This window comes from Sorex araneus, chromosome X (genome assembly GCF_027595985.1).
Source record: "Sorex araneus isolate mSorAra2 chromosome X, mSorAra2.pri, whole genome shotgun sequence".
NCBI lineage: Eukaryota > Metazoa > Chordata > Mammalia > Eulipotyphla > Soricidae > Sorex > Sorex araneus.
In genome coordinates this window covers 316,438,301-316,494,361 of record NC_073313.1, presented here as the reverse complement: position 1 = coordinate 316,494,361, position 56,061 = coordinate 316,438,301, and the positions used below count along the sequence as shown (strand labels likewise).

Sequence of the window (56,061 nt, the reverse complement as noted above, 5' to 3'; positions counted from 1 at the left end):
ACTATACCTGGGCTGATCCCCATTACTACATGGTCCCCAAGCACTGCTGTGAGCGCCTGCTAAACACGGAGCTGGGAGTAGTACTGAGCTCTGCTGGGTGTGGAAAGAAGAAAGAGGAGGAAGAGGAGGAGGAGGAGAGGGAGAGGGGGAGGAGGAAAAAGGAGAAGAAGCAGAAGCAGAAGAAGAAGAAGAAGAAGAAGAAGAAGAAGAAGGAGGAGGAGGAGGAGGAGGAGGAGGAGGAGGAGGAGGAGGAAGAGGAAGGAAGAAAGGAAAGAAGGAAGGAAGGAAGGAAGGAAGGAGAGAAAGAAAGGAGGAAGAGAGGAAGGAAGGAGGAAGAGAGAAAGGAAGGGAGGAAGGGAGGGAGGAAAGAAGAAGCATCTTTGGTTTGTAGGAGCCATTAAGGAACAGGGTAGAAAGATGTGCTAAATACTGTTCAGAAAATAAAACCACTTTCTTGGTGTTATTGCTGCTTATCAGAGACAAGGCTTCTGAAGTGGCCAGCCTTTATTCAAACTTTATTCTGGGTTGAAGCGGACAGGCAGGAAGGCCCAGGTCAGACATCAGCAAGTTCGTGAGATGTGCTGAGAGTGACCAAGGACTGGTGAAGCCACTCAGAGTGTTGAAGGGATGGAAAGCAAATGCTGTAATAAAATGTAGCTTGAACTTACCTCCTGCTCTTTGGCTCAGCCTCTAAGCCAGGAGGCTCAAGCTACTTGCCTTGACTGAGGACCCAGCCCAATGACCACGGCTCCAGATAGATCAAATGGAAGGTGGCTTATGAAAAGTTCGGAAGCACAGGAGATGAGGTATATTCTGCACTTCAGACAGTGGCCGTCACATGGCAAAGACTCCAAAGGTGCTAACTAATCATCAGTGACTCTGGGTTCTGTGAGAAGTGGAAACTCCTGCAAAGAAGAAGCTGAGGGAGGTATATCAGCTAGACTTCTCCAACGGCCTCCACGGGGACCAGCCCGCCACGCCACCGTTCTAAGGGGCAGCATTTTGATAGTCAGAAACTTTCTCAGTCCAGCTCCGATAAATGCATTCTTTTAAAACCTGCAGTGAAGGAAAATACACAGTGTCTGAGAAGCGGCTCATCCCAGATGGCTGTGGGGTCAAATACATCCGGAATCGTGGGCCTCCGGATAAATGGTGGGCACTGCACTCCTGAGAGCCTTGGAGCTGCCCCCTCTGGCCCCTGCTCCCCAGCCAAGCACTCAACCACCCATCCTACCCACCACAATAAACCCTGCTTCTCAACCAAAAAAACAAAAACAAAACAACCAAAAACAGAAAAATTCTGCTGCGTAGTATCTACCTGCACCCTAGATGTAACTTGGTGATTTGCCGCTAAGGCTGGTGAATTAAATACGAAATCGAGATGGGTAATAGTGTCTATTCAAAAGTACCTTAGTTATGCCCAAGAAATAAGTAGAAATAAGTACCAGGTTTGCTCCATGGCTTGGAAGCCGGCCTCACATGCTGGGGGAAAGGCAGCTCAGATAGAGAAGGGACCACCAAGTCAAGTGTGGTGGGAGGACCCGCTCGGGATGGGAGAGGCGGGTTGAAAGCAGAGTATAGATTGAACATGATGGCCACCCAATACCTCCATTGCTAACCACAAGACCCAAAGGAGAGAGAGAGAAAAAGGAAATGCCCTGCCACAGAGGCGGGGTGGGGTGGGGGGATGGGATTGGGGGTGGGAGGGATGCTGGGATCATCGGTGGAGGACAGGCAGTGGTGGAGGGATGGGTACTCAAACAGGGTATGACTGAAACACAAGTACGAAAATATGTAAATCTGTAACTGTACCCTCACGGTGATTTGTTAATAAAAAAATAATAAAATTTTTAAAAAAATTACCTTAGTTATGATGATGAAAGGAAGAAACCAGTTCTTAGCTGGCTCCAAGGCACATTTAAAAAAAAAATTTTAAATTTTATTGAATCACCGTGAGATAGTTACAAGCTTTCATGTTTGGGTTACAATCTCACAATGATCAAACACCCATCCCTCCACCAGTGCACATTCCCCACCACCAATATCCCAGGTATACTCCCCCTTTCCCACCCTCCCCCTGCCTCTAAGGCAGACAATATTCCCCCACACTCTCTCTCTACTTTTGGGCATTATGGCTTGCAGCACAGACACTGAGAGGTCATCATGTTTGGCCCATTATCTACTTTCGGCATGCATCTCCCATCCCAACTGGCTCCTCCAGCCATCATTTTCTTAGTGATCCCTTCTCTATTCTATCTGCCCTCTCCCCTCCGCTCATGAAGCAGGCTTCCAGCTATGGGACAACCCCCCCTGGCCATTGTATCTACCGTCCTCCAAGGCACATTTGTCTCCTGTGCACCAACCTTGCTTGGCCCGGACTCGCTGGTACAACACTGCCACCTGGTGAGTCTGAAGGGAACTACAAAACATCTCTTAAAAGGCCAATATTCCATTAGAAAAAGCTTAGAACCTTTGCGGTTCCAGAATTTGGAGTTATTTCTCTGGCACTTAGAGCTGTGTGTATATTGCCATAATTCATTAAAGAAAAAATGCAAAACCAAGGGTGAGTTCCCGGACCATAAGCATCCTGCAAAGTGCTCTTGTTTCTTCTTTCTCTTCAGGGTCCCCCAAAGTTAATTTAATGAATATACTCATAACCCTAATCTTTTGCAAATTGATATTTACTGTTTACTTACTCTGACACTTTAAGTCATGTGTTATGAAAACACACATTTTCAAAAAATTTTTATAGACATGAAGTGAAAACCTTCACCACAGCATTTAGACAAACAGAAACACATTTGTAGAGTCCACATCCAGTCAGCTCAGCCAGCTTCTGGGTGCCTACCCAGGGACCCCTCTCTGTTACAGCATCCTGCGGCTTATGAAATCAACTTTGTCATTTCAAGTGTTTCATCTGTCACTGTCACTGTCATCCTGTTGCTCATTGGTTTGCTCTAACCAGTAACGTCTCCATTGTGAGACTTGTTGTTACTGTTTTTGGCATATCGAATATGCCACGGGTAGCTTGCCAGGCTCTGCCGTGCAGGCGGGATACTCTCGGTGGCTTGCCGTGCTACAAGTGCAAACATTTTGCTCCTTATAGTGTCGTGACTTCTTTCACTCAACAGGCTTTTGAAATCCATCCTTGTATCAGCGACTCTTTTCCTCCCTCACTGAGTGGTGATCTGTTGTGCAAATATGGCACGCTTTGTTCTTCTGTGATATGCTGATGGATATTTGGACTGTGTCCAGTTTGGGCTTCTAAAATTAGCACCACCAGGAACACTTCTTGTATAAGTGTTTTTGTGAAAGCATGTTTTTATTTCTCTTAAGCAAATGTTCAGGGGTCATATTTCTGTGTCAGTGGGTAGTGACATGTTTATCTTTTTAAGCGACTGCCAAGCCATTTTCCCCAGTGGTACTCACCTTTAATTTTCCTGCCAGCACTGCATGCATTTCCCTTCATCTGTCGAATTGGGTGAAACTCCCATTCTACCTGCACAGCCAAAAAGCACTTGTGTGAACAATTATGTTGGCAAAAGGTGAAGCAGATGTTCTAGAAAAGACTTGAAAATGGGTATGCTGGATTTTAATGAAATAAATCTGCTTATAGAAACTTAAGTGTTGCTTCCAGATGTCAGGTAACCTCCCCAAGTTATTTTTCATGAGAAGAAGCCAACAGTTCTTGCAGGAAGACTGACTCCAGATGCCGTGCAAGGAGGGAGGAGAGCTGGAAGTAGCAGCTGCAGCAGGAGCCTGGGACACACTCAAAGGACAGCCGAGAAACCTGTACGAACACTCCCACTTTCCATGTTTCAGAGTCAAATGATGGGAGATCAAATTTCCATACAGGGACTGTTAACAAGGAACTTGAATCAAGAGCCTATGTATTTCCACAAATGAATAAAAAGGGCAGAGTTTATCCAGGGGTGGGCAAGAGAGTATAGCAGGTAAGGTTAGGTTTCATTCTTGGCACCACGTATGGTCCCCTGGGTCCCCCACCCCGGAATGATCTCTGAGTGCAGAGCCAGGAGTAAGCCCTGAGCGTTGTCAGGTGTGGCCCCGAGCTTGAGCCCAGTCCCACAGACTATGCTCCCTCCCTAACCCCTAGAGCTGTCCCACACCTGGTGGTGTCATAGAACTTCAAGTCTGCACTGTGGGTCTAGTAGTGGCTTTTGACACCCACACCCCAGCACCTCTGGGGCGGCCTCTGTAAAAATTTAAAATTAAAAGGTAGCTAGCTAGCCAAATGTCTGATTGGCACTCAGACAAGCAATCGATATTGTTAATTAGCAGAAAAATAAAAACTAAATCCTCTGCGAGGGAGGTCGATGGGACTTGGATGTTTAAAATGTAAAATGACTCTGTTGGTGAACCAGAACCCTCTGGTTTTGCTGAGAGATGTGTAAACTGGCAGAACTCATTTGGGCAATAATTTGACATTTTCTCCTAAAGTTAAACATATGTTTGCTCCATGACATTGGAAATACATACATATACATATACACATATATATATATTTCCTATGTCATATGTATTTGGCATAAGCCTACCAGGGAGATTCACATCAGTTATATTCAGAATCACTTCAAACTGACACTAACTCAAATACCCATCATCATGGGAATGGATAAACAAATGTAGTATTTGGAATACTAAATCCTCATTTAATTTAATTTTCTTTCTCTGGGTCACACCCAGCACTGCTTGGGGTTACTCATGGCTCTGCACTCGGGAATTACCTCTGACAGTGCACAGTGCATAGGGGACCATATGGGATGCCACGGATTGAGTCCAGATTGGCCTGTGTGCAAGGTGAGTGCCCTACCTGCTGTACTATCGCTTTGGCTCACATCATCATTTTAAAAGGCAAATTACTGGCTCACTCAAGATGCTTAGACACACAAAACTTGGAGTGAAGAAGTCAGTGCAAAAGAATAGATGCTATATTTTATTTAAATGATGTCTGAGAACAGGTAAAACTAGTCTGGATGACAGAAACCAAAACAGCGATTAGCTGGGTGGGGGAATGAAATGTGTGTCATGAGCAAGGAGGTGAGAGGTCGGGAAGAGGAGTGGGGAGAGAGTGATGGGAAGACGTCTGTGGGGGATAGTGGCAAAGTTTGGCGTCTTGCCTGAAAGGTAGCTGGAGGCTAGCTTGTGGCTTCATGTGAAAACTAATCAGGCTATACATACACTGAAGATTTATACATGCTAGGAATGCTAAATCTTAATGAAAGTTCATCGATTTACTCAAGCAGGCACCAGTAAAGTTTCCATTGTGAGACTTGTGGTTACTGTTTTTGGCATACCGAATATGCCACAGGTAGCTTGCCAGGCTCTGCCATGCAGGCAGGATACTCTTGGTAGCTTGCCGGGCTCTCTGAGAAATATATATACATATATTTCTCAAACACATATATACACATATATATTACTCTCTATGAAGTAATATTTCTTTATTTATTTTTATTTTTTAATTTTTTTTGCTTTTGGGGTCACACCCAGCAATGCTCAGGGGTTACTCCTGGATCTACACTCAGGAATTTCTCCTGGTGGTGCTTAGGGGACCATATGGGATGCTGGGAATTGAATCCGGGTTGGCCGTGTGCAAGGCAAACGCCCTACCCGCTGTGCTTGAAACACGGTTTTTATAAAATATCAGAAATAAAGATTTCACAATGCTGGCAATTTAGTTTCAAATAGTTGAGCAAAAAAAATAGACAAAGATAAAGCAAATGGAGTAGGAAAGACAAGAAAAACAAAAGAAGGAAGGCTGGAGGAGGGCTGGGGAAATAGCTCAAGAACATTTGCTGAATAATACACAAGGCCTGCATCTCCGCTCCCAGCATTACCTGCAGTAATGGGACTGGCCCAAGGCCCAGAGCTTCGCTGGGTGCGGCTGCTATAGAGACATAAAGTAGAGGGAGAGGGAGAGAGTCCATAATTACTGTGGCAGCAATTGTGTCATTGTAAAATCAACGACGTCAATAAAATACTATAGAAGGACAAAGGAAACCAGGAATTCCCTGCTTGACATGTCAATTTTCACAACCTGGCCCCCTGGGAACTAGGACTCGGGCCAGAGAAGTGTGGTAAGATCTAGGATGCCATGAGGGATTGAGTATCACAACTCAGCTCATGGTGAACAGGAAATAGAAATCAAACCCAACTATTAAGGATGGGCGTCCGCAGGACACTCACCTAATCATACCTCCTGGGATGGAATTTGGAGATGAGTGACTTTCTCCTAGGAGAGCATAGTCACATCTGTGTGTGTGGGAGGGGCAGGGCGGGGAGGGCATTTGAAGTATCACTGTTACTGTCACTGTCATCCCATTGTTCGTCGATTTACTCAAGCGGGCACCAGTAACGTCTCCATTCCTCCCAGCCCTGAGATTTTAGCAGCCTCTCCTTACTCATCTTTCCCAGTGATTGGAGAATCTTTCAGGGTCAGGGGAATGAGACCCAGCGTTATTGTTTTTGGCATATCGAATACGCCATGGGTAGCTTGCCAGGCTCTGCCCATCCGGGTGAGATACTCTTGGTAGCTTGCCTGGCTCTCTGAGAAGTATATATACATATATATATATGTATATATATGTATACATACATATTACCCTCTATGAAGTAATCTTCCTTCCTTCCTTCCTTCCTTCCTTCCTTCCTTCCTTTCTTTCTTTCTTTCTTTCTTTCTTTCTTTCTTTCTTTCTTTCTTTCTTTCTTTCTTTCTTTCTTTCTTTCTTTCTTTCTTTCTTTCTTTCTTTCTTTCTTTCTTTCTTTCTTTGTCACATCCAGCAATGCTCAGGGGTTACTCCTGGCTCTACACTCAGGAATTACTCCTGGTGGTGCTTAGGAGACCATATAGGATGCTGGGAATCGAACCCGGGTTGGTCGTGAGCAAGGCAAATGCCCTACCCGCTGTGCTATCACTCCAGCCCCTCAAAGTAATATTTCTTGCATGGTCCCAGAAATCTCTGTCCAAAAATGAATAAAGTCAGTTCTTCTCTGTAGAAATACCCTACAAACACCATTCTTTCAAAATCCTACATATAAAGATGAATAAAATTTAAGATCTCGCAATTCATGATTATGAGACTATGAGAAACTAAGCCAGACAAAAATATATAACACCACCATCCCTAAGAATAAAAATATCTTTGAAGTGCAGGGAGAAATGTTGTCATCATTCTAGAAGATAAATGCATTGTTTAGGACTAAAAGTGGTTCTAGAAAAATGGAACTTTAAGGATGAGTTTTCTGAATTGGTTCTGTGGCTTCTGGAGTTGATTCTTTTAATCTGGTTAGATTTAGTGGTGTGGATAATTGGTGGCAGCGATATGACAGTGGGTTAATTGCTTGTTTTATGCAAGGCAGAACCCAGATTTGATTCCTAGCACCATCTCTGGTCCCCTCCTGACGCTGGCCAGAATTGATCCATCCCAGACTGCACAGCCAGGAGTGAGCCCTGAGCAACTCTGGGTGTGACCCGGAAGCAAGCAAGCAAACAAGCAAACAAAAAGGTGAATGACATCACTTCCAGTAGTAAAGAAAGCATAGCTAGTCCATGGCAATAGAGATGTGCAGGATATCTTTAGTATACACTCTTAATCGCTGCTGTATTGGGGCTCTTTTGGTGTCAGGCAAATGACAAGTGACACGTGATACAAGTGATACACTCCTAATCAACTATTTCTAAGAAATAAGAACAGTTATGGATAGCTCAGAGCCTGCTTTGCAAGTGTGATCCCTAGCACTGTCCCACATACCCAAGTGCAATCCCAGGGGTCCTGCCATTTGCCAAGTGTGTGGCTCTGACACAACACAGCCGAGTCGAGAGTAAGAGAATAAGAGCACTGCAACTCAAGTGTGCAGCCCCTGCTGAGCATCACAACTAAGCGAGCAATGTCCCCAGCTGTTTGACCCCTGGCAAGAATAAGTGATGCACATCTGACCCTGTAATTTTTTTAAAGCAATCCCTGGGGGAGGAGCAATAGTACAGTGGGGAAGGTGCTTGCCTTATATATGGGCAGACCCAGGATCGATTCCGGCATCCCATATCGTCCCCAGCGCACCGCCAGGAGTAACTCTTGAGTGGAGGGCCAGGAGGAACATTTGAGCATCTCTGAGGGTGGCCCCAAAACAAACAAAAAAATTAGCACCCTACTCTAGCCAAAGACCCTAGTGGAAAATGACACCTGGCTGTGCTCAGGGATGAGTTCTGGCCAGGCTCAGGGGACTATATTTGGTGCCAGGGATAAGACCTAGGTCAGCCACATGCAAGTCAAGGGTCTTACCCCTGTATTCTCTCTCCAGCCCTCTCACGAGATTTTACACAGTCATCATTAAAGTGCCTCAATGAGCAATTATAAACATATTTGACACATAAGTGAAAAGTAGTCTCAGCAAAGAAGTAGAATACATAAAGAATCAAATGAAATTAAAATATACAGCAACTGAAATTAAATCCAATGATGGACAAAATGGAAGAATGAAAAGATTCAAGGAAAAAACCTGGAGATAGAATGATAGGTAATGTTCAATTTGAACAATACCATGAAAATTTCTATGGACTGATCTATATTCATATGCTGAAGCCCTAAGTCCTAGTGTAACTATATTTATAGAGCTTTTAGGACATAAAATAAAGCCATAGATATGGGATCCTAATCAGTAAGGACTGAGAGTTGTATTTTTAGGGTCTGCCATTCAAATACATGACACCTGGCAGGAGTTTAACGATTTTATTGAAGAGAGTTGTTAGACTGAACAGCCAGTACCAGGACCGCACCCCACAGAAAGACAGTCAGGGTACGACCCCCTTCAACCATGGGAAAGGGTTTAAGTACCCAAAAAAATACATTCTTGGCTGACTACCAGATTTTTTCCACCCCTACGCTGATTGGCAGGTATCTCTTATCAGTTTTGCAAGGAGTTACCCCATCTATTCTTTCTCTATTACTATTCCTCTTTCCAGGGTGTGTTCCAGGATACTATCTAGGGTTCATGCCCAGCTCAGCTGTCAGTTACCAAACATATAAAGCACAAAATGACTCCTAACAGCTAAAATTGGTTGCACTTTGATTCTCGCTGAAAATGGCTTACTTTGGTTCTAACAGTATGAAGAAAAGGGATTCCTTCTCCTTTTCCTCTCCCTACCTCCTCCTTTCACATGAACTTTGAACGGCCTGTGAAGATACAGCAAGGAGGTCATCTGCAAGCCAGGAAGAGAACCCTCACCAGAAATAATCAGGTGGCACCTTAATTTGGAGTTTTCCAGTCTTCAGAAGTGTGAGCCACCCAGTCTGTCCTATTATTATGGCCACCCAAGCAACTGAGGCAGGTTTTTGACACGTGTGAGCACCACAACTAAAGAAGCACCATCCAGTGAACAGTGGCTGAGTGAACCAGCACTACAATGTGTTGTGTGACCCCCACAAGTACAAATGTGTGAGCACCACAATGAAGCATGTGGACGAACCCCAGCCCCCACAACACAAGGGACTAGGTTCCTAGTCCCCTGTGTTATGGGAATAGAAGGAACTGAGGAGCTACTATAATAAATACTAAAAAATATGGAAGCAATTCTGGTGTAGGGTAATGGGTAGAGGCTGGAAGGACTGGGCTGCATGCTAGGAATATGCATCTCAAGAACGTTAAAGGCCATTATGGCTAGAGATGAGGACCATGTTGCTGCTTTTTATTGTGAAGTAGCAAAGCACTGGGCTGGAGTGTCTTCCACAGTTTTTGTGGAAAATAGATCTCAGATGAATGTATAACATTGGTTATCCAGCAGAGATTCAAATGAAACAGTGAGAGCACAATTTAGGTACTACTTACTGCTTATAGTAAATGCAAGGGAAGTCAACTGAAAAAGTAAACGTAGAGCAGAAAAGAACTAGAATCTGCAAGATTTGGGAAAATCCTAGCTATACTGAAAAAGATGAGAAAATTTGTTCTGAAAAGAATGAGGGTTCTTTTCCTGAGGGTAAAAGGTGAGGCAGAACATCCATGTGATAGAGATCTTGGGTTTGACTCAGGGATTTAATTATCCATTTTAGCAGAAGCCAGGAATAGAAATAAGATTATACCATCAGAGACATTTCCAGCTTGGACTAAAGGAGACAGAACAAATTAGACAAAACAAAAGAAGGCTGTTGGACTTCTAGCATCCTACAGAACAATATAACTATACAGCACAAGACCTGTGCAACAGCTTAAGACAAGGAGTGGAACTTCATAGTTCACTTAGATCATCTGGCTATCTCAATTTTGTATTTTAATTGTTTGTGCTTTGGATGACAGCCAGCTGTGCTCAGGGCTTACTCCTGGCTCTGTACTCAAGAATTACTCTTGGGGGTGGGGGTCAAGTGGACCATATGGGGATCAAAATGTGGGTTGGCCACATACAAGGCAAGAGAACTAATCACTGTACCATCACTCTGGCTCCTCTCTCAATTGTTTAAGTTGAGAATATCATCACAAGTTAAGCACACCAGACAGCCTCCAACCAAAGTGAAGGGGTCACGCGGTGGAGTCTTGGTGGTAAGGCCAAGGAAGTGGGTCTAGAATACAGAACCCCTGTCTTGACAGGTTGGAAGGCAAAGCTTCAGGTTCAAGGCTATTACCTAACCTTATGTAGTAATAACACCCACCTCATTAGATTTTGGACTTGCTGGAGACTAGCTGCTTTCTTTTTTCCCAATTCTACCTTTTGGGATGAAAGCTTATCTGATGCCTGTCCCATATACCTTTATGTTCTCATTTTGTGGCCACAACCAAGAGTGCTCAGGAGCTACATCCAGCTCTGTGCTTGGGGGAAACTTGTGGTGCCAGGGATTCAGCCTCTGGTTTCCTGCATGCAAAGCATGTGCTCAGTTAGCCCACTGAGCTAGATAACTGGCTCCCCACAGTCCTATTTTTGAAGCATATTGTCTAGTTTTACAGATTCACGGCTGGATAGCAGCAATTGTATGTAAGGATGACAGATTGATAGCTGAAGTCTCACTCACACTTGACTCAGGTGATATTTAGATGAGACCTTGTATTTTAAGGCTAACGCTAGGAAAAATTATTTTAGGATTGCTTGGCTGGAATATATTTTGTTTTGCAGTGCTGGGAATCAAAACCAAAGCCCCCTGCACTGGCAGGTGAGTACTCTACCAAGAACCACTTCCCAGAGCCCTGGAATGAATGTATTTGCAGATAAGGACATACATTTTGGGAAGCCAGATGCAGAATGATACGGCTGAACTCCCGCCAAAATTTATGCTGTTGTGCTTGCCTTCAATGTGCCTGCTCTTAAACATAAAACTCCTGAGAAGTTTAAATGGGATGATGTGACTGGGGTGTCTGAGGGAACTGATAGCCTTGTAAAACAAGGAAGAGAGAAGGCACATGAATGCACCAAGGAAAGGCAAAATTAACAAGAAGGCACTTTTCTGCAAATCAGGAAGAAAGTCTTTTGCAGAAACAAAGCAGCTCACTCCTGGAACTTTTAACCTCCGGAACTGTGAGAAATGTTTCCGTTGTTTAGTTACCTGGTCTATAGCAGTTCATTAAAGGAGTCTGAGCAGATTATGATTAAAAAAAATAGTGGGAAAAAATGGACAACTGGGAACCTTGTGTTCCTATAAAAGACCTGATATCTGTATCACCAGAGAATGCAGTCAAAGAAATGATGGCTGAAATTCCCAAAAATCACCTAAAAGGTACAGACCTTTTTGATCAAAGAAGTTCAGCAAACAGGATAAACAAAGAAATTCATGCAGAAATACATTAGCCAAATTTGTGAAAACTAAAAATACCCTGCTTAAAATGATTACAATGTTATCCTTCAAAGTTTCTATAGAGAAAAAAAAAGCAAACAAAGATATTATCTGCCTCTGCTCAAGAGCAGACAGTGAAAGAGAAGTGTTTCAAAGTTTTCAAGGTTTTTTTTTTAATTTAATATACAGTATTAGTTTAGGTCCACAACCAAATTTTATTCTTGTAAAAAGTTAAGGTGATGTTGTATCAACAAGCATATTCTTGGGTTACTCAGACAGTTTAAGACAATGAAATAATCAAAGGTCCCTCAATATCCTCTCCTTGCAAGCTGTAGATCAGAATACTTGGTGTTAACAGCACTCTTTGTAGATAATGTAGTAAGTCAGGTCTAAGACAAAACGTGCAGAAACTAACTGCCAGGCCAATAGTCACTGGCTTCTGGGGGAAGATGCTCTCATGGAAACTGTGGGTGGCCAAGTGTAGTTTCTTCTGCTTCTAAGTAGCTATCTCAGCTAACTTGTTCTGGGGGTGGGGGAGGTGGCAGAACACTCCTGGTTGTTCTTGGCCAACCACACACACAGCACTCCTAGGGGTTACTCAAGCCATCCCAGAAGTCCTTGAGGCCACAACTGCTGGGCGCTCAGAAGACCCAAAGCCACATCCAAGGATGCCTGAAGGACTGTTTGGGATAAGGGGTTGAATTGGGGTCAGCCACCCGCAGGCATGTATTTTAATTTACCTCCTATACTCTCTCCCTGGACTGTTTCATCAACATTTATTGGGCTTATTTCCCCGATTTTTCTCTGTCTTTTCCATGTACTTCTTTTGTGCCCCCTATTTAAGACAAAGACAACTTCTTTTCTACTCTAATCATCACACTTGATGAACTCACTGTGAATTTCCAATCTCATTTCTACCTCTGTAACTTCTCTGAGACCCACTTATCTTTTCTAAACCTCTGTCCCTTCAGCATTGTAATTCTACTTTGTCCACTGAAGACATCCTGTTTTTCACAAAGACACACACTATCTCTCTTTGAATTATTTGTTATATGACATATACCTTAAAATACTGGACATAATTTTTCTCTTTCCCAGCAAAGTTCACAATATCCTTAACTGGGATACTTTAAAAGGGATACAAGCCATCTTTCAGTTCTCAATAATCTACACTCCATACCAACAATGACTTCCTGATGCATACACCTTGTAATAGAATTAAATTTCTTTGTAGCCCTCACACCACATATATCGGATGTTCAACATGTGTTGAAAATAATTGCATTTACACAGTCCTTATCCAGTATGAATTCTCTTCTGCTGGCCAAAGACTGAGTGCTCGCTAAAAGCCTTCCCACAGCCCTTGCTTTTCTCTGTGGCATGCATTTTCTGATGTTGGGAGAGAGAGGAACTCTGACTGAAGGATTTCCCACACTCCTTACACTCGTAGGGTTTCTCCCCGGTGTGAGTTTTCTGATGCTTTGTGAGAGACGAGCTCTGGCTGAAAGCCTTTCCACAGGCCTTACATTTGTAAGGTTTCTCTCCAGTATGTGTCCTCTGATGACGGATAAGGGCGGAACGGTCGCTGAAGGCTTTGGCGCAGTTGTTGCACTGATAGGGCTTCTCCCCCGTGTGAGTTCTCTGGTGCTGAGTCAGAGCCGAGCAGTAGCCAAAGGCTTTCCCGCATTCACTGCACTCATAAGGCCTCTCCCCTGTGTGAGTTCTCTGATGCTGGATGAGGCCTGAGCGGTCACTGAAGGCTTTCCCACACTCGTTACATTTGTAGGGTTTTTCTCCAGTGTGAATGACCTGATGCTGAGTAAGAAATGTGCTCTGGCTAAAGGCCTTCCCGCACTCATTACACTCATAAGGCTTCTCTCCAGTGTGAATTCGCTGATGCTGAGTGAGGTATGAACTCTGATTAAAGGCCTTCCCACATTCGTGACACTCGTAGGGTTTCTCTCCAGTGTGGATTATATGATGCCGAATGAGGGCTGAGCGGTGACTGAAGGCCTTCCCGCATTCGTGACACGCATAGGGCTTCTCTCCAGTGTGGATTCGCTGGTGTAGAGTCAGGTGTATGCTCTGGCTGAAGGTTTTACCACAGTCAGTGCACTCATAGGGTTTTTCTCCTGTGTGAATCCTCTGGTGTAAGACAAAGGCGGAGTAGTAACTAAAGGCTTTCTCACACTCATTACATTTCCAAGGTTTCTTTCCTGCACACGTTCTTTCATGCTTCATTAGCTCTGGCTTCTGTGTTAAGTTCTTTTTAAACAAATCATAATCATGTAGTCCCTCTCCTTGCTGTTCAACAAGTAATGACCTCGGGCTGAAAGTTCTTCCAAAATCTTCACACTGGCAACTTCTCTCCCCGGATTTCTTCTGAATCATAGCCCCTTGTATGAAATGCTTCTCCTGATGTTCCTGTTGGCTCTCTAACAAATTCTCATGTTCACTGGAACCTTCCTTTGGAAATCTGTCTGCTAACATGCCAGGAGCTGATTCATCTTCAGAAATATTCTGCTCCGAAGGGAGCTCCTTACTGTCTGGTCTGGCTGCCCCATCTAAAAGAAACAAAAACACACAGGTGTCATTTCCTTTACCAAGAGACAAACGATTGCTGTGATGTGTAAATAAGGAAACAGATAAACCAAAAATGCTCACGGGGAATATATGACATTGAAATTTCTTAAAAACAGCCTTGCCGAGAAAGTTCAAGGGTAGGCACACAGCTGAAAGTTGGTGTTTGCTTCCATTTAATCATTCTTTCAGGGCCAAAGCGATAGTCCAGCGGGGAGGGTGTTTGCCTTGCATGCAGCTGACCCGGGTTCAATCCCAGGCACCCCATATGGTCCCCCAAGCACAGCCAGGGGGCAATTCCTGAGTGCAGAGCCAGGAGTAGTCCCTGAGCATTGCCTGGTGTGACCCAAAATAAACAAACAAACAAATCATTCTTTCTTTCTGTAAAAATCGGAGATTGTTCCTATTGCGGTATTAAAACTAATTGTTCAGGGTCTGAAGCAACAGTACAATGGGTAAGGCTTTTGCCTTGCACATGACCAACCCAGGTTGGTATCCCTGGCACCACATATGGTCCCCTGAGCCAACCAGCAGTGACCCCTAAACAGAGGCAGGAATAAGTCCTGAGCACTGCCAGGTGTAGCCCAAAACTAAACCAAAAATAAATAGGTTTTTCAGATGCATGGAGCTGAATAAAAGAAATTGGAATTATAGTTGTGACCAAATTAATAATTCCCTATTCTGTTAATACCTCATTGTGAATATGTTAATACCTCATTTGTAGATTTGGCTACAGTTTGGGGGCTTCACTTGTCTCACAAAGTAGTGGTTTTCAGCTGCCAGCAAAACTTCTTACTGATACATAGAAAAGAGATATAAAGTAAGACTGATGAACAATTACCAGCCTGGTATAGGATGGATATTATACAATTACAAAAATGAGATACAGAGATATATGTACTGGCAAGGAATTTTCTCAAGATATCAAATGACAAAAAAGATTGAAAAGTGTTTAATATGTGCATTTGTATAAAACAAAGACATGTTCCAAGTAGACATCTGTTTGTGTATGTGTTGTATGTGTTGCATTATTTACACAAAAATAAACCACTAATGATAGCTTCTGAGTAGTGATTGAATAAACAGGTGGGCAGGCTGGAATCCACAGTTGTGTATTATTATGTAAAACTTTTTTCCCCGTGTATTTTCAAAGTAAATTCTGAAAAATACATATGTAGGCTATAATTACTGGCTTTTGGTAAATATTGAGAATTTGTCTTGATATTAATTATAGTAGAATTATATACAAAAAAAAACCCCAGCCTTTCCATTTAGAGATACCATGAGACAAGAAAAATGACTGGGTAAAGAAATGCTGGCTACCTTTTGGAAAACAATATGGACGATTCTCAAAAAACTAGATATTGAGCTCCCATTTGACCCAGCAATACCACTGCTGGGAATATATCCCAGAGAAGCTAAAAAGTATAGTCGAAATGATATCTGCACTTATATGTTCATTGCAGCACTGTTTACAATAGCCAGAATCTGGAAAAAACCCGAGTGCCCTAGAACAGATGACTGGTTGAAGAAACTTTGGTACATCTATACAATGGAATACTATGCAGCTGTTAGAAAAAAGGAGGTCATGAAATTTGCGTATAAGTGGATCGGCATGGAAAGTATGATGCTAAGTGAAATGAGTCAGAAAGAGAAAGACAGACATAGAAAGATTGCACTCATCTGTGGAATATAGAATAACAGAGTAGGAGACTAACACCCAAGAATAGAAAAATAGTAGAGATAAGCACCAGGAGGTTGACTCCATGGCTTGGAAGCTGGCCTCACATTCTGGGGAGAGGGCAACTTAGAGAAGGGATCACCAAGTATAATGCGGTCGGAGGCCATGCGGGGGAAAGGTGATGCGGGCTGAATGTGGTCTAGAGACTGAACACAGTGGCCACTCAACACCTCTACTGCGAGCCACAACACCTAATGAGAGAGCGAGAACAAAAGGAAATGCCCTGCCACAGTGGCAGGATGGGGTGGGGGGAGACGGGAATGGGGAGGGTAGGAGGGATGTTGGGTGTACCGGTGGTGGAGAATGGGCACTGGTGAAGAGATGGGTTCTCAAACTTCGTATGGGGGAAACATGAGCACAAAAATGTATAAATCTGTAACTGTACCCTCATGGTGATTCACTAATTAAAAATAAATAAATTAAAAAAAAATGCTGGCTACACAGAGAGGCTATGTTGGCAGCGACATTTCTCTGTAGAGGGTTAGGAAATAAGAAAGCACAGCAGAGGGCCTGGAGAGATAGCACAGTGGGTAGGGCTCCTGCAGATAGAACTCAGGTTCTATTCCTGGAATCCCATATGGTTCCCCAAGTACTGCCAGGAGTAATCCTTGAGCGTCACCAGGAATGAATAACCCAGAAGGCAGGAGAGGCAGGCAGGCAGGCAGGGAGGCAGGGAGGCAGGGAAGTGGGGAAGCAGGAAGGTACACTAAAGAATAAGACTAAACAAGTGATGTGGGGAAATGGAAGATAAAATACAGTCTCTAGTAGAGATAGGGCTAGAATCAGAAAATTGAATGGAAATAGACAAGGCAAATGGAAAAACTAAAGCTCCAAATATTTGTGAAGAGCACATGGTTAGTGGAGGACAGCAAGAATAGAATTAGAGATAAGCTGGTCTCCCCAAGAACGTCACCTCCTCACTAGAGACTCACCATGTCATGCCTTGACAGTCATTTGCTGACCTCCCTGCAACCAAAGCTCCACCATTCCTACTGAACACAGCAGTTCAGTCACGACTAGTGGATGAACTTCCTGTGCAAGAATCTCTCCTGGTTCTAGAGTTTCAAGATGAGACACAAGCTCTAAAAGCTCATATTTTAAGTGGTCCAGGTCAATCAATTCAAATAATCACAAAGCTTAAATGATGATCTCTAATGGCCCGAAAGCTGACAGATTAGAGAGAGGGAAAAAAGAATCAAGACTTTTTTTTTAAAAATGCCTTATTGTTTGGGGAAAGGAAAGTCAAAATCTCTGTGTTTTCTGGCTGGTTGCTAATTATCATGATACCTGCTCTAAAATCCTAGGCTTTTCAGTAAGAGTTCTAAGGGAAAATCTTCACAGCTAAAAATGTTGAAATATTTCCAGGTTTAAATAGCCTTCACTATTCATTTCAACCATGACTCTATATGAAATAAACTGACACAACACAACTACATACCATAATCAGGCTAGTGTCTGGAATTTAAGAAACAACTGGAGAAATACCTGAAAGGCACATGCATTTCTAGCTAAGGGAAATGGAAAAAAAAAAATCAAAGCGCCATGCAGAAAGTGTTCTATAGTAAAGGGGCAATGTCTAGATCACCATTGATCCCAGAGTACAAGGAGGACAGAAAAGAAAAGAAATTGAGAGGGGAAGGAAGAAGATGAAAAAGGGAAGTTATGGAGGAACTGGGTTTGGGGACCTCCAGTGATGTGGGTGATGTGGGAGTGTGGCATATTTTCAGATCCAAAGCACAGACTTAACAACACTAGAACATGAGATCTAAACTACAAACACTGAACTCTGAAGCGATGAAATGTGCTTGTCATGGCAGGGGACATAGTGAGGGAGGGAACATGAGAACAATGTTAGAGGGAAAGGGACACTGGTGGTGGGATGAGTGCTGGAATACTGTATACCTAGAATTCATCAGTCAATAACTTAGTAAATCACAGTTCCTAAATTAAATAAAAATATTTAAAAATTAAAGCCCCATATATTTGTGGAGAGTACCTGATTAGTGAAGGATAGTAAGAGGCTTGCTGCTCATGGGTTAGGATTTCAAGTTACTGAACAAAGGAGGCAAAAGTTAGACATGTAGACTAGTATAGGCTTACTTTGAAAGCAGGTAGAGAAATCGAGAACTGACAGAGTAAGCAACTTCCTGTAGGGAACACAGCAGCATCAATGAACTGCTTCATCAAGGGATAAGATGAAAGAAAGCATAATGAGCTACTAGTCTACTGCAGTGATGAAGTTGAACAGAAGAGGATCAAATCCAAGCCATCTTTAAAAAAAATAACAGTTTTCAAAACTTAACAGCTATCGTTTATGTATTAGTCAGGGGATGTCCTAAGCATCTCTTGGATTATGTCATTTAACCCTCACAATAATTCTACAAGGTAACTGTTACCATTTTACAGTTGGAGAATTCAAGTCACAGAGAGGACAATCCACTTATTAAAACAAAGATCAGGGACTTAATGAGTAGCTGGGACTGGCTCTCGAGCCAGGAAGACAGGTTCTAAAGTTCTTAATCACCATGGTTAAGCTCTTAACTACTGATTCTTGACCTCTATGCTAGGCTGCCCCTAGTTGGATAGAGAAAGGGAAAGGAAACTCAGATCAATTTACAGTCACCAGTCTGAGAAAAAAATCACATCCTGCACAGATAAAATAACAAGAAATATACACATGTATATGAAAATGCTTACTATCCAAATTATCAGCAAATATTAACACATTGGTCATATTTATCTTATCTGGGAAAAAATGGTCAAAAGGGTGAAAAAATTTTCTTTATATAAAATAAAGTTACAAACTTATTATTGATCATCATCCATGGAGGTGAGGATGACATGGAAAAAAAAAGGGTTCCAGTGAAGCTCCTTCATAAGCATTTCAAAGATTTCAAAGCGTTTCCATTCAGCATCTGAATTTTATGTTCACTGATTCTAGCAGTCACTCACCTGTACTAGATGCTTTTGAGACTTTCTCTAGCTCCATCCCACACTCCAACTGAGAGACGACATCAGACTTGGGAATTGGAAGTCCTAGCCATGGGGAAAAAAGACGAATTTCGTAAATATCTCAGTGTTGGCTTCTTGTTTATTGGGGCCACCAAGGAAGGGAGAAGAAGAGGAAAAGAGAGATTCTGGATTTCTCCTCTAACTCTACTAAGAAGACAGGAAGAATTAAATGGGGTTTACTTGAGTACAGAACAATGAAGTCACCTGATTTTACCTTTCCCTATTAAAAGAATAAGCACTCATTTCTTCCCCCCGCCCACTTTATGGTTAACCATGGTTAGGAAGATGCTGATGGCGATTTGTTGTAGTTAATATTCCAACCCCAATCCCACAACCACTGTGACCTTCCCTCCATCATTGTCTCCATTTTTCCAACTACCCTTCAAGCCTGCTCCCAGAGCAGGCCCCAAATAATTTATTTTACATTGCTTATTACCACTAAATGGCTAACTGAATTATGAGAAATATCAATTCCTCCTCCCCTCTCGGAGAGCCTGGCAAGCTACTGAGAGTATTGCACCCGCACAGCAGAGCCTGGCAAGCTACCCATGGTGTATTCGATATACCAAAAACAGTAACAATAAGTCTCACAATGAGAGATGTTACTGGTGCCTGCTTGAACAAATTGATGAGCAACGAGATGACAGTGACAGTGACTTCAACGAAGAAAATCTGTGAAAATTGTTATATCTCACCATGGAAACCTTAAGTCCTTGCCTGAGGATTTACTAAGCTGTTTTTGCTAGTTGAATCTTTTGTGTCAGTGCTTTTGTTGGTTTAGCTTAGTTGGCTTCTATATTACATTCCCATCCTGTCTGGTGTGCTAGTATTGGAATGCTAGTATTGCAGAGTTTAGAGGTGCTGTGTGGCTGCCAATGTGTCCATGGGCTCCAGAAAACCCTGAATTATTTAACTGGGCAGTGAGTTACATGGTGGCAGTTGTGGGATATGAGTACCCATTTCTTTTTCTTTTTTTTTTTTTTTTTTTTGCTTTTTGGGTCACACCTGGCGATGCACAGGAGTTACTCCTGGCTCTGCACTCAGGAATCACCCCTGGAGGTGCTCAGGGGACCACATGGGATGCTGGGAATCAAACCCGAGTCGGCCGCGTGCAAGGCAAACGCCCTACCCGCTGTGCTATCTCTCCAGCTCCGAGTACCCATTTCTTAAGAGGCATTTCCACTAGAATCTTTTACAGTATCTTTGATCAGGGAATAGGGAAGAAGGAAGCTACCTCCTGGAAGAGTAGGATAAAAAGATGTCCATTTTGACTTACAGAGTTTAACTATCTCCAGAAATGAAGCATGTTAGTTTCTTGTCTCAAGCCTTATAGGGAAAAAAGAATCTCTGCATCTAAGCACCTTAGAGCCAAGGGAACTGAGAAAGCTACAGGACCACATTAGGCAAATTCACGGGACAGGGGAACATCCTTACCCAACAAGACCAGACTCCTGGGTTTCTCAGGGAGATCTCCTTGGGGGTTCAGTTTCCCCCAGTGGGCGAGAGCCCTGGCCATATCCCTGATCAGCAATGACTCCTGAAAAACCAAACAGATCAATATTCACCAAGGGCCCTCCTTCCTGAGCCTCGGGAAGATTATTTTATCATAAAATAATACAGTCTGGAAGGAAGATAGGAAGGGCAGAAAGCTCAGAGAAAACAACTCCTTTTTTTTTTCTTTTTGGGTCACACCCAGCGATGCACAGGGGCTACCCCTGGCTCATGCACTCAGGAATTACTCCTGGCGGTGCTCAGCTGGGAATAGAACCCGGGTCAGCTGTGTGCAAGGTAAACGCCCTACCTGCTGTGCTATCACTCCAGCACTCCAGCCCCGAAAACAACTCTTAACATCCCAGCAAAGGTTAAAAAAGATGATCTGACTGATTAGTAGCCACAAACTCACTCTGGGTCTCCATGTATTCATAACGCACGTTACTTGATCGAAGGAACAAAATCACCTTCAGTGTGCATCAGTAAATCACAGAGCTATAGAAATCCTTGCTATAAGACAGAGGAGAGTAAAGAAAATAGAACTGAATTTTCTTTATGGACTCGAAATAAAATATTTTCTCTGTGTTTTTTCTTTGACAATAAAATCAGTCCATGTAAATGAAAATTAAGGTGTTTATGTGCCAGGGATCGTAGAATTTTTATAGAACAGTACCTCAAGTCCAGATTAGGATTCAATTTCCCAAAGCGTCCTTACCTTTTCTCCTAATGGCCCCAATCAGTCGGCTGGCCCCCTCATCCACTCTTCCCATCATGCAGAGCTCCAGTTGGCAGCTCTTTCACTGCTCCAAAGCTGCCACGGTTCCTTTAAAGTCCACACACTGCTTTTGGTCCGCATTTGTCCCCCATCCCTCCACCCCACCCCACCATTCCAGGAAATCCTTAGCGTTCTCAGAGTTCAGTCCTGGAGCTGCCTTCTTAAGGAAAGCCTCCCTGACTCTCTGGATCGCAGCGCCAAGCTCTGTAGCTCCGTCCCTGCCCCTGGGTTATCCACGCTGAGAAGAATGTGTCTGAAGTCTGTCCAGGGAGCTGGCAGCTCCATGAGAGCTGAAGTGACCTCTGTTTCTACTCAGCAACACAGCCCTACACCTGGCACAGGGAACAGGTGCCAGAGAGTTGAAAGAAGGAATGGACACTCAACAAGAACGGGTAGAGACAAGCTGATGTGGGGGGTTCTATTGTTATAGGCTATTTTGATAGGATCTGCTATAATGATATAATGTAAGAAAGCAGCAGACTTGTGGTTATACAGAAAACACCATCCATCCACATACTACAGGACCAAGTAAAGGTGAAAAATTTGTCAGAGTCAGACTCTAAAACTTAAGAGCAGCCATCTGTACTGATTGTGTAAATCCCTAACAGACCTTGGGGGTTATGGCAATAGTTTGTGCTAAGGCAAAAGTGTGCCCTGACCCCGAGCTATGTAAAGAGACAATTTGCTCCCTCCCCTACCCCCTGATGTATGGCTGTAACTGTATCTTGTCTTCCTTTATGATGCATGTCTATAAACTGTGTCTTATTTTAAAATTAAGTGAAAATTGTAATCTTTTTAAGTTTAGGAAAAAACTGTGGCTAATCCTCCGTGATCTTAACTGACGCTTGTGTAATATGTGGCTGTAACTGTGTCTTATTTTAAACATAAGTGAAAACTGTAGCTTATCTTGCAAGATTTTAATGGGCACTCTGAAATGTAATTTTAGAGCATGAATGCAACCTCAGTTTTTGAGTCATTTGTGGAACAGATTGAAGTCCCATGGCCCATCATGATCTCTGGGTCCACTGGGATGAAAGAAACATATGCCCTACTCATACCCTTCTTGATTTTGGCTCTCTTACAGAGGCATGACAAACTCAGATATGACACTACGAAAGCATACATGGGAAGGGCAAGGTGGTGAGGAGAGATGTGGATCACACATGAGAAGCATCAAAGGTGTCTTTAGCCTGGCAGTAACATTTCAAGTGAGGGAGGCAGGGGAGGTTACGCTGCTGTGAATTTGTAGCTGATTCTATTTACAGTGGACAGAACAAAAGTGCTCATTTTTCTAATTCTTAAAAAAAATTTCTATGTACCTTCAATTTAATTAAGACATAATAAAACTGACCCAGTATCTGAGGTGTCAGCATAACTAATGTTATCTCTTTTTTGAGCTTTTTTTTTTGGCCATATAGTCCTCTGCCCCCAACATATATATGAATATAATGGCAACCTTGTTTATATTCATTATTCTAATATTTATCATTTAGCTCTCCAAAAACAACTCATAAAATAATTCATATAATTCACTGTATCACTGTAATCCCATTGCTCATCGATTTGCTCGAGCGGGCACCAGTAACGTCTCCATTGTGAGACTAATCGTTACTGTTTTTTGGCATATCGAATACGCCATGGGTAGCTTGCCAGGCTCTGCTGTGCAGGCGAGATAATCTCAGTAGCTTGCCAGGCTCCCCGAGAGGTGTGGAAGAATTGAACCAAGGTTGGCTTTGTGAAAGGTAAACGCCCTACCCGCTGTGCTATAGCTCATATAATTAAGTTGGGGGGAAAAAAATAACAACCTACTTCAAAAATCCCCCACCCCCAAACAATTAAATACCATTCAAAACTTGAAGTGGCATCTTCAGACTTTTATTTTGCTTGATAGTTTTTTGGGGACATGTAGGCAGTGCTTAGGGCTCACTCCTGGCTCTGTGCTCAGCAACCAAATGTGGTATCAAGGGTCAAAACCAGATCATCTGCATGCATATAAGTGCCCTACCTGATGTTCTATCACTCTGGCCCTAGAAATACAGACTTCTAAATTTATGTTTCCTTAAGGCCTCAGGAATGACCAATACAAGCAGTATAATTTCTCCAGCCTTCTTTCTTTACCGACAATGCTAGCAAGACTAACTGGTTATTCCTTCCAGACTACAGTTCACTTAGAAAACCTCAGCAAACATATGCCTGGCTCTGCTGCACAGACAGATCACGCAGACGTTGTTCAGGACTCTCTCTCCTCTTCGTTTGACAACAGATTCAGTAGCGGCATTTTCTCCCAGAGCATCACATGGTCAAGAGCACCGATATGCTGAGAAGTCAAGAGGAAGCTGACAGGCAGTTGCAGCACTTGACTTGGCCACAAGATCTGCCCTGTCCCAGACCATAAGTGTCTTCCCTCACGTTCTCTCACCGGTCACTGCATATTTGATATTCTAACCCTTACAACACTTTCCTTGCCTTTGCAGTGAGACCCAGCCTAGATGTCCCTGTCATCTAACAACATCCCCTAGTCTCCTTCCCCTCCCGCTCACTCCACAGCCACTCCCACCCTTAGCCACCGAAACTCTCTCATCACTTAAAGATGCTTTCTTTTTGCCAAAGTTGTTCTCTCTCTTGGGACATCCAAGAGAGATGTTATATGTGACTCTCTAACATCTACAATCCTTTACTTTCCAAACTACAACTTTTTTTTGGGGGAAGGGTGGAGAGAAGGGGGTGGAGGCAGGTTTCTAAGCAGCGTTTAGGCGTCTAGGGGCTGCTCCCTGTGATACTCAGCCAACTGGCCAGGCAGATTCAAGATAAGGCCAGAGGATGTGGTGCAACTGGGGCCCAATGGTGCCACCTTGGTGCGTGGGGGCATTCAGGGCTACACCAAGTCAGACAAGCTGCCAGGAATCAAACCAAGGTTGCACATATACTAAGCATGGGCCCTAAGCCTGTGTTGATTCCCCTGTGCCAACTCAAACTATGGCTTTTAGCTCATGATTCCCCCGAACTACTCGATAGGATAAAAACTTCTTTTATGGCCCTTCATGATTTGTTCGCATCCGTCATTTCTGGGTTATAAACATACAAACATTTCTTCTTATAGTCTTACTTATGCATGTCATCTCTTCAGTAAGCTTCACAAGGCAGGGGCAATTAGCCCGTCTTTATTCCTCAGCCTGGCATCATAAGTCCACAGCATTAATTCACAGTTGGTATCTCTGAGTGTGTAAAGACAAAATGCTGGGAGGGACAGTTCTGAACAAATGAGGAGCACCTGCTGTGAGGGACTTCACTCACTGGTTTATCATAAGAAACCAAAGGGTCCAGGAATCTGGGATGAGCAATTCCAAATGTATCTGCTCTGAGAACAAGAACAAACCTAAGAAAAAGAACGAGGTACCCACCTGGGATGTAGGGGTCAGTTGCAAAGTAGCCATGCCATTTTCCTTCAGGTTTCCTGCAGAGAGGTTTGAGTCTTCAGAAAGTGAACCTGTAAGAGTGGACAGAGCCATGCAATCACCATCTTGCAGCAAACTCACAAAAACTGTCATGGACAGGCACTTGTCACTAAAGAGGATAATCCCACATTTTTAAAATCCAGACAACCATGATCACACTGTCTTGGCTCTCCTATCACCTTCGATATTTAAACTCTAGGAGAAAGAACCTGCTGAGAATCTGCACATACAAATGAAAAACTCATTTCTCTCTCTCTCTCTCTCTCTCTCTCTCTCTCTCTGTCATTTATTGAGTCAAAATAATATTCTAGGTCTGTGGGTCAAAAGTGCTCCTTTGGTGATTGATTACTGAATTATTAAGACCCATCTGTTTCATTCTAGGATCACATAAATCAATACTAGTTCAATTCCCTTCGAAAGTGTCTTTCAGACAATATTGGCTTTTGCAGATCTTAGCACGGGGTAGGACTCTAGGATTCTAAGCATGTGCAGCAACTTCTAGAACCCTCATTTGCCCCCATCTGCAAAATGGGTGTAACGAAAGTCACTTCAAGTCACCTTTGGGGTTCTGAAGACATAGGGGAAGCCACTATTTAAAACCAACTTGTAGCAGCAATGATGGGGTGGGGACAGGACACATCACCCTAAATCCTGCCCGGGCAATACAGTGGAGGGCTCCTGCAGACCCCCAGGTGACACCTACTAGGAAGAAAGACAAGAGCGGACCAGACGCCGCCTCCTTCCTGCGCCTGCCCCAGCCAGAGGGCAGCCTTTCCCATGCTTTCTTCGCTCCAGCAGGCTCCGCCACATCCCCGTCGGAAATCCTCACCTCTGCCCGGGGGCTCCATGGCGTTTCCCTCCCCCGGCCCGCCAGGGAGGCGACACCGCGGGGGAAGGGCGCGGGGGGCTCGCGCTGGGCTGGGGGTTGCAGCGCGCCGATCCGCCCAGGGCTCCGCTACGCGAGCGCGACCCTCGCCGGGCAGCCTGGCGTCTCCCACCCGGGCGCCCTGCCGTCGCCCTGTTGTCAGCCCCCTCGGACTTAAAGGACAGCCGACCCCAGGCTTGACCAAACGCCCAGCTCGGGGAAGCCAGGGCCCAGCTACAAAGGCATCTAAACCCTGGGCGGCGGCCCTTGCGCGAGCCTGAACTACAGCTCCCAGAATCCTCCGCGCGGCGCGATTTCGTCATCAAGCGCCGCTTTCCAGGGAGGGCCTCTATCAAACCAATACTTACAGGCAAGTTAGTGTTCTTTATCACCTTGGAGCAAATTTCATATTAAATAATTGTTTTAAAGGCTTGGCACCTTTCATCCTAACCCAAACACTTAATAATTATGTTTCGATTTATATCTTATTTCAAACCACATTAACCTTTCATAAAGCTTTTCATTTTTTGTTAATGCCTATAGATTTTTCAGCACCATTTTTGGGGCGGGGGGGGTACTTGAAATAGAGGGAGCTAGAACATTTCATATTGGATCTCTTAAACCTGTAATAAGAGACGTAACAAGACTTTCTAAGTTAACTATCGAGTTCTAAAATTTAGAATTTTTTTCTTTTACTTTAAAAAATAATTGAACCATAGTGAGATACACAGTTACAAAGTTGCTCATGTTTGGGTTTTAGATTTATAATTTATTGATCTAAGTTTTATGCTGCATAAAATGAATAATAAAAATGCACATGTTCCATAGTGTATATATCATTCATTTTTATAACTTTTAATCTAAGAATACCTCAGAGACCTGGGCCCTTCGAAAACAGGATGAGAAGCTATTCGGGTATCCCAAAGAAGAATGGAAAGAGCTATGCTTGGAGTATCAGGTTTCACTCAAGTGAGAGAAGGAATCTGGAGTTCCGACCTCCGTTGACAATCAAGAATCAGGGACACTGTCTCGTTTGCCAAGGCATCAAAAATCAGATGGGCTGGACATGTAATGTGATTTAGAGACGACTGCTGGACTAGAGCTGTTACCGACTGGATTCCATGGGACGTCAAAAGACTGCGTGGCCGCCCACCTACGAGATGGTCAGACTTCTTTGTCAAGACCCTGAATGAACAGTTTGAGGCTTTTCGTGTCCCTGGAGTGAGCAGACGCCATTGGGCTATACTAACACACAAAAGGGATGAATGGAGAGGTTACTGGTGCCCACTCGAACAAATCGACGAACAACAGGATGACAAGTGATTAATCTAAGAAACTCCATGCACTCTTCAGAAATCCAGTGTGTGTGGAAGTAAAGCATACATTTCTTTCCTAGAATTAGAAGTATTTTGTTTGTTTTGGGTGTGGGACCACACCCAGCGGTGCTCAGAGCTTACTTTTGCCTCTCTGCTCAGGGATCACTCCTGGAAGTGCTCAGGGGATCTTATGTTGTGCCAGTGATCAAACCTGGGTTGGCTGTTTGCAAGGCAAGTTCCCCACCTGCTATACCTCTAGTACTGTTGGATTTATTTACATGATCAGTAGGTCTTGGCCTCTGGTTCTACTTGGAATTCTTGAGACACTTGTAGGTTGCTGAACATTGAGAAGCAAATAACTGCAGTTCCTGATTCTGCCTCTTGTTATGTCAACTATAGCTAAGGAATGAAATTACTAACAGTTCTTGAAGAAAAGGATAATGATGACTAGGCCAAGCCTCCTGCACAATGATCTTGGGAAATAACGGTTCCTAGAAGACCATGGCAGGTGATCTTAGGTCCCACCTACTTTCAAAAGGTCCCACACCCTACCCTAGGATATTTTCAGGGCACTCTAGAGAGTAATTTTTAAAGGTGCAGCCTGACATTTGTAGCACGAATAGGGGAAACTCAAGGTCAAGTCACAGCCCTGTTTGCCTTCCCATGGAGCCCACAGCTCTACCCCTTTGCATGTTTCCTAGGCAGAATTCTCTCCACTTACCCAGAAACATCTTTGGAACCTTTGATCACCAAAGGCACCTGCTCTTTCATCTTCACCTTTACTTCCGATGGGGAAAGAGCGGGAAGTATTAGAGAGAGTTCCCGTACTTTCTCCTCCACATCATCCTTAGGTGGCTAGAGGTTCATTCAATTTCTCTTGCCCACTTGAGTTTTGATCCAGTAGAGAACAAAGGAGACAAACAAACAGAAACAATGCAGTTGTCACTAGCCCCAGGTGGGCATCCAGAATTTGAAATGTGGCCAGTCCGAATCTGAGGTGTGGTGTAAATAAAAAAACCCACATTCCCAGAACTTAATTTCAAAAGGGAACTTATCTCAAATTTTATATTGATTACATATTTTCATTTTGATTTTCATTTGGGGGCCTCCCCAGGCTTCTCCCTGGTGGTACTCAGGAGGTTGTGCAGTAGTGAGGCAGAACCTGGGCACTGTGTATGCTGGACACGTGGTCCTACCTCTTGAGCTACATTCCCTGGCTCCAAATAAAATATTATTACACTTAATTCTACAGATCTATTTTGTTTTTAAAAGAAGAATAAAAATTCTGTTTCTATCAGAAAGCACCAGTTAAAAATATCTGAATTTGAGCTAGGGATGTGACTAATGGTAGAGTACATGTCTTGCAGGTGTGAGACCCTGGGTTTGATAAAATCAAGGTTTTATAAAACCTGGGTGTGATAAAACCAAGAAAACACTAGACTCAGGCATAGGGCTTAGGATTTCTCAGCTGGATTTGTTAATGTTTCTGTATCCTGATGTTTGGGTTTCTCCTCTTGGTGCCAAGTCAAATTTGGTCATATAGAGAAAAGTTTATTACGTGTGACAATAGATACAAGGAAACAAAACACTATTTCCCTGAGTCTATGCTCATAGACCACTTACACCTTAGATGCAAACTGCTGATTGGTGGGCACCAATTTCTACCCCCAAAGAAGGTCCCAAATATGCTGAGACATACATTTCTTCTTCAAAAAAGGATAGAAAACTCTTTCCCAAAGTGGTGATCATACTATACTATACTATGCTGCGTTTGGAATTACTTGCTGGTCACTAAAGACGAATGAATTTCTTTGTAGGTTAGTTGATGATATCTTGTTGGTGTCATGGAGGAGTTCCTGGCAAGGGAATAAAGCTGCACAACAGATCATGGACTACCTTTGCAAATTCTTTACTGGCATCTACAGGTTTGAGTTAATCAACTTTTGTGAAATTTAGGTACTGCACCTTTTCCAGGCCCAGATTCATATCCTTATGCTGTCACTAGTTTGATCTGACTTCCATGCTCCTATCAATACAAGCTATTAATATATACATCTACAGTACATTGTCCTATAAACAAATATTGGAGCAAATACCTCATCCTCCCATACCAACGCTTGGGCTTCTTTCTGCCTTTTTTTCTTCCAGGAATCCTGCCTTAGGCACATAGAACACTTAGGGACTTGACAGCCACTGCTCTTGTTCTCTGGGACTCCCCGAGGACCCATAGTTGTGGTATTTTCAGTAAGTTGTGAATAACCGGAACCTGATAGCTTTGCTTCCTAGCTCCTCTTTCACCTGTCTTATTAATGTAACCATTTGGGAGTTGGTTTAGCATAGACTTATAGAATAGTGAGAGGCTGTAGCAGAGTTCAGAAGCTTGCTGACCTTTCCACTGATCACCCTTGCATCCTGTATCCAGGACACATTTCTGGGATTGATAGACCTTCACCTGCAATTGTCAGTTCAAGGGTTTGGTGTGGAGATTTTCTCTACCTAATGAAGATCTTCTCTTCATTTCCAAGTTCTCTAGCATTGCGATCATTCTTTACAAGAATTGATTCACGCAGTGCCTCTTAATTTGTGTTATATGTTCTGCTAAAACTTAACATCTCTTAAAATTTACACGGGGCTTGCTTAAGCACCAGAGAAATTACATTATCAAAACGACTTCTAATGTCTTAGGTTGAAACCCTATTAACAGGGCTGGAGAATAAGTCCAATAGGCCAAGTGCATGCTTGGTAGGCAAGAAAATAATAAAAACCAAACTCAGGTTTGGTTTTTATTATTTTTATTTTAGTTTTTGGGTGACACACAGGAGTCCTCAAGGTTTACTCCTGCCACTGTTCCCAGGGATCACTCCTGGTGGGGCTCAGGAACCATATGGGGTGCGGGGTGCTGGGGATTGAACCCAGGTTGGTCACATAAAAGTCGAATGGCTTACCTGTAGTACTGTCACTCCAGCCCCAGGAGGACCAGGTTTGATTCCTAGCACCACGTGGACCCCTGAGCACTGCTGGAAGAAACCCCAAAGCACAGAGCAAGGAGCAGGCCCCAAGAATTACCAAACAAAACAGACAATCTATAAACATGACCAAGTCTTTTGCCTTAGAAAACTGTTGAAAACTGGTATACTTCCAAAAGGATCAAATTCTCATGCTAAGATCTGAACCTACTGATAGTCATGAGATGAAGCTAAAACCTCAAAATAAATTTCTACTATATGCCCAGTTGAGAAATGTTGTTTGAAAAGTTAAATGACCCTTCCCTTAGAATAATTTGCATATGAAGCAGTATTTCACATCTTTTCTCTTTCTCTTTTTTTTTTTGCTTTTCTGTATTGCTGGGCAGTTGGAACCAACAATCATTCCCATGCCAAGCAAATATCTACCACTGATATTCACGATTGGAACTGTATTTAATTTTTTAAGTTCCCCATAAAGCACCAATTAAACAAAACAGGGATATAGCCAGCAATGCTCTAGAGGCCCAGGACCACTCTGGAGGATGACTGGTCATGTAGCAGTTTCACACATGTCCTCTGTCACTTGAGCTATCCGGATGACAAAATTTTGAAAGGTAGAGTGAATGATTTTATGTTTCCACTGATTCAATAATTACTGTACTCAAAGTACATTTGAATTTTTGAATTTAGCTCACCTCATCTATTTAAAATGACAGAACCTCTTGGGGAAATACCCATCTATTTTTAACTCATTAAATTAAAGAGAACTCTCAAAGACAGTCAAAATTTTGCCAGTAGTCTTTTATTTTCTACCTGCCATAAATATATCATTAATACCAATAGAGTCTTCATTGTGAAGTATTTTTAAGTCGCTTTGAATTTCTGCATCTCAGGTCTTCTCTGTCACTTAAGGTGAGCCTGTAGGTCTGCTATCAGATTGGGGGAAGGGATCTACTTGCTAATCCAGCTTCTTGAATCTGACTTTTACTCCTCTAAGGAGAAATGAATCTTTGTGCGCCAAGATTCAAGCAGGTTCACTAAGCTCTAGAGTCTTCTAAATGAAGTTCTTTTCCAGGGTTCACCTTCAGCAGAGAAAATGCTAATACCTACAAAGTTTCCAGTACCTGACTTTAAAAATATCCAAAAATATTCTCTGGATATCTCTTCCATGATAATCTTGGAGGCTATGTGTTCAGGGGTTGAGAACAGAATATGACTGATTCACATCAGATTTCATATGAGAAATGAATCTTTATTTGAGGCTTACTTGTTATGGCACATAACTAAATAGATACCTTTTCAATAAGGAATAAGGAAGACAAGGAGCTAGGAAGTGACTACTGCAGTAAAGAGAGCCTGAGAAGACAAAGGTATAGGCCAGACCGAAAACTCAGACAAAGAACATGTTTTAAGTAGAGTGAATTTTGTATGTAAGCCATTTCTTAAGATACTTACTGAGCACCTATTATTTGCAAGGCACCACGTGAGATACATGTATGTTACACCTCCAAGTATTTAATTACAATCTAGTTGAGAAGACAATACATGTACATAAATTATAAAACATACATCATAATGGTAAAGAGAATAGACTTTTAAAGATAGGTCTGCATTTTTAAGACCTAGCTTCACATTTTAATAGCTATGTGCCACCTTGGGAAAGTTACATCTTGTAAAACTCTTAGCTGAGTACTTAAGCCATAATAATAATAATAACTCAAATTAGTACTAGCTAGAACTAGCTAGTTCTAGCAGTAAGTAGTAGTAGTAGTAGGTGACACTCAAAAACAGAGATGCAAAAGACCAAGGTCAGCGCCGTTGAAAGCTCTGAGCGGGATTAACAACTAAAAAAGACCGCCTAAGAACAAGCAGTGCCGCTCTGATGTAGTTTTGCCTTTCCACACTTGGACAGCCTCTAGTTAAAGTGCAGTGACACCTGGGGCCCGAGGATCAACGCTAGCCTAGCCCCCGTCTGCAGAACGTTGGCTCCAGGACTGACACCCTCCTTTCCTTTCCAGCCTCCGGCATCCACGGGCTCAGAAACACAGCAGGCAGACTCAGTTGCGGGGAGGAGCATCACAGCCAGGACAGGTGGAATCATCACACGGTGGATTTGAGACTCTGGGGGGAAAACCTCAAATTTTTAATTTTTTAAATTAATTATTTTATTTTAACGGAGGTCAAAATCGTCGACTCGGACTTCCCACCGGCCTCAGTCTATCCCCTGCTTGGCATAGCGCCGCTGGTGCTGGATGACGGACGACTTGGAGCTGAAGACCTTGCCGCAGACGCTGCACTCGAAGGGCTTCTCGCCGGTGTGCACCCGCTGGTGGCGCGTCAGGCGGCAGCGCTGGCTGAAGGCCTTCCCGCACTCGCCGCACGCGTAGGGCTTGTCCCCGGTGTGGATCTTCTGGTGCTGCGTCAGGTAGGAGCGGTCGAAGAAGGCCTTGCCGCACTCGGCGCAGCGGTGGCGCGGCTCGCCCGCGTGCGCCCGCTGGTGCCGGTTGAGCGACGAGACGCCGTAGAAGGCCTTGCCGCACTGGCCGCAGGCGAAGGGCTTGCGGCCCGTGTGCACCAGCTGGTGGCGCGTGAGGATGCTCTTCTGGCTGAAGGCCTTGCCGCACTGGCCGCAGCCGTACGGGCTCTCGCCCGTGTGGATGCGCCCGTGGCGCGTGAGCGACGAGCGGTCGAAGAAGGCCTTGCCGCACTCGCCGCACTGGAAGGGCTTCTCGCCCGTGTGGATGCGCTGGTGGACCGTGAGCGACGAGCGGTCGAAGAAGGCCTTGCCGCACGCGCCGCACTCGTAGGGGCTGGCGCCCGTGTGCGACACCAGGTGCCGGCTCAGGCTGCTGCGGTGGCTGAAGGCCTTGCCGCACTCCCGGCACTCGTAGGGCTTCACGCCGCTGTGGGTGCGCCGGTGGCGCAGCAGCGACGAGGGGTCGCGGAAGCGCTTCCCGCAGTCGGGGCACTCCTGCGCGCGCTCTTTAGGGAGCGTTTTCTTGGGCGGGGTCGGCCCCGACCCGGGCCGCCGACCCCCGTCCTGGGAAAGGGGAGTCCTGCGAGGAGGAGGCAGAGGAGAAGGCGTCGGCGCTGCAGGCCTTTGCTTCTCAGTGCCCACCGCGCTCTCGGGAGCAGGAACTGCGCATCTGGACCCCAGAGGACGGCTCTTTCCAAGCCAGGTCCTCAACGCTCCGCCCAGTTTGGCTGCTTCTGGCGCGCCTCGAATGCCAGGCTTCGCCTCCAGGTCTGGAACAGACAGAAAATACCGTTTTTCGCCTGGGCAGAAAGAACCGGGACAGATCGTGAAAATCAGCTGCAACGTTCCCTCCACAGTCTCTCACACGTAAGATAAAGATAGAGGGCCGGAGCGATAGCACAGCCGGTAGGGCGTTTGCCTTGCACGCAGCTGACCCAGGTTCAATCCCCGGCATCCCATATGGTCCCCCAAGCACTGCCAGGAGTAATTCCTGAGTGCAAAGCCAGGAGTAACCCCTGAGCATCGCTGGGTGTGACCCAAAAAGCCCCCCCCAAAAAAAGATAAAGATAGAGTCTTGGGGATGACTGGGTTAGGGAATGCAATTAGTGGAGAATAAATAGAATTCCCCCTTAGGAAAAGGGGAAACTTTCCATTGGGAGGAAGGCCGTGATGATTAGAAGAGTATGTGAAGAGGAAGGGAAGGTGGGGAATAGGAAAATGAAAGTGTAAACTACTGATGCAACACACCTGAGAAAATAAACATATGATGAATAAGGACAAATACTATTCAAAGGTGTAGAGGAGACAATGAAAGGTGGCTGCTTATTCTCCATCAGAATGAACAATAAAATGATGATCTGAATTTGAGAAAAAAGAATTGACACCCAATTTACCCCTCTCCTTTCACATACAGACCTCAAAACAAACGCTGCACTCTCACATTCACATTCCATTACCTAGAGAGAAATCGGCTGGGCATTCTTCTTCTGCTGATCCATGAAGATCAACCGCCCAAGGCTCATCACAGATTTTCAAATGAAAAATCATATCAGGTTGAGGAACTGGAAGTCCTGCTCAAGGAGAAAGAAACAAACCAGATGACCATATGTTATGAAAATACACAACTATTCTGTTTTTTTGTTTTTGTTTTTTGCTTTTTGGGTCACACCCGATGATGCACAGGGGTCATTCCTGGCTCTGCACTCAGGAATTACCCCTGGCGGTGCTCAGGGGACGCTATGGGATGCTGGGAATTGAACCCGGGTAGGCTGTGTGCAAGGCAAATGCCCTACCTGCTGTGCTATCGCTCCAGCCCCAATACACAACCATTCTGAAGCTTCTATTCTAGTTTCTAAGACTTTCAGAGGAAAAAAAACCGCAGAAAGCACGTGCTATGAATGCAGAGCACAGAGTATATGAAATAAAGCAGGAACTTCTGAATAGAGGTCAACGTCCAGGCTCCAAAAAGGAACAAGCATTTGGTCAGAAAAGTGATAAAAATCCATTTGAACCTGTGTATTTTCCTTTGCTCCACAAAGAAATGGGACTGGGCTGGAGAGACAGCCCAGCAGGAAAGGCACTTTCCCTTGCACAGAGCCAAACCTAGGTTCAACCCTCAGCACTGCAGAGGGTCATATGAATACTGCCTGGGATGATTCTTGAGCAGGAAACCAGGAGTAAGCCCTGAGCACAGCTGGGTGTAGCCCAAGCCACAGCTCTCCGCTCCCCACTAACAACAACAACAACAACAACAACAAAAGAAGAACAAAATGGACAATCCTCGCTTCAGCACTGGTATATGACCATGGGAAAGAATCCTTAGTTCAGGGAAGAGAATGAAAAATTACCGTTTTAAGAAATAATTTTTTTAAAAAATGACAAAATTTGCAGCCCAAAGTTTTCCTTGTTTCTTCTTTATTACTATGCTTTTATTTAAATAAGTGAATCATTTTTATTTAAGAAAAACTAGGTACAAGCAAAACAATTTTTACTTGAAAAATCACACTTTTATACTTTGTATTAATTTTACTTTTTTATTCATCCTGATACTGAGAGATACCTATATAGTCTTTAAAAACTGGTCTTCTATCAGATGGGAAGTTTTATGTTTATAGAAACAATTTCAATTGGGAAAAACAAATAACAATTGGAGAGTCTTATTTGGAATATAATGAAGACCACCCCATCTAAAGTAAGCTCTATTTATTTATTTATTGCTTCTTGGGTCACACCTGGTGATGCACAGGGGTTACTCCTGGCTCTGCACTCAGGAACCACTCCTGGCGGTGCTCAGGGGACCATATGGGATGCAGAGACTCGAACCCGGGTCGGCCATGTACAAGGCAAACGCCCTATCCACTGTGCTATTGCTCCAGCCCCAAGCTCTATTTATTTTGAAATTTACAAATAGATCATTACTAAATCCATCCTGTTGAATTGGGGGAAAAATAAAAAGTGCTCAGTCTCTTCCACTTGATCTTGCAAGTCAGCGAACTGTAGCAAGCATATATTCTACTCTGCTCTGCCCAGAGCAGCCCCTTCATGTTGCTGAGCCAGAAAAGGAGGGAGTCCAGACCTGCTCACGGTTCATGGAGTATGTCTATCCCTATTGGTGCTCAGGGCTTACTCATGGCTCGGCACTCAGGGATCACTCCTGGTGGGGCTCAAGGGACCACATGTGGGATGACAAAGATGAAACTTGGGTCAACTGTATGCAAGGCAGGTGCCCTCCCTGCTGTGCTATCACTTTGTTCCCAAGTTTGTCCCTGCTGGGGTTCAGGATTAAGAAGCCCACTCTTACTATACCCCCAAAGCCAAAGCTTTCTCCTCTTCTATCTGGTCTCTTAGTAGTTTAGAACTAGGTGAAAAAAGGGCATCAATTTATTAGTCTCTCAATCCCATATAAACCCAGTGCAGAGACCAACTCCCTTCTTACCCAATGAGACAAAACTCTTATAATTCTCCAGCATCACCTCCTTGTACAGACCCCTCTCAATGGGGAGCATATGCCGCCACTCTTCATCTGTGAAACTCACAGCCACATCCTCAAATGTCAATGCTTCCTGTAAACACAATCATAGTCTCCCTTAATCTTAAAACTTCTATGTGGACCAAAAAAAAACCTGTATAAATGTGACAGCTCAAAATAACTTGGAGGAAGAGAAAGGGAATGGGTCTGACAAAGGAGGGCTTGGAAGCACTGGGAAAGGATAGCAGGATCCTCCAAAGCATGATTTTCTTTGTCATAATCCCATACTACTACACATGCTGTGATAACTGAGCCTCTGAATATCAGGGTTTCTTTTCACTACTTAGGAAAAAAAATGGCAAATACCTCCACCCAGCTTATCCAAATGCTAATATTTTAGACATCTGCTTTTATCTATCTTTCTCTGGAGATTCATTTCCTGAGACTTCGTGAGACTCACTTGCAAACATGATGTCTCTTTATTTCCAAATATTTCAGCATATTACTTAAAAAATTAATATATTATTTGTAGCACCACAGCATAATTATATGAAGCAAGAAAATAATATTAATATCAGTATTATTTTTTCACCAGTCCTCAATGCTGCTGCTTATTAGATTGTATCTAGAATATCATTTAAATTTGAATTCTGTAATTCCATAATTTGCATTTCTTCCCTGATTCTAAAATGCTCAGTAAGTCTCCAGTGTCTCTGAAGAAGTTTTAAGCCAAAGCAGGAAATTCAAGACTTTGTCCTTGGGCAGAAATAGGACAAGGCACATTACCTACCCACACAATCTCTCTTCAGAACTCTGACAATCTCACTGAAGTTCCCCAAAGTATGTGGCACCTAACCCAATACTTTCTGGAATATAGGTGCACTCTCAGTCCATTCATGGGTATACTAAAAGTAAATCTAGACTACAACTTGGCTGGGGTCTCCCAAACCTTCCCATCAGATTCATTTCTTTAGGCAAAATTACTCCAAGCAAAGACCACAGCCTCATGACAGGACGGTGAAAAAAAGTCCAAGGCAAGAAAAGATGATAGGCCACATGTCAAATGGAAGAGCTCTTTCCTCAGGGTCTTTCATCCACAGGACTAGGTTTGATCAAAGGGGCCTAGGATAAAGAAAGTTAAGATATTCTGGAGACTAATGGAGTCTTTAGAGATGCAACGTCTAGCTCACCTGATGTCGGGCAGCTGGAGAGCTCGCAGCCATCCCCTCCTGGGTATTCTCCTTGGAGATAAGGACAGGCAGGCCTAGTCTTAATGAGGCAGAGGAGTGGAGTGAGAAAGAAGGCATGTGAAACATAAGTTTATTTTGTCTTTTTCTGACCCAGAAAGCAAGAAAAATTCATATGCAAGAGAGTTATTTCCTTACCCTCATTCTCGGCACTTTATAAGAAAGCAAGGCCACTTCATTCCAGAATCTGAGCAAATGGCCAAGGAGGTTGCTACGCAGAGCACAGCATGTTGCTTGCTTTGTCATGACCCCAGAAGTCAAGAACTTCCTGGGAGTCAAGGACCTGTTACAGCTCATACTGTACTTAAAAGTCTACATTCGTTATTATCCTGTATGATGACTAGACAAAAGGTGTCAGAAATTATGTAAATTATGATGTAGATGACATGTGTCAAGGAAACACCAGGAAAAAAAAAAAGCCACGTGGTGGCGTTGATTCTTTGTACATAATTCTTCACTTAGCTCCTGAATCATAATTAGTATTCAGGCAGGCAATGCACAGTTTGACCAGTTGGCTGACATGCAGCCTTATTTGGAAATATAACCCCTTTCCTTGGGAATGTGAGCTAAGAGGGGGAAGCAAAGCTATCAGGAAGCAGAATCCATGAGCATGTGGTGGGTGAGAAGATGTAAAGAACAGAACATGGGACCGTGAGGCTGGGGAGATGGCTCAGAATTGGCGCACGTACTTTGCATGTGGGAGGTCTAAATTCCATCTCTAGCACCCTGAATCCCATCAGGAGAGACCAAGAATAACCCCCAAAGAACCACTGGGTGTGGCTATTCATGCTCTTCTCCCCCACCCCACCCCACATCTCATCTATTTCCACCACAAAAAAATCCAGTAATATTGGACACAGTTGGGGGGAGAAATGGTCGGGTCACACTGTGAAGCAAAGATCCCAAAATTCCTGGCCCTGGAGTCAATTTGCATTAGACAACCTTTATTCTTATATTTTCCATGAGGTGAGCCTTTTTAGTCTCTGCGTGAGACCTTACCACTAAACTCTCTTTACATGGGTTAGTCACATTACCTTTTTCTCAAAATCAAGAGTAATTAAAGTATCATGAAATCAAGTATTTCTTAGGTCCATGAATGAAGCAAGGACAGAGCGTGGGCCTGGGGAAGGACAAAGACACGCAAAGTTTGTGGCTCACTAGTCTCTTGCACTCAAATGTTAATAAAACCTTGTTATTAATTAATCTATTCAACCAATATTAGTCAGCACCAACTATTTATATCAAGCATGAACACTATATCCTTGTTTCCCCCAAACCTATAGCTTAGCATGGGCCCAATAAGTAGGCACAATATTTCACTTTAGGATGGTTAAGTACTATGAGAACAAATCAGAAGCTTGCCTAAATGGTAAGAAAAAGGAACATGGGCTGGAGAGATAGTACAGAGGATAAAGTGCTTGCCTTGCACCTGGCCAAGCCAGGTTTGATTCTAGGCATCACATACTGTCAGGAGTAAGTCCTGAGAACAGCCAGGCGCGGTCCAAACAACAACAACAACAACAACAACAACAACAACAACAACAGCACCCAAAAAAGGAACATTGTAATGTTGTTTGAGAAGAGTGCATTTCACTTGTTTTTATTTGGAAGAGGAGGTGGAACATTCCAGACAGGAAAGGTGGAACATTTGACCCAACCCTTTCATTTCTTAATAATCCTTTACACACTGGTTTTTGGATTCTGGCTACATCCAATGGTGCTCAGAGTTAACTCCTGGCTCTGTGCTGATGGTTCACTTCTGGCAAGGTTTGTGAGACCACATGGGGAGCTGGGAATTGAACCCAGGTTAGCTGCGTGCAAAATAAGCATCCTATCTGCAGTGTTATCTCTCCAACCCCAATTTTTATTTATTTGTTTTGTTTTGAGGGGGTCACATTTAGTACTCAGGGCTTACTCCTGATTCTGTGCCCTAGGATCACTCCCTCCTGGTGGTGCTCAAGGGACGAAATGTGGTGCCAAGGATCAAACTGGATCAGCTGTGTGCATGGGTGACCCTGTCTTGGGAAAGAGAGCCTGAGAATGCTTTTACATAGAGTCTGCCTGCTTTCCTCCCTTATGGTCTGGCTGTGTATCCCTGCAAGATCACTATCTTTACCTTAACCATGACATGAGTCCAAGTATAGACTGATTCCTGAGTCTAGCAAATCCCTGAATGTCGGGCAATCTTGAAGACCCCTGACACAGGTGGTCACTACCCTCTGGGTAGCTGAGGCAGAAGGGGAGTAGTGGAGGGCAGGAACGGAGGTAAACAGATCAGTGAAGACACCCTTACAATGAGTTAATCAAGAAATGATCAATGAAATGAATGGAGTGGAGAAGAACTACTGTCTGTTCACCACTGACAGCAGACAGACTGCAAGAGGAGGCTGAAGGCTCTGGAAAGGCAGGAGCAGCCTCAACGTCACTGATGTAAGCAGTGGTGTGGCCAGTGGCACTACTCACGGGAATGAATGGCAGAGAAACAGACTTGGGAGGAAAGTCAAGAAGGGTAACTTGGGACATTGAGGCCCATTTATTTCCTCTTGAGAGAGAAAATCAGCCAGACTATGAAATTATTTGAAAATGAGGATTTAAAATTTGAAGAGGTCATGAATTTCATATTCCAGGAAGTGAATATGAACTATCTTAAAAGTGGTTATAATACAAAAAAAAAAAACCCCACCCAAAAACAACAATAAAAAAAAAACTAAAACAATGGTTTAAACCTTCCACTAGACAGGTATGCATTTGTTTCTATTAATTGTATGACTATGTATGAAATGAGGATGTACTTACATACTTGTATCCATTCATCTATGTATAAATAAGAAACCTAGGGAGTGGGGAGTACATCACATCACCTCAGAAACTGGCTACCTGGTCCTCAGATGGGAAGGACTAATGGACACTGGGGCCAAGTGGGAAGAAGCGTTTACGTTTCTGACAATGAGTCCACATCAGGGTCTGAGGAGGAAGGAACCATGACGCATACTGAAATCTGCCTCTGCTGACCTTGTGAATGATAAAACACCTAAAATGTACTTTTCAAAAATGCTGATAGGCATGGGGAAATAGCTCAAGTCACAGAACATATGCCTCATATTGGTGAGGCCCTATGTTTGATCCCCAAGAGTTATGTGCTTTCCTCTCCCTGGGGAACATGGCTGTGTCAAATACACAGGCCAAGCATGACAGTATCCAAGCTAGCACCAAGGGGCTAAGTATTGCCAGGACTGGGTTTCGGGGCCCCTAAAATACCACTGAGGGAGTCCCTGTTAAACAAAAATGTCCAAAGACCAGCTCAATATCAATATACATATATATAATATATATACTATACATAACATATAGTATATAGTATATAACACTATATATAACACTATGTATACACATATATACATATACACATATGTATACACATATATACATATCACTGTCATTGTATCACTGTCATCCTGTTGCTCATTGATTTGCTCAAGCTGGCAACAGTAACGTCTCCACTGTGAGACTTGTTGTTACTGTTTTTGGTTGTTACTGTTTTTGGCATATCAAATACACCACAGGTAGCTTTTCAGGCTCTGCTGTGCGGGCGAGATACTCTTGGTAGCTTGCCGGGCTCTCCGAGAGGGACAGAGGAATCAAACCCAGGTTGGCCGCGTGCAAGGCGAATGCCCTACCTCCGTGCTATCACTTCAGCCCATATACATATATATACACACACATATATATCACAGGACAATAGACTAACATAGGTTAAGCAAACCTTTGAAAGAATATTGCCTTGAGGGCCAGAGACTAGCTCAAAGGCTGAGCATATGAGATCCCTTGTATCACATGGTCCTCTGAACACAGAGCCTGGGATAATCCCCAAGCATCACCAGGTGTGTCCCCCAAACCAAAAATAAATGTATAAGTAAATAAAAGACCCTAGGGCTGGATAGATAGCACAGAGGGTAAGAGGCTTGCCTTACTTGAAGCTGAGGCTGCAAACCTGGGTGGAATCTTCAGTTGAAACCACATGAAGTCTCCTGTGTGCTGCCAGGAGTGTCCCTGAGTGATGCCAGGTATGTGCCTGCCACCAACCAAAGACAACACTACCTTGAGGGCAAACACTCGTTTGGAAAACTAAAACTCATGTAAAAAGCAAAACTAATTAAAGAAAAATCTCACTGAAAAAATGAGTTTTTAACAACAAAGAATGCCACCCTGAAAAAGAGAGATTGGAATTTGTCTTTTTTTGATTTGTTCGTCGTTTATTGTAGGCCACCTCCAAGAGTGCCCGGGCTTAATCAAAACAAGTGTCTTTCCTGCTATACTATCTGTCCAGCACAGAGAGATTGGGATTTGAATCTTTCCAGGAGGTAGACAGGTTCCACAAATAAAAAAGAACATGTGCTATCAGTAATAAACCCAGCTTGAAACATACATTGTCTAAGACCATTCAAGACCACATTTTATTTTTTTCTATTGTTTGGTTCACACTCAGCAATGCTCAGGGGTTAGTCCTGGTTCTGCACTCATAAATTCTGGCATGTGCTAAGGGGACTAAGTGGACCATCTGGGGTGCTGGGGATCGAACCTGGATGGGCTGTGTGCAAGGCAAATGCCCTACCTGTATTACTGCTCTGGCCCCAAATATGTTTTTTCTTGTTGAGGATTTCTCCACTCCCAGGAAAGTCTCAAAATATTACTACTGGGCCCTAGGAAGATGTCAACATTCATATTTAGCGACAGAGGAGAGTCGAGTCATTATGGTGCAGGCTCTGACAGCCGGAAACCACATGCCAGCTCAGCCCTGACAACCTCAGTGATCCGAAACTCTTACTACCCCAGTTTCAGTTTGTTCAAGTGTTAATTTAAAATAATGAAAGTGCCTGTTATTCAATTACTGTGGTGCTTAAATAGCTGATACAAGTAAACCAGTTAGAACAGTGTGCCAAGTGAGTAGGAGGATTAGCAAAAGGCACATCCCTATCAACCTCAGAAGAAGGTAGAAATAATGAAAACGATTAATTATGCTGCAGTCACTATTTCAGGGTCAGTTTGGTGCAACAGTAGTATTTATCCTGGTGTCTAATGTGTTGGAGCTTCTTGAACAGTTGATCATCATGTGAGAATATTGAAATTGTCAATGTCTTAATACTTAAAGACAGTTTAACATTTTATTTGATTGGATTATGACCTTAATAAATTTAGCACAACACAACCTACAGTTGTAATGGCGAGCACAAAAGCTCCCTAGAGATTAGTCATCCGGTTGATATTCCCAAAGTAACTCATCAGGCCTGGGCTTCCTGCCAGCCAAGGTTCAGATACACCAGAAGCTGCACCTAAGTGCTCAGGGATGTTAAGATTCCTTCAATACGCCAAATTACGCAGGAGTCACTGCCAGCAAAGGGCCTTTTCTCTTTTCCTGTTCCTGGATCTTAGATTACGAGGAAGATGCTCTTCAGCTTCTTATTCTACAGCTTCAATAAACCTTTACTTAGAAAGTTTTTAGAGTTCCTGGGGCTGGAGCGATAGCACAGTGGGTAGGGCGTTTGCCTTGCACGTGGCCGACCCGGGTTCGAATCCCAGCATCTCATATGGTCCCCTGAGCACTGCCAGGAGTAATTCCTGAGTGTAGAACCAGGAGTAACCCCTGTGCATCACCGGGTGTGACCCAAAAAGAAAAAAAAAAGTTTTTAGAGTTCCCATCTTAGCTACAGAGTTCTTCAGAACCTCCAGAGTTATCATTCAATGCAACAGAACAGTATCTGTCATGGTACTGTGACTTTGAAAGAGAGAAGAGAGGTAGAACTCTGCGGAGGAAAGCATTTTGTGAAAAACGAAATGGAAGCAGAGATGCTACCCAGTGTCTACCTACCCTCACCCAGGACTGAAGTTAAAGGTGAAGGCTTCAGAAAGATACTTAAGCTAATAGCTGACCGTTACCTGTTTAATACTGACTTCACAGACTCTTATAGCTAGCAGCTGAGATGACTAACAAAAATTTCTTAAGAAAAGCACTGCAGAGCCCAAGACTCTTTGGGCCCTTGCATTAAGCCACTGACCTAGTTGGCCAAGTATAGCTGGGAGGAGGCTCTGGACCTCCTGAGCAACTGGCCCTCCAAAATTCCTGTCCTATTTTTCCTACCAATCAACAAATATTTCCAAGTAACTGTGATGTGTTGTGAGGTCAACAAAAGAGAGATACCTCTGTTCTAGGGCCATGACTATACTCCCCTTTGCCTGTGTCCTTTTCTGCCTTCCACTATTACTACCCCTTAGAATCTGCTCCCCACAAGATCCAGTCTTCCTCTGTCCAGCACCTCCCGTCTCCCCAATCGTTTCTTCCTGTTATCTTCCAAGAGAGGCAACCCTCTCCATGGGAACCTATTTCCACTGAATGAACCCCATGGCCTCCCTTTAGCAAAAACAGTTCTTAGATTTCCCTGTCATAATCAAACTTCTTGAATGAGTATTGCATATTCACTACATCATGACCACCTTCTGCTCTAACCAACCCTGAGACATAAAGTTGCATGCTTGAAAATTAGTCAGGCCTTTCTGAATTCTTAAACAGTAAATGACCCCGAAGACTTTACAGGTTTTATATGTTTTGGGCAAGTTTCTGTGACTCCCAACAGTCACTGCAGCTGCTCTGACAACTGATGAATCTGAAATTCTCACTATGGCTAAAAGTGCATCTTTCTATGAATCTCTCCCCTGTGTGCTTCCTGGCCTGCAAACACCAACGTTACCTAAGACAGTCTTAGCCAATGTTCTGTCTCCCTCCCCCACCATGCCTGGTGCTCCATTTCCCACCTCTATACAGAGATGCCCCCAAGTCCAGACCCAGGCCCTCTGCAATTCATCCTGCCTTTCCAAATGACACTGTTTATTTTGATTTAGGCCCTTGGGCAGCACCTCAAACCCGTCTTCCCCTCTTCAGTCAGCACAACACAATTCCTCTCCCTAGCTGTCTATTTCTATTAGATGATCTGTCATGGTCTCAGGCGCCCCACATCCAAACCCTTACCTCCCTCTCTTTCCTCCTAAATCTATAGTGGTCAGGCCTTTTGACAACTTTTTTTGCAATGTCAATTAGAGCCTTCCCTACCGCTAATACCCAAACCCAGGCTCATAACTTGCTTCAGGACCCCCCCAACACGCCACCTTCCTAACGGGTTCCTTGTCTGATGCACTACTCTTTGCAGTCCTGCATGTCCCCTCCAGGAGAACTCTCCATTTTTCCCTCCCAATAACTGTATTCTTGCCACCTCTTGAGTCAGACTCAGACCATCTACCTTGTAAATCCTGACTTACGCTCCGGGCCAGGGTTGCTCCCTGGCCCCTCCTACTCCACGCTTCCCTGATACTCCAATAAAAACTAACCACCTCTCCAATCGGCTAACGCCCGCTGCTACTTCTTTAGTGTTGACTGATTTACTTTCACATCAAAACCTACCTCCTTCTGGAAGGCCTCCCTGAATCATTCGTGGGGAGGTCCAGGCAGTAAAACAAGGCATTCTGGGGCGCTTACTGGGGCCGGGGAGGCGGGCGCGCGTGGGCTGCACCCCCAGTTTCAGTGTCAATTGCAATAGCCCACTATTAAGCGCCCATAAACAAGCAGCAAGGGCAGGAGGAGGGGAGGAAAGTTGGGGGTTGACATCTAGTGAGTTCACACCGGCAGATCTCCGGTCACGGCGCCCACAGCCCACAGGGGGACACACGCATTCTCGGCGCGGGGGTGGAGGGGCGACTTCTACGTCTCCATCTCTCCGGGCCAGGACGTCACCACACTCACTCCTCAGTCCCAGCACGGCGGCGCCTCACGCGTCACCTTTACGACGCCCACAGCCCCGCCCCCCGGTCCTCAGCGTCCCCCTTCTCTAGGCGGCTGCGCTCACTGGGCTCCGCCACGACACACAGCCGCAGCCCTCACCTCCGGCAGAAGGTGCTCGGGACCCAGGAAGACCGGCGCCTGTCCAGGCTGGGGAGGCAAAGCGCCTGCGCACGGCTTCTGACGTCCGCGCTCCCAATCAATACCCGGCCTGCTCTCGGACTACAATTCCCAGAAGACACAGCGGCCGGCGCGCCTAGGGATGACGCATCAAGGTGCGCCAGCGCCCGATTCTGTGTCAAGGGCTTGCGGTGCTGAACTCTTTGGGACGCGGAGGCTGGTCCCGTTCGTAGGGAGAAGGGATCATCGCGGGTGCCGGGGAGGCTTACGGTCGGCCTGGAAGGGCTACCTGGGTGTGGTGTCACGGTGGTCCAGTACCAAGGTCGTAGGACGAAAATGAGTCTCTGATACTAGGGGTCCAGTCCTACCCCTGGTTTCTCCCGCTGGCTAAGCCCGAGAGCTACAGACGGTGTTTTAGAGCCCGAAGGGGACTTGTTTCAGACGCTTCATCTTGGGGGGTTGTGATATTTGTGCGGGAGAGATGCAGAGTCTGGTTGTGTCGGTGCTGAAAGAAGAATTTGCGGTGAGCCGAAGCGATAGTACAAGGGACTTGTCTAGTACAAGTGAGTACTAGACAAAGTAAGGTCCTTGTCTAGGGCGCGCCCGGCCCGGGTTCGACCCCCAGCACCCTGCACGGTCCCCGCAGCCTCGCCAAGAGTGATCCCTGAGCACGCCGGGTGTAAAACAAAAACAAAACCAAAAAAAAGGAATTTGCACTGGAAGAAGGATCCATCGTGTGTGATTAACGAGGCACCCGCCCATCTCGCGGCAGTTTGAGTGTGCCCAGACAGCGCTCCCGTGTACTACCAACCAGCAGTGCGCGGGCTGGCGACATCACAAGGTCTGTCAATCTTGGCCGACCGTCAGAATCACCTGAAATGTTTTGGATTTAATTGATGCTTGCGACACAGTCTGAAGATCTTGTAAGTGATTCTACGGTGCAGCTGAAGCACCAATAAGCTAGATCTTCAGGGAAAACTAGATATGATACCAGGAATATGACAAAATTCTACTGCAGGAACAAGTCTGCACTTCTACCAAAACCTAATTGCCTGTCAGGAGCAAAACATTTTTTACAAATATAAAAGAGGCAAGTTAATGTTTCCAAAGAGTTTTAATATCTAATGGAAAAAAAACCCATTATGATGTGTTTTATAGGACACACCCAAGAAATAGGGAGTGGGTGGTGCTGGGGACTGCCTAGGGATGGGGTGAACAGGCCTAAAACAGGGACAGGAAGAGGATCAAGAAAAGAGACAAAAATAAAAGAGAAAAAGCATGGGATAGAGGCTAGCAGCCTCATAGACTAAGAGCCTTGACTGTACTCCACATAAAATATTTATTGCTTAGAACCACAACACTCAGAAGAACAACAGTCTTTGGTCAGATGCCAAACTATCTTAATCTATCTGGGCTAGACTTTTACATATACAAGGACTTTAGTTTATTGAGATAAAGAACTTTGTAATGGGCTTTATCTAGGGGAGATTCTTCCTGGAGAGAAAGCAGAGATAGAGCAGTTACAGGCGCTGGGCCCAGGCAGCATTCAGTCTTAGTGCCAGCATGCTGGGTTGAAAGGTCCCATAAACTACACACCCTGAGCTCCTTTATCTCTATCCTGGTTCCCAACAAGAGGGTACAACAGAGTCACAGTTATATGTCCCGGAAAGTTGAAAATGGTTTCTGTGACCAGTACACTTGAAGAGGAATTGCTTTCTTAAGGAAGAAAAGAGCTAAAGAGAGACTCTGTTTTTCTCTTGGAAGAGAGCATAAAATTACTCACCATAGCCATGCCTCTGGACCCCATGCCAAGCTGTTTCATTTGGGGCATCCCAGAGGGAGGGGGTGATAGCACAGTGTAGGGCATCAGCCTTGAACACAGCTGATCTGGATTTGATCCCTAGAACCTCATAAGGTCCCTCTGAGAGAGTGATCCCTGAGCACAGAGATAGGAGTAGAAAGCCCTGAGAACCTCTGGTATGGCCCAAACTTCCCCACGTCCCCACCCCCCGCCCCCCAAAAAACCCAACCACCCTCAATAAAATGAACACATCACTGAAAACTCCAGGTTCAATAGAACCAGGAATGAGTGACCTCCACCCATGTCTCCCCACGTTTCCAGCAACTCAGCAATCACACCCACAAGCCACCTCTGACTGGCACTAGATAATCTCATCGAGGCCAGGATCCAGAGACTCATTGTCTTTTTCTCTGAAGAGAGCATTAAAAGACAATGCCATATACATGCTGATGCCAGACTCCACACCAGGCTGTTTCATTAAGGGCACCCCAGAGGGGGCAGGTGAGGCCATTCTCTGCCCCAAGAGACCCAGCCCTGGTAGCTGAAAACCTCCAGAACTCAACCGCCACCATGCTCATGGCCGCTCTCCACATGCTTGGGCAGAGCCTCACTCATGAGTAAAGCTGTCCTTGGACCATGCAACTGTGAATGCAACATCTCATACCTCACACCACTCACACTCCAAAAGTAGCGTACCATGTTTGATGGGTTTAAAGTAGAAGACAACCAACCTTAGAGGGAAATATTTTTACATATATGTGTGTATGTGTGTGTAAGCACACAAGGCTCAACCCTTAACAATATATTAGTAATCTCTTATCACTGTATCACTGTCATCCTGTTGCTCATCGATTTGCTTGAGCGGCAACAGTAACATCTCCATTGTGAGATTTGTTGTTGCTATTTTTGGCATATTGAATAAGCCACAGGTAGTTAGCCAGGCTCTGCCGTGCAGGCGAGATACTCTCTGTAGCTTGCCAGCCTCTCCAAGAGGGGCGAAGGAATTGAACCCAGGTAGGCTGCATGCAAGGCAAATGCCCTACCTGCTGTGCTATCACTATAGAAGGACTTAATGACCCCTGGGTGAAATACAACAATCTTCACACAGTCTCCTCTAAGGAAAGTTTTTTTGAGCATTTTCAGTGGTTTATTAATAACAAACAATACAAAATAAATTATTTCGGTCCTTCTTTGGGGCAGGGGTTGGGGTTGGGGTTGAAAACAATCAAAATATAGTGGTGGGAAGGTGTAATGATGGTGGGATTGATGTTCAAATGTTAAATGTAATCAAATATTGTGAACTACTTTATAAAAATAAAATTAAATTTTAAAAAGAAAAGAGCTAAAGATAAAAAAAGATACCTGTGAAGGTATAGGCTGTAGGGTAAAAGTACAATGAGTTAATAATAAGATAGTGGGTAGTGGATAAGCTTTTGGGGCTAATCATAGAAGTGTGGAGCCAGGTTGAGGTCCACTTTGTGTTGGGCTAAGACTTTCCTAGGTTGATTACTTGATTAAAAGTGTGATATGCATCCCCCCTTTCTGTGTTGGCTTTTCTTATTTAGGCATATTGAGAGTTGAGATATGGGGGCTCTTAGATGGATTTTGTTTTATATTCCCCACCCCAGGGCAGGCCCGCTTTGTTTCTGCTGCCTCAGGTAACGGTCAAAGTGGAAGCTTAAGTTCTTGAAGATTAAAGGGGTAAAGCCAGGTTTGCCGCTCACTTTATTTATTTTTTTTAAAGGAAGAGCTCTCACTGTGTGACTAATAACCATTGTGTTTATAAAGAATGTTTTATAATTTGCAGCCTTTTCAATTAGGAAACCTGTTTAAAATAGCCAAGCTGCCACTTTACTTGAAAGATTTAAGGGAATTTTGTCTTTTCACATTAGGAAGGGCAAAAGGGTGTTAAGAAACCCAGAAACAATGGAAAAGATCCTTTCTGTTTAGAATACAACAGAACCCTCACAGAATTGTGAACACGTTACCGCTTCCCTATGGGGCTCCTTATCAGCTAAATAGGAAGATGCGGCTGCCGGAGCTCCAGGGGGCTCCTTCTGTCAGACTGCACAGAGGGCAAATAGTTCTGTGCTTCAGTTCTGCTTACAAAAGCACTCGTCAATTGTGTTTTTAAAAACTGTTAGAGGACTGGAGAGATAGTACAGCGAGCTAGGTGCTTGCTTGCCGTGCATACGGCACACCTGGGTTTCATCTCCTCTAAAGCTTGCGTACAGCTAATCTTCCCGGACCTAAACCAAACCCAAAACAAAAAGACTAGAGGAGGAGAGCAAGGCAGTGAGTGGCCAGCAGTAAGTTCACAGTGTCCTGGGTGTCTCTGAGAAGCACACGTTCTGTAGAGACTCCCAGACGTCCTTATTTGATAGGCTCAAGGTCGGACCTGCTGGTTCTAAAAATGCGCAGTCTTTAATACTGGGTCTGAATACTGGACGATCCAGCCGCTCTCCCAGCTTGGAAGTAGCTCGCAGTTAGCGGACCCAGGGGTCGGGGGCGTGGCGGGTGTGTGAAGAGGGCGCCCACCCACTGCCCCAGGTCCCCCGCAAGCTGGAAGCCGGCTCCTCTGCACCGGTCCCAGCCCCGCAGGGCACAGGCGCCACTCCAGCAGCTGCCCCAGACTGGCGCCGAGGCCCCTGTGCGCAGGCCGGGCGGGCTCTCGCAAGGAGGTGGGCGTCGGCTCTTACTGGGCTTGGCTCTTAAGCCGAGTACAGAACCGTGGAGCCCGTGCAGAATCGGGAGGGTCCCTCCATGTGCCCGCGCGCAAAGGGCTGTGGGCCTTGGAAAGGAACTGCAGGTTGCGGCGCTGGCCGGTGCTCCGTCCTGCGGGCTCGCTGCGCAGCCCCCGCGAGTGGGAATGCCCGGGTCGCCCCCACCCCCGCCTTGCACGCTGATGCCTGAACCCTCGGGAGTGCGAAAGGACAGTGACGGGACCTGGCGAGAGGAGGACATCGCTGCTTGGCCACAGCCATGGATGCCATAGCATCAGGTTTGGATCTCACGGTGCAGAAGGGCAGAAGCCCGGTAGGAGGACCCTAGGGAGAGGCCAGGACGCCCTCCCCCTCCCCATGCTCCCCAGCCCTGGGGCGTGACACCTCAGCACCCTGAGACGGGGAACAATCCTGGCCTCAAGCCTGAGCCCAACCGTGGCCCAGGCTCAGTGTCAGGAGACCCAGGTGTTTTGTCACTCCAGTAAGCGATAAGATCCTTCAGTTCTCACCTGGCTGTGTAACTGCTGTCCCCTCTGCACACCTCCAGGTGACCCAGGACTTGAGCCAGTGAGGTCTTAGCTTAGAAACTCCCGTTTTTCATGGAAAGGACATCTTAATTTGCATGCACTCTGTTCAGTGCACACGCTGAAGGTGCCCAAACTGGCCAGTGTCAGAATAGGGTGAACTCTCTGGGGGCCCCTACCCCCTCTTTCCCCTCGCCTTTGTATCTGTGGCACTGACTTATACAGAAAAATATCAAAGCAGATTCTGTCTGATGAGATCCTCAGGCAGGTGTGGGGCGTTGGGTGCCTGGGATTTCTGTGGCGCTGAGTTGTGTTATTCTGTACCCCATGCCCGCAGCTGGCCACTATGGTTGTTAGCCATAATCACTTCTCTTGTATGACTGGGGTTCAGTTTTTTTTTTCATTTTACTTAAACTCCATAAGTTTAGAAAGTCATTCATGATGCATTTGTTACAAGCATTCAATTTTCCAACCCCAATCCCACCACCACTGTTGCGCTTTCCCCTGGAGATCTCTCCGGCCCGCGGAGAGACAGCAGTGGAAAGCGCTCCTAATTGGGTGGGTTCTGTGAGCGGTTCCGACCTGAAATAAAACTAGTGAGGATAATAAATAGGGGGCCCAAGACGACACATGCCGATCAAGGGCAACTTTATTAACTGCCACGCTGGTTTTATACTTTTCTTAGCAGGGGGTTGGTACATAAGTTGTCAATCATCAGGGAAGTGTCTTCTCAGACCAAATAAGGAAAGGTTCGGGGTGTATTAGGTGGGCTTACAACATTCTTCAAGAGTAGATTGAGAAATAGTGGGGAGAGGAAGGCAAGGGTTTATCTGGCAGGAGCATCTGGCAGGAGGAATGCACAAGGTAGAGGAAGGTATTCTACTTAATGGGGGGCTTAATGGCGTCTCTTAGTTAACTGCCCTGGGCTACTTTTACCTCTTGAGTTTGGCTATTTCCTTTGTCACAAGGGCACCTGTGCCTCAGGTCAAGCAAAGCTGGTAATGGAATTTTCCGGTTTGTCCAGGGTAAAGGTTTCGGGGTCCTCTTTTGTTCAGGGTCCTGAGCAGTCCCCAACATCTCCCCCCTTTTTCTATTATAATAATGAGCGAGTGGGTGGAGTGCCTGTCTTAGGTTACTTGGTGGGCTCCCAGTTCTGGACATGGCAGTGACCAAAAAGGTTAGAAAAAATGTGTGCACGACTCTAGGTGGTGCCATGTTCGCACCCAGATACTGGCACCAAGCTATCCCCGTCTTAGGCATTTCCACAGCCGGGAACAGAGTGAGCGGGGGCGGTATGCCAGGTGCTCAGGTGCTCAAACTCCGCAAAGCTCAGGGGCTGAAGTGTGGGCTTTTCCAAGCTATCCAGCCCTTCGGGGTCGTGTTGGGAGAGCTGCTGAGAGTGGACCTGTACTGAACGTTTGGTTGCCTCATCAACCTGGTTCTTAATGAAATTTGTGAGTCGGCGGAATGCCCATGGGCCAAAGGAAACTATCAGTAAGAACCCAATGAAGGGTCCAAGGAGGCTAGGCAACAGCGTCGAGAGCCAGGGTGAGGTGGAAAACCAATTTTTATACCAAGATTCCTCCTGGTCTCTCAATCTTTTCCTTTACTCTAAGTTTTCTTCCACTCATCTAATGCTATCCTTAACTAGCCCAAGCTTATCTATAAAGAAACAGCATTCCTCCTAAAGAGCGGCACATACTCCCCCCTCTCTCAAAAAGGCCAGGCCAGGGCTGTGTCTGTTAAGGTGGACGACCTCAGCCAGAGAGCCAACAGTGTCAGTTAGGTATAGAAGGCCCTATTTAAGTTTGCGGACATCAGCCTCCACAGCAAGGGACAGTTGGTGGAAGTTTTCCTGAGAGGAGATAAGGGAGTAGATGCCCGTACCGGTGCCTGTAGCACCCAGACCGAGAAGGAGGGCAAAGGTGATGGCAGTAACAGGCTCACGGCGGTGGCGCAGGAGAGAGGAAGAAGGGGAGAAGAGCAGGGCATCGGCAGGGCGAACCGTGAGGCGTGGCAAAAGCAGAACCAAAATGCAGTAATCGCTATGTGCCGGGAAGGCAGATGTAACAATATGAGGAGTCAGGCCAGAGGAACAGGCAAAGTAGGTATCAGCGGGGGCCACGACGTAGGAAGGATAGAGGGTGGCATTAACGTGGAGGGAGGAATTGGATATAACTAGAGTCTGGTTGCAAACGGGTACTAAATCATATGGGGGGAGCATATTGGGCCCCAATAGGCAAAGTCCGGATCCCACCACATGTCCCAAAGTCAATCGGTGCGTGGGCCCCACTTCCCAGCGGAGTTCGTTGGCGTCAGAGACGTTCAATGGAGAGCCGAGGACAGCAATGCCTTCGTAGAATGGCGGTTGAGAGGAGTAGCAGATCCAGCATTGGTCATAGGCGGGGTCGGTGATGGCGGCAGCAGAGGCGTTGACCATATCCAGGATGAGCTGAGAAGAGGGTGCTGGACCCGCAGGCAGAGTAGGACGGAAGAAGGATGTGGGTGGCGGGGACCCGGAGGGCGCCGGTGGGTAGGGACGGAAGGCAGGGGGGCGATGATGGTGAAAGGCGTTGTTGGGACCCATGGAAATAGGGCGTGAGGAGAGGGCAGTTTTTAGAAGGCGAAGGGAGAAGGTGAAGCCGTTATCGTAGCCGAGGTGATACAGGCGAAGAGCCCAGGGCAAAGTATTGGACCAGGGATGCCGTTAGCCAGCAGAAGTGAATTGGATGGTGAGGAAATTACACGCACGGTCGCAATCAACAGAGGGCGTGTGAGGTGCTCGTCGGATCGTGATAAAGTCCCAGGGGGAGGAAGGTTTCCTATAAGTGTCGCCCGTGGTCTCGCAGCCCCAGGTGGCACAAAAAAAATCAGGGCGATCGCCACAAGTGCGGGCAAGAGAGGGGTTATGTTGTAGCCTATGGCGGTGGCCAGGGCAAACGTAGACGGGGTCAGAAAGAAGTTTCTGGCGGTGGCGGCGGGCGGAGCAGCCAGAAATGACGCTATGGCCAGGGACGGCTTTGGGTGCGTGGCCGCCAGCGTAATCAGGGAGAGACCAGGAACTGCTGGGCATTGGGAGGGCGCAGAAGTCAACCCAGAGCTCGGGCCAGGGTGTAGTGGGAGACAATGTGGAAGTGGAGTTGACAACATCGCCCGCTTCATTAAGGACTTGCCAAGTAAAATTAAAAATCTGGGGGGAAACAGGGGAGGTACCCAAAAAAAGGAGGGGGGCTAAAAATCAGAAGGAGATGGGGAAAGGGGAGATAAGGGGGCAGGGGAGGTGGAAGCATGAGCCCCGTCATGGTGGACAGGAGAATCGGGCGTCACGGCGTCCTGGACAGGGTCAGCGAGGTCTCGAACCACAGCAGTTGGGTCGGCAGGACCTTGTGGGTTGTGGAGTCTGAGTCAGTACCAGGAGGATGAAGTTTACTCCAGATGAAGCCATAGCAGGACCAGGAGTACATTAGTAGGTGTCATCTGTTAAAATATAAGCATAGACTTCTCCTCCTACAAGGAGGTTTCCCACTATTTCTTTTGTGTGTTCTAATGCTAATATAAGAATCAATTGTTTCCCAAGCCCTTTCTCATTCACAAAGTTGCAAGAACCAGATACTTGGAAGAGTCAAAAAACTGGATTAGCAAGTCTTATCTGCTGGGCAAAAGTGTGATTAGAATTCACTGTTGAGGAGGGTCTGCATTTTCCAGTCTGACTGGGGCAGAGCTGGGAATGCTGGGGGGGGGGGTAGATCCAGGGAAATCTTTAAAAACTCTCACTCCTTATGACCCTGAGCTAAGTAGCTTAAAAAAAAAATTTTTTTTTTTGTTATCTCAAATCAAATAAAACACTGGTAGGACAAGTTTTGCAACCAATATTAGAACTCCAAAAAACTCATGTTTTAACTAAACCATTACTCTTCGAACCTGTTTTTACTACAATTATTTCAGCTCACATTCTAATAATCCAATGCAGATGTATAAGTACATTGACACAACAGCATAAGACCTTTAAACCATCAATTTTCATGAAACATGAGTAAATCTTCTTTGGCTTAAGTTCAACAGTTTTTGTACCTTAGTTCAAATCATGAGCTTTCTAACTTTATCAATTCCACAATACAAGCATGCTGTCAAACACAGAAAGAGCCCTTTGGGTATTTATATATATATATATGTATATATATATATATTTTTTTTTAACCAAACTTCGATAATAGCATAGAAAAAAAATTTTTGACTATCAAATGTCTACGGAAACACAAGTAACTTTGTTTATTTTGAGGGTTTCTGTACCTCTGTTGTTTGAAAAACAGCTAAATTCCTCATTAAAATTGGCGGAGGCTAATAAGATAAAGCCTTGCACTCTCTGAATTCTTATTTCACTTTTAGTTTCCTGGCTCTAGCTCTGTAGCTTTTTCTAGATAGTACAGATACTGGAATTCAAAAGAATTTCAACTGGTAATAACTATTAATGTTCTTCCAATAAGAATTTTAGACTAAAAATTTCAATTTCGTTGCAGGCGCCACATTCTAATTAGAAATCTTTGTTTAAACCTGGTCTAACAGGTTCCAAAATCACATAGATCCTTTAAATTGCTGAACTGCATATCACTCTGATCTCTTGAGATGATCCTGTTTTCCCCAGGCCTAATTTTTACCACTGATTCCCACTCTGACTCCAGCACTCAAGTGTTCCACATAGAGAGACAGACAAACAGACAGACAGACAGACAATAAGTTCACTAAAAACACCACATGTACATGTGCACACATCTGCAGTTGATCTATCGATCTGACCCCTCAGAAATGGCAGGGAAAAAACTGATAGACTGAGAAAAGAAGGAACAAGTCCCCAGGGCAAAGTTAAGCCCTGTCGGCTGATTGGGAACATTGCTCCCCATTTCTCTGCCTGACCAGCCAGTTTCCTTGCTTGTGAAAAACGGGTCAAGAAAGCGCTTTTGTTGATATAAGCCGGCAAAACAATCCATGACAAAGTTGTTGAAACCTAAGTTGTCAGCTGTCACAATTTTAAGATCAAGACTACTTCTGAGGTGGATAGACCACCTTAGCGACACACTTTTTCATTCCTGATATTAATAAACACTCAATCACAATATCTTGCATTTTCCTGACTTCTTTGCTGATAATAATAAGCATAACTAAGAGAAATATAATGAGACAAATATACACACACACTAAGGGCACACGCACAAATCACACTCCTGCACTCGCTCGGACCGGTCCTCTTTCATTCGGGTGCGCACCCCACGCACCACATTCACACAGAAATTCTTAAACCTGCCCTACGGGCATCCACATTACTTTTGGTCTTGTCCCCCTGACAATGGGGTTGCTACAATGTACATTGGGCTCTTTCTAATTAGAAGCTAGCAAACTAGAGGCAAAAAGGGGGGGTGGTGATCTTCAGGATGCAAGGGAATTGAGAAAAAGCAGTCTTTTAAATCGAGTACTGTCTTACACATTTCTGAAGGAATGGCTGCTGGGGACGGCAGTCCAGGTTGAAGTACCCCAAAAAATGATCATGGTATTATTTACTGCTCATAGATCCCGTAGCAGTCACCAACTGCCAATTTTTTTTTTTTTGGTGTGTTCCAGGGAGAGGGGGTGGCAATATAAAAGCTATCTGTATAAAGATTAAAGGGTTGAGGGGTTGAGGCAAATAATTTGGACACGGCAGCAAGTTCAAAACCAAGGAAAAGCTGGGAGGGTGCATCTGTATTATCCTAGGAAATGCGGAAACCCCTGTGTTGCAGCGTCTGAGTCAGACTCTGCGCAGCTGAGTGAAGCAGGTCAGCGGCTGCACGGGCCAAGAGGATGTCATCCATGTAACGAACAAAGTAAAAGGAGGGATAAAAGAGCGCAAAAAGGGTGAATTATGGAAGCAAC

The 56,061-nt window shown here is 44.8% G+C and overlaps 2 protein-coding genes across 7 annotated transcripts; both read right to left on the bottom strand.

The window, feature by feature from the left end:
* Positions 1 to 11,769: 11,769 nt before the first annotated feature.
* On the bottom strand, positions 11,770 to 25,984 carry ZNF892 (zinc finger protein 892). 4 transcript variants are annotated; one of them, XM_055121521.1, is made up of 5 exons: positions 25,529 to 25,634; positions 24,772 to 24,857; positions 20,539 to 20,641; positions 19,045 to 19,128; positions 11,770 to 14,335 (listed from the first exon to the last, which is right to left on the bottom strand). In XM_055121521.1, the coding sequence occupies exons 1-5, from the start codon at positions 25,602 to 25,604 to the stop codon at positions 13,068 to 13,070; spliced, it is 1,617 nt and encodes a 538-aa protein (XP_054977496.1). In that variant the 5' UTR covers positions 25,605 to 25,634; the 3' UTR covers positions 11,770 to 13,067. The 4 variants fall into 4 exon arrangements, with proteins under 4 accessions (XP_054977496.1, XP_054977497.1, XP_054977498.1 ...); XM_055121522.1 differs by lacking the exon at positions 25,529 to 25,634 and adding an exon at positions 25,655 to 25,984 and having other exon boundaries at positions 11,771 to 14,335; XM_055121523.1 differs by lacking the exons at positions 20,539 to 20,641; positions 25,529 to 25,634 and adding an exon at positions 25,655 to 25,984 and having other exon boundaries at positions 11,772 to 14,335.
* Positions 25,985 to 30,786: 4,802 nt separating this feature from the next.
* Positions 30,787 to 45,161, bottom strand: ZNF2 (zinc finger protein 2). 3 transcript variants are annotated; one of them, XM_055121525.1, is made up of 5 exons: positions 45,092 to 45,161; positions 37,108 to 37,186; positions 35,885 to 36,011; positions 33,906 to 34,019; positions 30,787 to 33,218 (listed from the first exon to the last, which is right to left on the bottom strand). In XM_055121525.1, exons 2-5 carry the CDS (start codon positions 37,138 to 37,140, stop codon positions 32,185 to 32,187), a joined length of 1,308 nt encoding a protein of 435 aa, XP_054977500.1. In that variant the 5' UTR covers positions 37,141 to 37,186; positions 45,092 to 45,161; the 3' UTR covers positions 30,787 to 32,184. The 3 variants fall into 3 exon arrangements, with proteins under 3 accessions (XP_054977500.1, XP_054977501.1, XP_054977502.1); XM_055121526.1 differs by having other exon boundaries at positions 44,615 to 45,123; XM_055121527.1 differs by lacking the exon at positions 45,092 to 45,161 and adding an exon at positions 37,303 to 38,705.
* Positions 45,162 to 56,061: the final 10,900 nt, after the last annotated feature.

What these genes read in the sequence shown, in the direction of transcription:
- ZNF2 (XM_055121525.1), bottom strand. Translation starts at nt 37,140, where the DNA reads ATGGCTGCGAGCTCTCCAGCTGCCCGACATCAG. An exon ending in CTCCAGCTGCCCGACATCAG is followed by an intron (nt 36,012 to 37,107) that starts GTGAGCTAGACG and finishes TTGTGTTTACAG; the next exon opens with GAAGCATTGACATTTGAGGA. An exon ending in TAAGAGTTTTGTCTCATTGG is followed by an intron (nt 34,020 to 35,884) that starts GTAAGAAGGGAG and finishes CTCCTTGAGCAG; the next exon opens with GACTTCCAGTTCCTCAACCT.
- ZNF892 (XM_055121521.1), bottom strand. Translation starts at nt 25,604, where the DNA reads ATGGGAAAGGCTGCCCTCTGGCTGGGGCAGGCGCAGGAAGGAGGCGGC. An exon ending in CGCTCTTGTCTTTCTTCCTA is followed by an intron (nt 24,858 to 25,528) that starts GTAGGTGTCACC and finishes CCACTCTTACAG; the next exon opens with GTTCACTTTCTGAAGACTCA. An exon ending in CTCAAAAGCATCTAGTACAG is followed by an intron (nt 14,336 to 19,044) that starts GTGAGTGACTGC and finishes TGTTTCTTTTAG; the next exon opens with ATGGGGCAGCCAGACCAGAC.